Below are 58141 nucleotides of genomic sequence, written 5' to 3' on the forward strand. Positions count from 1 at the left end.
AAACATTATAAATAAATTAATAGGACAACAAATCCTGAGAGAATCACATGATTTCAAAAGGAACGAAACATTGTGCATCGACAGAATAAGCGTCTTCTGATGTACATCCTTGATAAATATATGTAAGGATGCGTTTGCTTCTGTTAATCCATTTGTTAGCTGAACGATAAAATTTACCTTTGATAAACTTTATCAAGATTTTACCCATAAAACAACATAACTGAATCAAGGTGTTTGTTTGCCACACATTGCTTTTTGATATTTATAGGGGAAGCAAAGCTGTTACAGAGTGGACTTGTTGGAGACGGGACTATTATCGACACATATAATACGACTTTAGGTGATTCATACCAGAACATACGGGCAACAATAGAGAGAGGTAGCTGTCTACCTGTGCATTTAGTTTACATAGATTCAGATTATGGCTCTGTAACAGGTGTTGATGTTTATGGTATTACGCCGGGTATTAAAGACACAAAGATTTTTGACATACCGCCTCAATGTAAAAAAGTTAGTCCCATATACAGAAAGAATCAGGTATGTCAAATTCTTACATAAACAAAGAATTTTCTGTATAAAGGATATTCCTTACACTACTACTGCCAACATTGTATTACTTTTTTGGAGAGATATTTAGTATACCATTTTTACTTTTTTCAGCTTAACGTTAGAGAAAAGGAAATCATATTTCCAACAGGTTCGTTTCATTTGAGTGTGTAACTCGAAAAGCAAAAAAAGGCATCCATATCGAGAGTAATTCCTGTAAAGTTTTGATAGATTTTACCCATTAGTTTCTGAGTTTCTCACCCTTCCGAAGCACCTGAGATAACCCCTAGTTTTTGGTGGGGTTTGTGTTGGTCAGTCTTGTGTTTTTCTATGTTTTTTGTTCTGTTGTTTGATTGTCTTTTTCTTTTTTAGCCTCGGCTTTATCAGTTTATTTTCGACTTATGAGTTTGAATGGTATCCTTCACCTGTCTTCTTTTTTTTCATCTTCTTCTTCTGAGAAATAATTGAATAGTGCCATCCCCTCATGTAAACCAATTTGAAAAGCTGTTAGTGATTCAAATTCAGTAAACTATTTAAGTTTTACACATTTATGTGATATCAACCATGAAATTTTTGAAAAATCTAGTAAAAATGTAAGAGAAAGACGATGAACTATATCTAGGATAAAACGATGAACTATATCTAAACTATAAGCAATACAGATATTAACATTTGGATTCACCTGTATAGTCCCAAGACAAATATAGATAAAATTGAGAATGGAAATGGGGAATGTGTCAAAGAGACAACCAAACCAAAGAGCAGAAAACAGCCCAAGGCCACCAATGGATCCTCAACACAGTGAGAAAATCCCGCACCCAGAGGCGGCCGTCAACTAGCCCCTAAATAAAAATGGGTACTAGTTAAGTGAAAATGGACGTCTCACTTTCCCCGAAACATATTATAGAACTAAAATAAAAAAAAACATACTAACAAATGCCAAAGGCACCTGACAAAAATGCGGCGGGGTTAAACATGTTTTGTGAGATCTCAACCCTCCCTTTACCTCTAGCCAATGAAGAATAAACAAACACACAGTAAAACTCAAAGAAGCCAGAGTTCAATGTCAGAATAGGTAACAGAAGAAACTAAGCAAAATGACATTGATACATAAATTAACAAAGGACTACTAGCAGTTACTGACATGCCAGCGCAAGACCTCAATTAAATTGATTGAAAGATTATATCTTCATCATATGAAAATCAAGCACAATCCCTCCGGTTAGGGGCTTAGTATCATACCATCATAAAATATATGACAAGAACATAACCCGTATCATGCCAACAACTGGTTTTAGAATAAATGTGTTTATTTCCGATGCAAAGACCCTAGGAGTGTACAATACTTATTCCAAAATATGCCATCCTTAATGACCTGACAACAGTATCGTTACTATATCCCTTCTGAATAAGTCTGTTTAAAGGTTTTGTTAGCTTTTGAGGTGAATGACGACATTTTTGTGCTTTGTATAGAATATCACCATAAAAGATTGGATGTGAAATACCTGAACGTATAAGATGTCTGCATGTTGATTTTTATTTACGAATGATGTCCGTGTACCGACGATAAAATTTAGTAAATGTTTTGACTAGTTTGTGATATCGAAAACCCTGGTGTAATAATTTTTCAGTGGTACAGAGTCTCAGATTTCTTTCGTTAAAATCAAATACATTGTTACATACACGAGCGAATCGAACAAATTGAGATATATAAACACCATAAGATGGTGACAAGGGAACGTCACCATCTAAAAATGGATAATTAACAATAGGAAATGAAAAATCATTTCTTTTATCGTATATTTTAGTATTATGCTTCCCGTTAAAGATATAGATATCAAGATCCAGGAATGGGCAGTGTTCATTGTCAGTATTTGCTTTATTTAAAGTCAGATAAGCAGGATAAATCTCTTTAGTGTTCATACTGAAGTCGTCATTATTGAGAGCAAATATATCATTCAAATATCTAAAAGTGTTATAATTTTTTTTATAGTATATATAGACAACTCTCATTTAGTTAATGTGTAATAAGAACCTATATATGAGTTTCAAATACATAAAAATAATCTTTATATGATTCCTTTCAATATATATCTGGTTGGAACAGGATGTTAAATTCAATGTCCCATGCTGAAGGAGAACTATGCTTTCAGCAGCTTATCAGCTATTTCAATAATATTTCAGAGAAGCAATTTGCATGCAAGTAGCATATTTTCTCAATACCTGAAATGATTGACACGCCCGTATTTTCCAGTGGCAGTCAAGATTTTCAAACTATCCTCCTTGTTCACACACGTGCAGTACATGACTGATTTATAGTTTATGAAATTATTGGCATCTTCAAAATGAATAATTTGTTTTTGACCAGGATGTTTATAAAAAAAAATAAATGCCGCTTTTCTTTTACAAGAAAGACGAAAGATACCAAAGGGATAAACAAACTCATAAGTCGACATAGAACTGACAATGCCATGGAAAAAACAAAAAACGACCAAAAGACAAACAACAGTATACAAAATACAACTTAGAAAACTAAAGACTTAGCAACAGGAACAACACTAAACCTGGGGTGGTCTCATGTGCTCTGGAAGGGTAAGCAAGCCATGCTCTACATGTGGAACCCGTTGTGTTGCTCATTATGTGATAATTACATTAAATATTGGATTTTTTTCAGGACGATAAGAATGATCTGAAATCAAGAATACGGAAGATAGTTAAGAAATTTATGTCTGGCAGAAGAAATCCTTGACATTTTCATTTGACAAATTATGTTTTATAATTGTACTATGTACATATATCATTTTAAATTATATACAAATCAATTACCATGTTTATCCATTAAATCGAAATGCAAGAAGTACTGGTACAAATCCTTTATAGATTTCGAACTACTATCATAGGCAGATGATTTGTTTAAAAGAGGGACGAAAGATACCAGAGGGACAGTCAAACTCATAGATCGAAAACAAACTGACAACGCCATGGCCAAAAATAAAAAGACAAACAGACAAATAATAGTACAGATGACACAACATAGAAAACTAAAGACTAAGCAGCACGAACCCCACCAAAAACTGGGGGTGATCTCAGGTGCTCCGGAAAGGTAAGCAGATCCTGCTCCACATGTGGCACCCGTTGTGTTGCTTATGTTATTACAAATCCGGTAAATAGTGTGTAATGTGTAATGACTGGATCATCAATGGACAGGGATAGAACAACTGAACCCTTACATAACATGTAATCTTAGGCACATATCTCACATCTATTTAATAAAATGCAACACATTTCTCAACTTAATATTTTGTGTATAAATGTGACGTATTAAACAAAACATATATGGTATGAACTCAGTCTGGAGAAGAAAAAAAGTTTTTAACTAAGGAACTATAGTTAGAGAGATTTCTGTAAACTAACAAGTTAAACTGGAAGTTGTCTGAAAAAAAATTCTGACGTTTTATGATGGAACTTCCAGCCAGAATTTTAGTTGGATTTTTGAAATTTGAATTGTAAGAAAATAAGAAGCCCTGCATTAACCCCAAGGATGAGATGTCTGTGCATCTTGACTTCATTTAGAAATCTTTGAAACATTATGAGATTTACCAAGGTTTCCTATTATTTCTTTATGTGGTTAAAAAAAAATCATCATAGGTAAAGTACTGACAATACTGGTGAACTATCTTAGAAGTTAACATTTCTTCAAATATTTGTCACACACAGACAAGTATGTACCATAAAAGGAAACACCCAGTCGAGGTATATAATTAGAGACTGAGCCATGAGTGCATGATGTGTGTGTCTCCAGTAATCATAAGAAAAGTATTGTATTGGGACAATTAGAGTACAATAACTCTGAAACTACAAAAGTGATTTTTTTTCAAATATACAAACCTTCAGCCTACTACCATTTGTAATAATTTAGTGAATAGAAAATGAAAGGATATGGAGTAAATGTACATGGGACAAAATTGCACACAATACATAGAAAACATAGTTTGAAATAAATGGTTCACGGAGTACTGGAGATAGTGCTAGATAAGAAAAAATATCCTATTTTATATGATAAAAATGTAGCTTTGGAATGACAAAACCTAAAATCCTATGAAGTACGCAGATCCACTTTCTGAGAAAAAATCGTTTTTGGGGCTTCATTTGTGACCTACATTTCTGCTATTAAAAAATTAACCAGTCAAATAGATCAAAATTTTGTGTTATTTCACAATTAAAATAAATTAACCTGTCTTCTTAACTTTCTAGAGTCACTGATGAGTCTTTTGTAGACAAAAGGCATGTCTGACCTACAAAATATCTGGTATCTACATGTATGATGAGTTTATTTATGGCTGTATAATCCATGAATAGGGAATAATTTAAACCATAACTGCAATGTCTACTTAAAGTGCATAAATTCAACATTTGATTTTGCAAATTAGGGATAATTTGAAACCAATTTGGTGTCTAAATGGAACACTTTTTTGGAATTAAGCATAAAATGGACCGGTCCCTTCATATTGTCCCTGACTACTATGCAAATGAATTGTAAGATAAAACATACTTCAAATTAAGCTTTTATGACTTTCCAAAGGGTGCACTTGTCAACTTCTAGATCATTCACATTTATTTGGAAAATGAGAAATAATTTCTAACATGGAAAACTAGTATTTATTACCAAAAATGTTATTAAAAGGCACTAAAACATTGTACATAACAAAGCAAAAAAGTATTATTCTCTTTTATATTGTAAATGGTTTTTATGAACAAATACACATACACCTGGTAATTCTGAAATTTACCATATGTCTTTGAATAAGTAAAAAAAACGAAAAAAAAACACACACATTGAACTTGTTACAGTTTAATTCCAGTATACCTTATGTTGAAGAAACTTGTAACAATGGATTTCGATTAAAGGTGTAGTGAATGCAACTTTTCTTGATTCTGCAAAATTTTCAATCAGACAAGCAGCAAAATTGACTAATTTTACTATTCTTAGTTATAATTTAATCTTAAATAAAAGGTAGCAATTTCAGGGCCTTCACTTCATCAAAAGAAATATTTATGTTTCGAACATTTCTAGACTTTTCGCATGCTTGCCTTGTTTGCACTATCAGAAAAAGTTAAAGCCCACTCAACCAAAAAAAAACAATTTCTAACACCTAAACTTTCCATGTGTGAATTTTTCAATCCTTCAATCATTAAATTATACTGGAAACCATAGAAAATAGTCTAGATGTCTTACAGAAATTTGTTCTGTAAAATGATTATGAAAATGCAACCCTCTGAAATAATAGAACACTGAGGGAGGACTAAAACAGTTTATAGTACCTAGCAGTCACCCGTAAAAAACTGTACCTACATGATAGGGTTAATAAAAGTAGTATAAATCTTATTCATTAATTGACCCCTGAACTTGGGATTATACATAACTTTGATATACAAAATTTGTTAATCACTCAGCATATCAAATCACTTAATTTATGACAAACATGTTTGATCTCAAACTTAATGTTACCAGAAAACAAAATTCCGACCATAAAAATCTCTAGTTATTAGATCACATGTCAGTTCTTTAATACAATACAATAATCAATATGCATCTATCTATAACTAAAAGGTACAATGCAGAGTCCTACACACCATTCCACATTTTTGTAAAACTTTTATAAATGTAGTTTCTTAAAAAGTTATATATATAACTTACATATACATATATCTAATAAGTTCTTGGTGAACTGAACCCTACTGGCCAAGTGATATGCAAAAACTTTCATAACAATCCTAAAAACTATCAAACAAAGTGGATTCTATGATTTAATACTGAATAGATCAGCATCACTGTAACAATTCAACTAGAAGATTGAGAACATGTCTTGAGGTATTACGAAAACTAATATTCATTAAAATATTGAAAGTACTGGGTTGCTACTCAATGTTACATAATGATCAGACATGTCTTAAATGACTATGTAAATGAGGAAATAAAAAATCCCAGGAGGCAGTAAAATATTGTCATTTCCAAGAAGGATAGACAACACTATTGCAATGAAGAAAACAAAAGAAAAAACAAAAACAAATTTACAAACACTTCACAGAATATTAAAGAATAAGCAACATGAACCCCACCAAAACAGTGGTATCATAATATAATATACTATATTTTCTGCTACTTTTGTCTTTAAATTATCCTAGTTGTTTCAGAGGACAACATAAAAGAGAGAATAGCTGATTAATAATAGAAATTTATAGTAACAAATCACATATGGGCTATGCAAGCTGAAAAGGTAAGGAAATTATTAAAACTTTATATTTATTGAAACCTAAATTAGTTACAAAATATAGCACAAATACACATGTAATTAGGAACCATTCCATAGCTACATATTCTAAAATGAGGGCAGTGTGTATTGGGAGGTACTTCTACTACCGATTTGATACTATTTTAAGAGATAAGAAACTAGAGCAACTGTCACAATGTTAGATAACATTTATAAAAATATGAAAGAAAGAAATGTGTACAATTTCTGCACTTTCTTACAGATTCAAAGATAAAAACACTTAGTATTTTGCTGATGAGTCAAGATCATTTGTGCTATATTCCATCTTATTAACACTAAAACCTGCTTTCATACAAAAGTATTCATAAGTTAAACTTATCTTGTATATTTGAGCTTTACATCACAAAAATCAACGAAACTACAATTTTTAATTGTTTGAATAAATAATTCATGCATTTGTACATTCTACAAACAACACAAACTAGAGGCTCCCTGGATTCCAAAAATACTCAACATTAAAACTTTAAGCAACAGTGGACTGGTTTGTTTCTGGCTACCAATGTATACTGTTCTCTCCCTCAGGTGTTGTCAGGTATTTTTATGTCTGTTTGTTTTTTAAGAAGTTTTCTGATGAGTGTACACCCAAGTACATCATTTTCAGATGAGGAGCTTGTTGCAGATTATTGAGATACTAGATGGTGGAAAAGTTGTAAGTTGAATTAAACTCAAAAAGATAATGTACAGATTATTATTTGAAGAGTTGTTATTTAAAAATTTCATCTGAGGCCTGCATGCATAAAAAAACAAGAGTGGACACACTGAAATGTCTCGCCTGTTTTAGTGTTCATAATTGAATTTATGTTGAAAGTAAAAAAAATAAGTTTATATAAGCTTTACATTAAATTAACATTTTAATGATGAATGAACATGAAGTCAAGGTGAGATAAACCCTATCAGACAAACATGTAGGCCGTACAATCATTCCATACACCAAATTTATTTAACATATATTGCCTAAAGTATCTTAGAAACAAACCTCATTGAGGAAACTGAACTTTGACCAATGAACCATGAAAATGAGGTCAAGGACAAATGACACCTGCCAGACAGACATGTACACCTTACAATCATTCCATACACCAAATATAGTTGACCTATTGCTTATAGTATTAGAAAAACAGACCAAAACACAAAAACTTAACATTGACCAATGAACCATGAAAATGAGGTCAAGGACAAATGACACCTGCCAGTCAGACATGTACACCTTACAATCATTCCATACACCAAATATAGTTGACCTTTTGCTTATAGTATTAGAAAAACAGACCAAAACACAAAAACTTAACATTGACCAATGAACCGTGAAAATGAGGTCAAGGTCAGATGAAACCTGCCAGACTGACATGTATCCCTTATAATTATTCCATACACCACATATAGCTGACCTACTGCTTGTAGTATTTGAGAAACGGACCTAATCACGTAACTTTAACCTTGATCACTGATCCATGAAATGAGGCTGAGGTCAGGTGAACCCTGTCTGATGGACATGTAGACGTTGCAAGGAACCCATATACCAAATATAGTTATCCTATTACTCATATAAGTGAGAAATTTACATAACAAAAAAACTAAACTTTTTTTTCAAGCAGTCGCTGAACCATGAAAATAAGGTCAAGGACATTGGACATATGACAGACGGAAAGTTCGTAACATAAGGTATCTGCATACAAAGTATGAAGCATCCAGGTCTTCTACCTTCTGAAATATAAAGCTTTATACAAATAGTTTACGCCGCCGTCGCCGCCGCCAACGCCGCCGCCGCCGGATAGTAATACCTATGTCTCACTTTCTGCGACTTTCGTCGCAGGCGAGACAAAAACTTTGGTAAAGGAAAAGGGGGAGGAAAGGGTTTGAATCTCAACATCTTGGCATTTCAGGAAGCTACATCAAATATCCTTAACCAAAATAACGTTGTAAATGAATAGCAATACAAATATTTATGTTGCATTGTGCTTTGCATTAAATTTTCTTTAACATTTTTTTTTTTGCATGGCAATGTTTAAACAAGAACCACGCAAGTCCCATCGCCCCAATGGAATATCAAAATGGTCATCCCTTTATTCCTAATCACTAGGTAGCCCTGAACTTTTCTATTGTCACCTATTTTGATTTTCCTCCAGCCCACTTAATTTCTCATGTTTTCTGACCACTCTACTCCTAGCCCACCACCCTTGAACCAAAGGTTCCATATATCAGAAGTCCAAGGTCCCTAACCCTGTCCACCTTGCTCTTACATGTAGATATTATAGGGGCCCTTTTAAAGAGTTTGGGGATGAGATGCTGCATTTTTTAGCAAATGATAAATTATTTCAGAATGTTCGTACACCCTCATTTCAGTCATATTAAACTATTCCAATTTAGTTGATATTCTTGTTTCTATACATAACCAGTGTAATTTGGTCACATCGTTTGCCGTAGAAACAAAACAACCTAGTGGCAGCAATCTTTAACTCACAAAGTAATTAACTATGTTTGAAACCAAGTTTTATACAACTATGATTTTTTTTATAATGGCCTAAATTATTGGCTGCTGATAATTTTTTCTGTTACAGTGTTTTCTCTATCTATTAAAATTTTCAATATGATTGCCAAAACACAATATTGGGTAAAACTTGTCATTTAAGGGCAAAATTCCTATAGGATGTTGATGATAATTAATAATTTTTAGAATCTTCTTCTTGAAATATCTGAAATCTAACCAGAAATCATTAGATATTTTTTGACAGACATATCTGTTTTTGGGGGTTTGTATGCTACTGAAACATTTATACTTATTTCAATATGTCTAGCTCAAGACTACCTTAAACCTCATAACACTTAATATAATGTGTTAGTTTAGCCTGGTTTTAACTAAGATATTGACCATTGTTTTGAGGAATAACTTTCAATCATTAAAAAAAATCCTATAGATGTCCAGAGAAGTGGAAAAACTCATGATAAAAGGATGGTTATTTTGAATAACTGGACACATGTAGTGATCAGACATTCATATAATAAATTAATTCAAATAAATAAATAAACAGCTAATAAACTATCACATATATAACATTTTTTCACATATATGGCTACCTTATAAAACATTTATCAGTTATTTTAAATATTTCTGTTAATTCTAGTTAGGATAATTTACAATGTTACTTGACATTTTAAATGCTTCTTGTTACTTTGTTTATAAGACTGTCATTCCTTGACAATATCAGAAATTTTCATTGATATTTCTATTTTGTTTTAAAATAAAACAATAGCAAATTTCATGTTTCAGATTTTAACTAATAGACACAAGAAAAATAGACTTGTAGATTTAATTTTTAAAACTCAAGCATGTTTTTACCAATGCAACACTTTGTGTTCGATACAAAAATCTAAAAAACAAAACAACAAAAAATGAATTCATAATTCTTTAGAATTCCTACTCTGAAGAAGAACAATTTTGTTTACATGGTCATGTTTAAACAGGAACCATGCAAGTTTAACAAGTACTGTACTCATAAAAAATCCCCTATCACATTCAAACTAATAAATATATGTGTTTAACAAAGAACAATACAAACACACAGCATCATCATCATCAATAACATCCCAGTCTTCATACATCACATTCTAATGAGAGTTTCATCAATCTTTCAATCTTAGCAGCTGTCCCGAGGTTGTTTGTATAGTGTAAAATCAACATTTCTTTATATAAAAATTAGGAATGGATAAAAAGATAAAATAGAAACTTTACGAGCCTGTACACACATCAGACATTATTGTATAATAGTTTTTTACTTTGACACTGGCATGGGTGATTAGTAGAAGTTAAATGATGCTATTAATCTTTTTAGAATTTATTTGACTATGTGCAATTTTCTGTATTTGAACATATTGTTTGTATGATAACTGTATGCTAGGCAGACCAAGATTTTAAAGTAGTATGTAGAAAGTGATTATAATAAAAATCATAACCTTAAGTGTCATTACAGTATATTCATTGTCAGTCAAAATGAGAAATTAGAAAAAGTAAAAATAATTTTCCATGCTGTCATTTGTTGGCCAGTGCCATGTGTCTTCTTTCTTTTTGGAGGAGTCATAGGGTTGCTGTCTCCTTGATGTAACCCACATCTTTTATTCATATTTATGGGGGGGGGGGGGGAATCTTTCTTTCCTCAATGTAACAATACTTTACCTGAGTATCAGATCAGCACCAATAATATCTTGTAGATGATATGTCAATCCTAAACGACACATTTTAGGTAATTTTCTCTGTTCTAAATCCTACAAGAAAAAATATAAATTAGAAGATATGAAATTAAATAAGTTTTCATCCCAAGATTTTCTTCAGTGGCATTTAACGAACTGAACATTAGATATACAAATCAATTCATATTGAAAGCATAACACATGATTTAGGATAAATGACCAAACATCTATTTACAAAATATGCATAATCTGAAAGGGAAATGTCTAAGCTAGACTCCATAAAGTCTGAACAAATTGAAATTTTAAAAGAAAAAAAAATTAAAAGATAAACATACTAACTTTTGTGATGAAAATTAGGATTTCAAGATGTATTTTTTTTCTAAATTTTCATAAATGATATATTTTTTTACTGTGACTTGACTATAAGTGTTGCATTCCACTTATTGCAGTTTACTTAAAATTCTGACCAAATTGAAATTTGTTTTATCAAACCAAATTGTTCAACTGGATAGAAATTATAACGAATTGCTATAGCAAACCACAGTCAAGTTGTAAAAGTGCAAGGTGAAAATTTTGAAGGCCTTGCGCTATTACTTAAGATCTCTGCACAATTAGTTTCTTTGTTGAATTAATGAGATGAAACATTGATCTAATCAAACATTATGAGCTAACCAGAGTAAAATTGTTAAAGGCATGTTTTTACATCTCAAGACTTGAGAATTTTCAGGATTGAAAAACCAAATTACTTATGCAAGTAAATTTTTGAGAAAGTTAAAGGGAGATTATTCAAACTTTATAAGAAAAAATGGACATAACAAAATTTACTTATATAAGTATATTATTATTTACTTCTTCAAGTAAATAAAGATAACTTGTACAAGTAGTACCCCTGACTTACTAGTGATCAGGTTGCTATGACTTAAATAGCTATTATTTTTTTTTTTAAACTATACGTTATTTTGTCCACCTAGACCTAGGTTGCAGTGATATATATAGGCAAATGTGAAATATGTAATGAGACTATTACCTTTGTCAGGACAAGATTGCATTATTGATCCATATATGTAAATGTAAACCAGAAAAGCAAACTACTCGCCTCACCTAGACCCAGGTGTCCATGACTAAGAAGAATATGCAAACATACTACATACATTTTTGAGTATTTCCTTGTATTTGCTTTTTTTAATCATGGTTAGTATGGCTTTCCTCCCACGCAGTAAACTTTTCATAAACATTCCAGTATTGGGTACAGCTAACCACCAACTACCAACAGTTCTGTTTGTTAACACTGTGGCTTTCAGAAGTTGCCTATATGAAAACATAAATACAAATATATTGATATACACTAGATGTATTACTGTAAATTCAGAAATTATTGCGATTTTTTAAAAATGGACAATAATGCGAGATTAATTATTGCGATTTCAGGCAAATCTGCATACATTATTATGTATTAGATATCAAAATGTGAGTTTTTATTAATGCGATACTTTCCCAGTCGCATTATTCGCATTAATAAAAACCTCGCAATAATTTCTGAATTTACAATAAACAATAGAACTTTTTATACTTTAACCTAATAATTTGTTATGCTTTAAACATATGACAATACTATTGTACCCAAAACAGGGTTTTCTAAGAGAGAGAGAGAGAGTTAAATATTTGACTCCTTGATCTAATGGAAAAATAAGAGATGTGGTGTATTAATTCATGATACAAAATCTCTACACATACTTTACAAATAATTTACATGTACAATATCCCAGTTTTAAATTCTGAAACGGCAAATTGTTGGTAATAGAATTGTAGAACTAAAAACACTTCAAGTATCATTTCTTCATCAACAAAAATCAACCAACAATGGTTCCAATAAGCAAAGTTTGATGAAATTTCTAACAAAAGTAGGCAGTATATATTAAATTTTTTGGATTATACATTGAAGTTTAATATTATTAATGTTCCCTGCTCTATACTTACGTAATATCGTCATCTTTAAAGTTATATTCTTTTATCAATGTATCTTTATTTACATATACATCATTACATCTCTTCACAATGGTGTTAACAAATTTATCTGAAAACTAATATTTCAAATTAGTGGATATTATTGATTAAATGATTTGTACGAGGGAGGTGATGACACATGAAGCTTTTGTTTGAATTAAATTTTTGTTCACTGCATACTGTGAATCTATCAAAAACTTTCTTTATTTTTCCTATCTACCTAACTACCATATTGGATCTGAATCTTTGCATTCCTATTTTCTATACCTTTATTTTACATAGATATATGAATGATACTTTTGTTTAGTTACTATTTTTGTTGTTTGTTTGTTGGTGTTTAAGACCGCTTTCAGCTATATTGTGACAGTCAGTTTTATTAGTAGAGGAAACTAGAGTACCCAGAGAAAACTCTGACATTCAGCTGGAAAATTGGCAGTCCTTGTCATTAAGATTGAAGTCAAAAACAATTTGCAATAAAAAGAGTTCAGACTCACATTCTCAATGTTGACAGGCTAGTTATCACTGTAGACAAACTACTTTAAACTTTTTGGATTTTTTTTTATTGTTGAGTTGATGTCACATTGAAATGTACCCCAAATCTTTTTTACTCACACTATCTTATTTTTCCTTAATTTTATTTTACCTGCTATATTTTTTGGCACAGAAACTTCAGCCATAACTCGGGTCACATGACATCTGTAATCTTCTGTAAACACAACTGCATATTCATCAAACTCAGATCCTATCTTAAATATCTTTATCAAACCTTTATTTTTCAGATCATTCTGAAGATAAAAAATATTTTTAAATAAGACAATGACATGGAAATCTGCTGTTAAAGTGTCTTTAAGGATGTAATTCTTATAAAAATCATGTCTTATTTTCATATTGAATGTTTTTCATTAAACATGTTATATAACGTTGAGTATATCTTTTTTTTACTACCTGATCAACAGCAGTGTTGATGAAAATAGGATCCCTACTATGGACATTACAGTATAATTGATTCTTCATATCTTAAGTAACAAAACAAACAAAATGGTTTTTTTTTAAGTCATTTGAAAAAGAGTCTAAAAAACGTTCATGCATCAAACACTAAGACGAGGGGGCCTCTTGATTTGAAAAGCATACAGCACCATATTGCCCTCCATATCAATCAATTACAACAACAAGAGTTGTCACTTTTTAACAGTTTACCTTTAAGGCTCAAAAATTAAATGTATAATGTATGGGATATTTCCTAATGTGTCCTGCTACTTCAAACATGCAAATTCTGTTTCAATGTATTAAACAATATTAATTCCTGTCATTTTGTGTGATATTGTTTACCAATTACAATAAAACATTCCAACTTACCAGCTCTTTATCAACAACAGTTCTGTTTTTGTTCAAACTGTATAACTGATGTTTCAGTACTATTGGTGGAAGTCGATGTTCAAATTTATCTAATGGAAATCAGTTTTTAAAATACAGCAAATACACCTCTGTATCAGTTGGCACTCTAGATACTAAAATATAACATTTATAGTAAATGTAATAAACATTTATGCTTTTCATTCTTTATAACATCAAAGAGAAAGAAATGGCCATGGAATACTGGATGTATATGTCTTATTTGAACTCATGTTATAATGTATATTTACCTTCTTCCCTTTTAGCATCAGTTATAGGTACTTTGTTACGAGATTCTGTACATACTTTCTTCTTTTTGTAGAATTCAGGCATCCATGTCCTTTTTCTACTCATCTTGAGCTGGAATACACAAGCATAAAATTTATTCATACAATAATCATATCAAGTTTCGCTCTCTTCACATTTTATATCAATCCACCTTAGTGGTCTACTTGATTCATGGTCAAAGAGAGCAAAGAGGATTGTGAAACATTATAATTTTTTATGATAAATGAATGAGATTAACTTCCACATTATCAATATGTATATATTGTTTAATTCAAGACAAAACCACTTACTTTCCAGGGACGAACTGGCCTTATTAAGCAAAACAACTTGCTGGGAACAGGATTTGTCGAGAAAAAAACCCTACCCTTACTATTAACTATGTACATACATGTACATCATATTTGTCATCCTCTGAAAATGAAAATGCAGGTCATGACCATCACTGAAGAAGAAAATCTTAGTCATAAGATGTACAAACTTTTTCAGCTGAATTTAAGTATTTAGGGGACATTTTTTATATTTTAAATCGAACAGTTTCCAAACATGTTCACATGGTGAAGTATTAACTATAAATAATTTAAAACTTTAATTTTATTTTCTCTTTCCATTGATTATTACTAATTTTGTATACTCTATCTATTTCAGGCATACCCCCTCTTCATGTTTCATTCACACTATTTTAAATCAACCTTTAAATCATATGCTTCCTGGTTTTATTTAGCAAGTAAACACGACAGAGCTTTACTCTATATTTCATGTAGAAGCTGTTAACATTAGTTGATATAATTTGAAATTGAAGCATTCAAAGGAAGTAGAGATGTAATAAATGGGGAATGTGTCCATGGGACACAGATGATGCCCCCGCTGGCATATCATATAAAGTTTTTAACGGACATAACTGAAGAATGGTAAAAGTGACTACCCAAATTTGTACTTGATCTGTGTTTTGTAGTAATTACTATTGTGTATAAGTTTCATAACATTTGGTTGAGGCAAACTTAAGTTAGAGAACAGAAACGAAAAATTCTACAATTTTTCCGTTTGTAAAAGGGGCATAACTCTAGAACAATAAAAGTGACACCCCGAATTTCAAACTTGATCTGTGTTTTGTGGTAATAAGCATTGTGTATAAGTTTCATAATATTTGGTTGAGGCAAACTAAAGTTAGAGAACGGAAACGAAAAATTCCGCAATTTTTCCATTTGTAAAGGGGCATAACTCTAGAACGGCTAAGGTGACGCCTCCAAAATTCAAATTTGATCTGTGTTTTGTGGTAATAAGCATTGTGTATAAGTTTCATAACATTTGGTTAAAGTTGATCTAAAGTTAGAGAACCGAAACCAACTTTGGGACGTACAGACGGACAAGGGTTAAACTTAATGACCCCTCCGCTACGGCGGGGGCATAAAAAATAATTTCTAAAATATTCATTTTTTTAATTGCCCGAAGAAAATTATAATCATTTGAGTAATATTCTTATATATCTTTGCATTCAATTTGCCTTAAATTTATATCTTTTACAAAACATCAATTTAAGGAGTATCCTATATCGTCTGTCTGCTAAGTTCCGAACGTGACCTATTCCCGAATATGACTGTTATACCGAGTGTGAATTTGCATTGCTATACGACGTGTCTCGGTATTTTGTACATCCAACATTCATGTATTTAATTTTGATGTTTCTGTTATGGTTTCGGTTAGATAATGTGTAATGTCTTATCGTTTGTAGTCCAAATAATTATAAAAAAGCTTTTCAATACCATCATTGTCATGAAAACTGTTTGGACTGGTATGGTAAAAATATTTGTATAAAGTTCGAGACTGCATGTTCGTTACGTAGGTGCGTCACTGTTTGTGATGCCCTGTGGTGTCTGTGGTTGATGAAAGATGTTCGTTGTTGTTCTGCGTTTTGCATGTTGTGTCGACTATTATATTATTTATTTGTGCGTTTCTCTGTGATGAGTGTTCTTCTGTGTGTTTGTGCTGTATTTCTGTCACGTAGTGTTGTCAATTTGAATTAGCGATATTTTTTAACATTGTCATATAAGCGGGTCTTGGCTAGCCATAAAACCAGGTTCAACCCATCATTTTTTCTTAAAAGGTCCTGTACCAAGTCAGAAATATGGCAGTTGTTATCAAATAGTTCGTTTCTATGCATGTTGGCGTTTGTTTTTGTTGCACTTCAGTGTTCCTGTTGTTCCTTTGTTTTCCTCTTATAGTTGATGTGTTTCCCTCGGTTTTAGTTTGTAACCCGGATTTGTTTTCTCTCAATCGATTTATGACTTTTGAACACCGGTATACTACTGTTGCCTTTATTTAAACCTGCACAGACAAACTTTTAAATTGCTAATTCACGAAAAGACAATATTTCTATATTGAATGCTCATATGACAAGAGCAGACCGATGTACTCGAAAACTTCGAAAATTGTTGACCCGAAAGATCTTTAGATTTTGTACGTACATGATTTTTTCCCATTTTTTTTATAAATATGGAGCAAAGATTAACCTTTTTTTTTAGATTTCAGTCAAACAAGCTTCTAATGCAATTATATCGATAAATACTGAATAAAAAACATCGTTTTTTGCATGTATATTTCTAATCACACAGTTTAACAAATTGTTTATTTAAAATGAACAATTGTTATTTAGAAATAACTTTTGATCAGTATCGTCACCGGCATTGTCTTATTATTAATTTTTCTCGACTCTATCATAAGAACGGTGAATTTTCTTTGTTTTCGTTCACTAAATTTCCCTCTAATATGTAAAAATATTTCCAACTGCGATGCTCGACAATATCATTTCATTATAAGACACTTACACACCTATCCTCGAATCTGGATCTGCGCCTGCAAATGGTTTGATATCCAAAGAACATGAAGAATTCAAAAGTCTTAGAGCAAATTATCAGAGACAGTAAGGTCACAGAAGTCTACGAGATCAATCTTTTGATTCCTAAAAAGGGTTGCCGAGATCGATACTTTTATACCCTTTACACAAGTATTCCCCATTCCAAAGTAAAAGATACATTGCAAGAATTGGTCTTGCTTTATTCCAATAAAAAAATGGCCAACATAAATAAAATTATCTTGTCTTTTAGAGGAACACATCGTACTTTGTAAAACAAAAACATTCGGACTCTAACAAATATGATTGATTTCTTGATTGACAGCATATATGTTGCGTTCGGAAGACGTGTTTTTTAACAAACAATCGACATTCCCGTAGAAACCAACTGTGCTCATCTTCTTGCCGACTTGTTCCTTTATTCATATGATGCAGACTTCATACAGCAGTTTCTTCGGAAGACTGAAAAGAAGCTAGCTTTATACTTTAACGTCACGTTCCGCTTTACAGATGATGTCCTCTCACTAAATAATTCAAAGTTTGGTGACTATGTCAAACGCATCTATCCCATTGAACTTGAAATAAAGGATACAGCAGATAAAGTTAAGTCTGCCTCATATCTTGACTTACATCTAGAAATTGACAATGGGGGTTGGTTGAAAACAAAACTTTAAGACAAAAGCGATGATTTCAGTTTCCCAATTATGATTTTCCATTTCTATCTAGCAACATCCCAGCAGCGCCTGCATATGGACTATATGTCTCCCTGTTGATACGATATTGCATGGCTTAAATTTCCTATCACGGTTTCCTATGTAGTTGGTTGCTGCTTACAAGGAAGCTTTAAACCAAGAGTTCAAAAGTGGTGAAGTTGAAATCATCCCTTCGCAAAATTTAAGGACGCCATCACGATTTGATTGACAGTAATGGAATATCTGTTTTACAGATGACGACGGATCTATTCCAATTGTCGTAACCACAATCAGGTCCTCTTTTCCTCGAAAAATACCTACAGATTTAGATTTAACACTGGGTTTTTACTCATATGAGCAGCACGACGCATGCCACATGTGGAGCAGGATCTGTTAACTTTTCCGGAGCACCTGAGATCCCCCTGGTTTCTGGTGGGGTTCGTGTTATTCAGTCTTTAGTTTGTTTGTTATTTTGTTTGTATACCGTTGTTTGTCTTTTGGTCGTTTTTGTTTTTTGCCATGGCATTGTCAGTTTTTTTTTTTTTTTTTTTTTTTGATATATGAGTTTGATTTTCCGTTTGGTATCTTTTGTCTCTTTTTTAAAAACACACACCTAAATCAATCAATCAGTCAAAGCTCACACATCTAAATCCTAATTCCACACTTGAAAAGTGTCCTATGAAACCTGTGCCTATAAATATGTTACATGTTTATAAATGCATGCCTAACAAGTGAAACTGCGAGCTACTGATGATACCCCCGCCCAAATATTTCGGTAAACAGGAAGTTGTTGAGTGATGAATCTGAAAACGCATCACACGGTATAGCTGACTTATATAAACCCTGGAACCAAATTTCAGAAATCCTTGTATTGAAGTTCCTGAGAAAAATGTGACGAAAAATTTCAACTTGGCTATCATGTGTAAAATGATACAAGTGTTCGGTAAACAGGAAGTTGTTGAGTGATGAATCTGAAAACGCATCACACGTTATATCTGACTTATATAAATCCTGAAACAAAATTTCAGAAATCCTTGTCATGTAGTTCCTAAGAAAGATGCGACGAAAATATTCATGGGACGGACGGACGGACGGACGGACGGACGGACAGACGGACGGACGGACGGACTGACGGAATGATAGATGGACGGACTGACGGATGGACTGACGGACAGACAGAGGTTAAACAGTATACCCCCACTTTTTTAAAGTGAGGGTATAAAAACATGACTACAGGGAAATAAACTTACTCTGTGGGGGACTTCTATTTTTCTAATTTTGTTTGATTTTTAAACTGGAAACGTGTTCGCTTTGGCTAAGTGTGTGCGTTTGAAAGGTTTTTCGTCTAGATATATTTGTTTTTTGGCATGGCATTGTCAGTTTTTTTTTTTTTTTTTTTTTTTTTGATATATGTGTATGATTTTCCGTTTGGTATCTTTTGTCTCTTTTTTAAAAACACACACCTAAATCAATCAATCAGTCAAAGCTCACACATCTAAATCCTAATTCCACACTTGAAAAGTGTCCTATGAAACCTGTGCCTATAAATATGTTACATGTTTATAAATGCATGCCTAACAAGTGAAACTGCGAGCTACTGGTCACTGATGATACCCCCGCCCAAATATTTCGGTAAACAGGAAGTTGTTGAGTGATGAATCTGAAAACGCATCACACGGTATAGCTGACTTATATAAACCCTGAAACCAAATTTCAGAAATCCTTGTATTGTAGTTCCTGAGAAAAATGTGACGAAAAATTTCAACTTGGCTATCATGTGTAAAATGATACAAGTGTTCGGTAAACAGGAAGTTGTTGAGTGATGAATCTGAAAACGCATCACACGTTATATCTGACTTATATAAACCCTGAAACAAAATTTCAGAAATCCTTGTCATGTAGTTCCTGAGAAAGATGCGACGAAAATATTCATGGAACGGACGGACGGACGGACGGACAGACGGACTGACGGAATGATAGATGGACGGACTGACGGATGGACTGACGGACAGACAGAGGTTAAACAGTATACCCCCACTTTTTTAAAGTGAGGGTATAAAAACATGACTACAGGGAAATAAACTTACTCTGTGGGGGACTTCTATTTTTCTAATTTTGTTTGATTTTAAACTGAAAACGTGTTCGCTTTGGCTAAGTGTGTGCGTTTGAAAGGTTTTTCGTCTAGATATTTTTTCTAAAACATGATCTGCTTTGATAGCCATTTATTAACAGACTTTTCTTTAAGTTAAGCTAATCTGATTAAAATTCCAATCTGTCGCAAAGGAAAAAGGTAAAATTCGTTTAGGAAAGATAATAATTTTCTACAAGTGTGGTTAAAAATATGAAACATAAAATTATTTAAGTCTTTTCGAACATAACGAAATCAGAGATCTACATTTTAATTTGATTGGTGTGCATTGATTATCAAAAGGGTTAATGAAAAGTGAGTTCTCAACAATTATAATGGTAAACAAGAAATGTCATGAATAAAGACAACGGCATAATGTGTTGTGAAAAAAGTAAAATCACAAAAATACTGAACTCCGAGGAAAATTCAAAAAGGAAAGTCCCCAATCAAATGGCAAAATCAAAAAAACAAACACATCAAACGAGTGGATAACAACTGTCATATTCCTGACTTTGTACAGGCATTTTCTTATGTAGAAAATGGTGGATTGAACCTTGTTTTAAAGCTAGCTAAACCTCTCACTTGTATGACAGTCGCATCAAATTCCATTATATTGACAACGATGTGTGAACAAAACAAACAAAAACAATAGGTAAAAATGTCACAAATAGGGGTAAAGAGTCTAATTCGGTAGGTCACATTCGTGAAAAGGGAACGGGATTGTAGTTATGACATAAGGAACATATCCGATATCATCTGTGAAACGGATATTTCATAACGGTCAACCAACTCGTGATGGCATCCGTAAAATTTACAAAGTGATGATCTCAACTTCAGCATTTGGAACTCTTGGTTTAAAAATGAAAATTCACAATTGGGAAGCTGAAAGGATTCTCTTTTGTCGTAAAGTTTAATTTTCAACCGACCCTCATAGTCAATTTCTAGATATAAGTCATAATCAAATGGCAAATTCAAAAGCTCAAACACATCAAACGAAAGGATAACAACTGTCATATTCCTGACTTGGTACAGGCATTTTCTTATGTAGAAAATGGTGGATTGAACCTAGTTTTATAGCTTGTTAAACCTCTCACTTGTATGACAGTCGCATCAAATTCCATTATATTGACAACGATGCGTGAACAAAACAAACAGACACAATAGGTAAAAATGTCAAAAATAGAGGTACAGCAGTCAACATTGTGTTATCATCTTAATCACTATAAAAACAAACAAATGTAACGAAGAAGCACAAAAAGGCATACATCAAATTTAAAATCCTCATTTTGCTTATATATTACGATTTTATTTATCTATGTAAAATCCACCTATAAAGGATGGAAGGTTTTAAGTACAGGCGTAAAATCGCGCGTTTAAAATTCGCAGAGGTAGACATAAAATAATTTTGTCGTTCAAAGTATGAGGGGATACATAAATACAGAGTCACGTAAAATGGATATAACAAAAAACAGACTTAACAGTAAAAGTAATATTAATAAATAAAATAAAATAATTGTGTGGTACAAAGTATGACGATATACATATGTACAGAGTCACGTCAAATGTATATCACAAAAAACAGACTCAACAGTAAAAGTAATATTAATAAATAAAATAATTTTGTCGTTCAAAGTATGACGGGATACATAAGCACAGAGTCACGTCAAATGGATATCTCAAAAAAACAGACTTAACAGTAAAAGTAATAATAATAAAGATAAATAAAAGAATACTATAACACGTTATTAAGAGGATAAACAACGTCAGTACGCAAAATCTATACTTCAAGACCATCGTGTATTATTTGTGAAGTTGATACGGAATATTTATCAACAAGTTCTTGGTACCTTCCGATGAACTTTTTTAGAAAAAGGACGAGACGTTCTTTGACATACCCCTGGTTCATCAACTTTCTGCTCAGACACTGGTGGCGTTTTACAAAGTCTGAGTAGGAGCTGCAAGCTCTTGAATACCGAATAAGTTGGGAAATGTATATCCCATATGCCGGTGAAGTTGGTATATTGCTACTAAGGTTGGGGAAATTGATAATTTTAAAATCGTCTCGTTTGTCATAGATTCTGGTACTGAGATGACTGTGTATGTCAAATTCGAGGTATAAGTCTAAAAATGAGGCGAAGGAAACCGTGTCTGTTGTTTCTTAAATTTCTAGTTCTGGTGGATATATTAATTGAACCCAATCAGAAAAGTTCGGATTGTTAATGGAAAGAACATCATCAATATGTCTGAAAGTGAAATTAAATAACCTGGCTTCTTTGATCTTCTTGTTTTTGACAAGTGTCTGAAGGAACTCCGAACTTAATATGAAAACAAGAAGAGGTCGGCAAGGAGAGGCGCACAGTTCGTTTCCATAGGAATGCCGACAATTTGTTGAAAAAGTCTACCTCCAAATTCAACAAATATGTTGTCAATAAGAAACTCCAGCTTACTGATCACTTGTTCCTCTGTGTAGCATGTTTTACCCTTTTGTTCACTATTAACTAAATATGCCTTATGGTATCCCAAAGTAATAAATTTATATCGTTAGCTACCATTTTTATGATGAAAAGCATTGTGGATTATTTCTTTTAGACGGTTTTTCAATTTCACATGGGGAATGGTGGTATACAAGGTTGAAAAATCAAAAGTTTTGATAGAACTAATTTCAGAAAAAGACCGAGATTTAAAACTATCCAGAAGTTCTTTAGAGTTTTTAAGAATCCACATATGGTTAATACCACTACGCGAGTAAACAGTTTCACAGTATTTCTGAAGACCCTCTTTCACTGCGGACAGAATTTTAGTCAATCTAATGGACAATTCTTTAGTGGAACATGCAGATGAGCCGGCAATGTACCGTTGTTTGTACGGAATTTTGTGAAGTTTAGGTATCCAATACAAACAAGGTAAGTCCTCCGATTTGTTGTTCAATGCAATGTTCATTGAAGCCACGAAGGACTTATGATTCGCCAAAATCTCATCCTTGTCAAATGATATGTTTTTGTATGTGGGATTACCTGAGTGCTCATTTATTCCTAATTCTTTCACAAGACACTCGTAGAAATACGATTTACATATAAAGACAATATTATTTGAAGCTTTGTCCGCAGGAACAACAACATACTTACCTTGAAGAGATGATAGACATTTCACAGCCTCTTTGTCTCTGAAAACGGACTTTGGTCGATCATTCACACAGTTTTTCAACTTATGAATGCGACGTTTTATCAGAGACCTGATTGTTTTGACCCATTCTGACAAAGTGTCAAGTTGAACTTCTTCTCGTTTAGCCCATGCTCTGGCGTAGTCCTCAATGGAATCCATAATTATTTTGAAGTAAGGGTTCCAATTGATGTGTTAGGGTTCTCTAAACTTAGGACCATGAGAAATCACCTTTCGGAGATTTTCATTGTGAATTATGTTTAGATTCCCAGTAATAACATGGCCAGAGGAGCAGTAATTGTAAGGCGAGTGGGAACAGTCACATGTCAGAGGGTTTTTTAGGTATTGTTCTAAATCAAGGTCCTGTAATGCTTGTTTATAGTTAAATATTTTGGGTGCAATGGTTTATGTGTAACTGTAGGATACAATAGGAACAGACTGATTTTGAAAATAAATAGGAATTTTAGATGTTACCTCCTTGTGATGTAGAACGTTGCTGATATTGATTGCATCAATTCCTCTATTGGTAAAGTAAACAGGAAGAAATTTCCTCTTTTCCTCATGTAAAGGTTCCGATCTTACTGGTTTAAAAAGACGGAAAAGAGCTACATCACAAATTAAACTGACAAGTCAGTATATTGGAGAAAATGTATTTATGCATCCTTTGTCAAGTGCATAATCTCTCAAACATTTTAGAAAATTAACAGGCAGTGAAAAAAGAATAGTTCTAATGTAATGTAACCCTAGCGGATGATGAAGATGAGAAATAAGGTCATCAAATGACGGATGAATAATTACTTGCATACATTCGTTGCATGTGTTATGAAGTGTCATTTCCAAGTTCTACGATTTGACCAAAGTGTGTTTGTATGGCAGTATGGCAAAGAAGACTGTTTTATCATTTATTATTAAACGATATTTGTGTTTTCAGAATTATGAATATGAATTAGACAACGAGATATATTGCCAGAAAACTAGGCTGGATATTAATATGACTAAACAATGTGTCCAAGGTATGAATTAAATCTTGCTTAGGCCTTAACAAAGTATAGGAGGTATGACTATTTGATTAAATACAAAAAATTAAAAAAGAGGTGTGGAAAGTCAAATATACGATTACTTGATTTATGAATCAGAATAAAAATATTATCACGATTTATTTGTTCGTTATGTATATAATTTTCTCGATTTAGTAATTAGATTTGCGTGTTTGTTATCCCGATTTGTTTGTCCGTTATCTCGATTCATGTAATTTCATGGCTTCCATACAAAAAAACGGACACAATGATTTACCACACTAAATCTAGAGCATGCATAAAAAGAGTATACATAGACGGTGAATAAAATATGCATATCTAGGTCATAAATAAATCCAGTATGTACAGACCACAACTAAATATACATTGGTCGGGATGTTGTCTTTTTGACACATTCCCCTTTTCCATTCTCAATTTTATCTAAACCATTTATTCCAAACAATTTTATGATAAAGATCGACTACATCGACTACCGCAACAAGGTCGACTACATCGTCTCATTAAACAAAACATTGGAATTGTAGATAAAAATTCATTGTTTTAAGTAATGAAAAACCTTACTTTGTGAAGAAACACACTGATTCCCACAACAAATACATCGAAGATGATATTAGCAAAATGCTGGACTTTTTTTTATCGACAACATATTTGTTGAGTTAAGTGGATAGCTATTTCATCAGACAGTCGGAATTACAATTGATACTAATTGTCCACCACCACTGGCCGACTTGTTTTATACTCGTATTAAGTAGAATTCATACAGAACCTTCTGAAAGACAAAAAAGAGAAAGCATCTGCCAAAGTTCTTTAATTTCACTTTCAGATATGTTGACGATGTTCTGCCACTCTATAACCCACATATCAATGAGTGCTAAAACTCATATATCCTTATGAACTTGACATTAAGGATACTATCAAAAGAAAAGGGTCGGCCTCATACCTGGATCTTTTCACTCAAAATTGACACAGATGGACCACTTTAAACCTAGAATCTATGACAAACGTGATGATTTAAACTATCCAATTGTCAACTTCCAATTTTCAGAAGTAACATACCCTCTGCTCCATCGTATGATGTTTACATATCGCAGCTATTATTTCACGCTTGTGTATGTTCACACAATATAAATTCATTAACCGGGGTGTGCCTTTTAAACAAAAACTGCTCCAACAGACTTTTACGGTTACCATCATGAATTGGTTAGCCGATGCGTTGTGTCGGTGTCTCAACTAACTCGACATGTTTCCTCGTTCTTAGATCTTTAAAACTGTTATTCTTGTCTGATCTTTTACGGTCACCATCATGAATTAGTTGACCGATGCGATGTGTCGGTGTCTCAACTCACACGACATGTTTCCGCGGTCTTACATCTTTAAAAACCAGTAATCGTGAATTTTACATATTGTTTCCTATTCCCGATGTTGACATTTTGACTGAGTGAATCCGCATGGTATGTGATGCATGCATAGCAGGAGACGCTCACCCCTTTTGAAGTCCATGCGATTGGGTCATTTTTTGTTTTTTTATTTTGATTTGTCTCTTCTTGTTCGATTTACGAGATTTGAACACCGGTAAACTATGTCTCGTTGATTTCAGCCATGGAAAACAGTGTATGTCAAAACGATACATAAAAGTACACGAAGAAACTTTAAATACAGAGTATCACTAAATTGGAAAACACAAAAATATGGTGTCTAGATAAAACATACACTTTAAATACAGAATTTCACTAAACTAGAATACAAATAAATATGATATATCTAGACAACGAATACGCTTTACATAAAGAGTATCACTAAAATGGAAAACTAATAAATATGGGATGTCTAGACAACAAATGCACTTTAAATAAAGGGTAGGACAACGGGATATAAAATATGAACATTATGCAAAGTAGAATAAGATTCGATAGGTAAATTAGAAATCTCTGCATTTTTCATCATATAAGTCATAATATTTATAAAATAACAAATAAGGGTTCCAGATATCCGGAACCACTGTATGACATGTTGTCGTTTTTTTTTTTCATTCACTTTTTATATTGAAGGTGGAGATAATTTGTTGTATAGTGGTGTAGTTGGAGAACACATTATCACTGACACATACAATATAACCCTTGATAAGAGTGTCCCAAACATTAGAACATCAATAGAGAGGGGTATGTATGGATATGGCTTACAATCTATTATGATTAAAGCACAGTAGATTAAAGTCAAAATATAAGAAAATAATGCGTGCATTTGATCTGCATCGGTTCCTATATAGATAGAAAATACTTAAGTGTGTGACTTCTAGATCTTAACAAGTACATGAAGGTATCATCAATTCATACTTTGTTTTGTTTCGCTTAGCTTTTTACTAGTTCATGTGAACTTCATCAATTCATACTTGGTTTTGTGTTGCATAGATCTTTACTATTATGTTGACGGATACTCAATTTTGTGTTGCAAAGCTCCTCACTAGTATATGTGGGCTCCATTAATTTATCATGGTTTTGTGTCGCATAGCTGTTTACTAGTAAACGTTGCCTTCATCAACTCATTCATGGTTTTGTGTCGTGTAGCTATTCACTAGTACATGTTTACTTCATCAAAACATATTTGTTTTGTATCGTGAAGCTCTTCACTAGTACATGTTGACTTCATCAATTCATACTTGTTTCGTGAAGCTCTTCTCTAGTACATGTTGACTTCAACAATTCATACTGTGTTTTGTGCCGAGTAGCTTTTCATTAGTATATGTGGTTTTCATTAATTCTTACTGAATTTTGTGAAGAGTAGCTCAGAACAGTACATATGGGCTTTATCGATTCACATTTGGTTTTGTAGCTCTTTACTATTAAACGTTGGCTTCATCAATTCATACATGGTTGTGTGACGCGTAGCTCTTCACTAGTACATGTGTACTGATCAATTCCTATTTGGTTTTGTATCGGGTAACTCTTCACTGGTTATTGTGGCTTCATCAAATCATACTTGGTTTTGTGTAGCTTAGCTCTTCACTTTTTTATGTCATCTAAATTTCAAATTTGCTGCGCTCCACATGCTCAGTGCCTAATATTAGTCCCTTACTTGCCCAAAATCATTTTAAAATGTATTTGGTCAAATTTTGGTGTGGGATTGAAACTTTTTTTAAAATTTACCAGTGAATTTAAGCCCGACTAGTTCCTTGTTAACCTGTCAACATGCACACTTGAACAACACCAATAGTATAAAGAATTTCTCTTTTCAAGAATTGTATATTCTAATGGTTCATATCAGTCCTAATATAGACCCTGTTTAACCTGTTATATCAGTCCTAATATAGACCCTGTTTAACCTGTTATATCAGTCCTAATATAGACCCTGTTTAACCTGTTCATTTGAAATTAATATATTTATTTCATGTTGATTTTTTAGGTAGCTGTGTTCCTGTACATTTATACTTCACTCATAAAGTAGTTGTGACAAATGTGGATGTTTATAATTTGACAAAGGGTATTAAAGACACAAAGATATTTGACATACCTCCTCAATGTAAACATGCTAGTCCAAAACACAGAAAGACGATGGTAAGAAATAAAACCTTGAAATATGTGAATAATTGATAATTTCATGAGAGCAACTAGTAAAAAAATCAAGTTGACTTTATAGACCTGTATGTTTATATGTAGTGTTTTGTGGTCTTGTTTTTACCCGCCTCTTTTTTATATGTTGTTGGATATAAAGCTTGTAGATTATAGCGAATTTTCAAAGAGAAAGCCACGATAGATCTATACTCAAAAGCTAGTCAAATAGATTATGAGGACGACATTGACTGTGAAATAAAAGAATAAAATAAGTTAGCTAAGTCACATGTGTTTGTGACTGTCTGATATGCGGAATCATGTTATGGGTCGACGCTGTCACTCTATTTTTTTTTTTAATGAATTGTATGAAAGTGAAAGATAAACGGTCGTCCCTTGTAGAGCTATGGATATTTGTCTATAACCGCGGGTTAATTAAACGCTTGTCATACGCTCTTAGTGCTTTTCTTTACCTGGTTCAATTTAAAACTTGTCCTACGCAATGGATGTTTGTCTATAATCTGAGTCGTTTGAGAACTTGCCCTTCGGTATGAATGCTCGTCTATACCGGGCTCGATTGAAAACAAGTCCTAAGCTGTAGGTTCTTGTGTGTACGTTGTTGATTTTGAGCTTATCATATGATGTGGATGCTTAGCAGAGTTTAAGGCTTGTAACACGCTGTAAGTGCTTAAATATACTCTGGCCAATTAAGAGCTTGTTATATTACGCTGTGTGTGCTTGTCGAAACCCGTATTAATTTAGAGCTTTTCGTATCCTGGATGGGCTTGTTTACAACCGGGTCCATTTAGAGCTTGTCATACGAAGTGAGTGCTTATCTACAATCTATGACCATACCATGACCCCTGATTGCCTTCTTTTGCTAACTTGTTCTATTAGGAAATCATTTCATTCACGTCAAACCATCTTTTTTTCTAATAAGTAAATGTTGAGATTATTGAGAAAGAATACAAACAGAAAACAGATCCAGCTCCCCACTCCTTAGCATTAACAACTGATAACCGAGATCCTAGTCGACTCGTGTAAAACAATTGGAATCCAGGTGAACATGAAAAGCAGTAAAAGACGGGATTGTGGTTACGACAATTGGAACATATCAGTCGTCTGTGAAACAGATATACTATAACGGTCAACAAACTTGTGATGGCGTCCGTTTGATTTTAGAAGGGATGATTTCAACTTCACCACTTGAAACTCTTGGTTTAAAAGCTTCTTTGTAAGCAGCAACTCTCTACCAAAGAAATCATGAGATGAAATGCAAGCTCGGGAATATCGTATCAACTGGGAGATATATATTCCATATGCATGCGCTGCTGGAATGTTGCTACATAGAAATGGAAATTTCACAATTGAGAAGCTAAAAATCATCTCTGTTGTCGTAAAGTTTTGTTCTCTAACGACCCTTATTATCAATTTCTAAATGTAAGTCAAGGTATGAGACAGACTTAAATGTGGCTGCTGTTTTTTTTTTATTCTAATTTAAATGGGATACATGCGTTCATATAGTCACCAAACTTTGAATTACTTAGTGAGGAGACATCATCTACATAGTGGAAAGTGAAGTCATATGATAGTTCTAGCTTCTTTTCAGTCTTCAGAAGAAGATCCTGTATGAAGTCTGTTTCATATGAATAAAGGAGGAGCACAGCTGGTTCCCATTGGAATGCCGATAACAGTTTGTAGAAAAAAATATCCTCCAAATTTTATAAATTTGTTTTTACCTAGAAATCAAGCATCTTGATAGAGTTTGAATATATTTCGTCCAAAAATTTTATTAGAGAATCAGATTTCACCACCATATACGATATTTCTCTGTTATCGACAGTTAAATCTTAAAGATTTAACGGTCTCGAGAGAAGAAATTCCTATCACAATCGATGCGTCTATATAACGATGTGGTTGACTTTAATTTGAAAAAAAATATTTCTTGTTAGTAATTGAATGATAAAGTACAGGTATTTTGGGTTTTATTCTTAGTAACAAAGATTTAAGGTTGTGTAAAATATACATGTGATATCTCATTTCAGGAAGGTATGCATGTTTTCAAATGGAACATACGAGAAACACTTCAGCAGGTTTTGTTTGGAGGGAGAAAGGGATGAAAAGATCAGGTAGATTCAGCTGGACAAAAAACTGGTATAAAATGATTTGGACAACTAATTCATTTGAATTATAAAAATAAATCAAACCATATAAATGCACTTCCTTTTGCATGAATGTTGATTTCATCACATAGATTGAGTTCTTTATTTGCTAAGCCAAGGAGGTGACTTCAAATGCTATGGACACCCTGTGTATCTTTTTTTAAACACAAGTATCCGTCATTTTAAGTCTCGAAAAAAGAGAAAATTACAATTCAAATTTATCCAAGAGTGGAAGGTTTAGCTAGCTATAAAACCAGTTTTAACCACAATTTTTGTCGGAAAATGTCTGTACCAAGTCAAAAAAATTGCAGTTGGTTCCACTTGTTCCGTTGGTTAATAACGTTTGATTTTGTCAGTTTTTATAGACTTCCCCTTTTTTTAATTTGCCTTGGAGTTCTGTTTTGTTGTACATTTTATCTTGACAGAGAAACCTGAGAGTAGTAAGAGAAGAAACTGATAATTTTAGGACTCAACATTTTGGACACACATACACAGTTTTGTTGTTTGCTTTACGTCATGTTGTTAATATTCCATGCATACTCAGGAATTGAACAAGTTAACAATAAATCCATTGGGAAATTTTACTACTTTTGTTAAAAGTTGGTATTTTGGATAGTGACTAGAATTTACATTGTTACATGCTACCTTCAGATCCTCAAAGAGTTGTTGGAAGAGTTTTGTAACGTGAAGAGAAAAATAACATGAGGCATCGGATTTAAAATCCCAATAATGTCTGAACATTGCTGCGTATTCATAGATCCAACACAGCTAAACGAATGTCTCTTTATAGCATGTGTTTTACGGCCGGAAGTCGGAAGTCCAGTTAATTATCCTTCTACACTGCAGTCAACCCTTGTGGTACTTTCATTTGAAAGTGCCTGTACCAAGTCATGACTATGAAAGTCAATAGCCAATTAGTGATGATCGTTTGAAGAGATTTGTATATATCTATTGACATTGACATTAATGATCGACCTGGAAGTTAAGTACATTAGTAATCTACAACCAACAATGAGTGTTGATTTAAGAACTGTAAATATAGGTTATTTTTATTAAATCTGTGATGAAAATGCACCTTACCGCACATTGTGTATCTAGTAAAAATGTCAAACCACCAACACACTCTACGCCCCAATATTTCCGTAAAAACCATGGTCCGCCATGGTATAAAGCACTACGATTTATGCTTTAAGAAAGCAAGATTTTTCCAGAAGAAATATAAAATCCAAAAAACTAGTTAACTTTGAACTGGTGTCAATTATCCCGTTTCCATATTTTTTTTTTTTTTTTGTAACAATCAGCTTGTTAACCTCCACAGTTACTGACACTGAAATAAGAGGTAATACTTTATAACTAACAATATATAAAATTAATGAAGGTCTCAGATATTTACCCGCTGTTAAATTTGACATAATCTTGAACCAAACTCATTCTCGACATCATAATAAACTCATCATAGATACCAGGATTGAAATTTTGTATTTGCGCCATATAATGTATGATTAGACGTTGATAATCCATATTACAGGTTTGTGATGTCAAATGTATTTGACCTGCCTAAATAACTTCGTGGACATGATAGTTTGACTCAACGTCGATAACTTTTACTAGAACTTGTCAAGGTTAATTCCGATTTCTTTCTAAAAGTTGTAGCTTCAAAATAACTCCAAGATATTGTAATATTCTGTATGCGCATGTCCCACGTCAGGAGCCTGTAATTCAGTGGTTATCGTTGATTGCTGTATGTTATATCTGTTTTTCGTTTATTGTTTTGTTATAAATCAGGCCTTTGATTTTTATTTGAATTATTGCACATTTTGTCATATCGGGGCCTTTTATAGCTGACTATACGGTATGGGTTTTGCTCATTGTTGAAGGTCGTATGGGTATACATAATTGCTTTTATCTACATTATTTGGTCTCTGTTGGGTAGTTGTTATTTTTGCAACCATACCATATCTCCTTATTCTATATTGTTACCAATTGCAACTTAAAAAAATCCGTGATTTTTTCACTATTTTCAATAGAATAAATAACTTTTCAATTGTTCTCACCAGTATGCTCACTCTGTGTATGCCATCAACACGTTCAGATTTGGAAAAAACACAGATTTACAATACTTCAATGTACTTCATAAAATTATTCACGACATTGTAGTTAACCTGCATTTAGTCATATACAAATGAATAAACTTCTGCGATATTAACATATTTCCAGGAATAGATTACCATAGCTTTATTTGGCATGATATAGAATCCAGCATTAAACATTTAAAACATACTACTAGTATCATGATAGGTGGTAACATCTTGCCTCTGAAAAAACCATTTATCTTTTTATACTTTTTTATTCTGCAAGTTTCTTTTTGCCGATGAGTTTAAGTTAACTGTAAATGTAGTGAATATGCTTTAGAAAAAAGCAACGCTAACAAAAATGCCCACAATAAAAATAAAAGAAAAAGAACGTTAGCTAAACCGCTACACTTCAGCAGAGTACAGTAAAGACAAGGTTTTTTTTGGTTAGCACACCATGTAAAACTGACTATGTTTCCTAGTTTCAAAACGATCCTGGTATTTTGCATTTGAAAGGGCACCTGGTGATGTCTAAGCATAATACACTGATTTTTCTTCATTGCACTTACAGAGATCACAACAGTACCCAATACAAATTATCTTTGGATATCGTGTGTCAACATCTATTCTCACAAAATCAGCATTAACAAAAATGTTGGTACCAATACTGAAATCTCACTAAAACAAATGACTAAAAAAATAATTAAACCATCATTACGTCGCAAAGCTTAAAGTCTGACATTGGGAGAAAATCTAAATAAAGAAATCATGAAAATAGGTATGAATGGTATACATTAAAAAAAAATCACACAATTTGGGTTTTGTTGTTATAGTAGAGATGTAGATTTTCTTTGTTCTTAAAAACAAAAGATTCATTAAAACTTAAAAATTAACTTTCACAGGAGTGTTTTTTTCGCACCTAAACCTTGTTCAAGTGGATATGCAACACATGAATGTGAGTCTCTATTTGTTTTGTTTTTTTTTCACATTTGATAGCAGTTTAAAGAATTCAAGTCATTTTTAAAAATCATTCCCTAAATATAATTATTCCCCTTTTTCTTCTTTTAATTTATGATAAAATAAGATAATCTTCACATGATTTTTTATATAGAACTTTGTAAAAGGATTCATGATAAATAAAAAGAAATAACTTTATCTGTTTTTTCTTCTTTTTTTTTTGGATATGGTCTAATATAATCTTCAGTTGAAATTTGTAAAATGTGACAAATATTCTGAATAAAAAGAAATAACAAAGGTCATCTAAAACAATCTTCACAAGAATTTTAAAAAATGAACATATCGCAAAAAATCTTCCCTCCTCCTTCTTTGTATAAGGTGTAAACAAAACAGGAGCTATTTAACAAAACGAGTCCTTAAAAGAATAGCAAAAATCATCTAAGGTCACCTTTGCCTGACAGAGATAAAAATTTCTGAATTTATCAACGGAAAATTAAAGTCATTTGTGTTATAAATAGTGTCAGTGGAGAAGCACTAACTACTGGGCTTATGATACCCACGCGGACTTACAGTCCTACAGCCGCGGTATCGACTCAGTGCAGGTGAGTAAAATAAATTGAACATATCGCAAAAAATCTTGCCTCCTCCTTCTTTGTATAATGTGTAAACAAAACAGGAGCTATATAACAAAACGAGTCCTTAAAAGAATAGCAAAAATCATCTAAGGTCACCTTTGCCTGACAGAGATAAAAATTTCTGAATTTATCAACGGAAAATTAAAGTCATTTGTGTTATAAATAGTGTCAGTGGAGAAGCACTAACTACTGGGCTTATGATACCCACGCGGACTTACAGTCCTACAGCCGCGGTATCGACTCAGTGCAGGTGAGTAAAATAAAATGAACAATTTTTAAATTTGATGTGTCCGAAGAGCTTTTCTAAATTTACCTTCAGCAGAAATCACACATCTCTTCTTTTATGTAATTTAGCAGGAAATATCATGCCAGAAGGTAATTATTGTTTCATATTTCAACTTCAGAAATTTGATTCATCGATTATTTGTCATTTGTGTTATTTTTGGAATTATAAGGGACCAGAAACAGTGCTAGTCTTTGCCTTTCAATGATACACAGAAATATGACAAATATATTCCTAAACGTACTGGGTTTCCTCGTGTTCAATGCACATTGTCATGACAAGTCCGAAAAGCCTTGTTTTTTGAAGGACTATCTAATCAAACAGATAGAAAGGAACTTGGTGGAACTAAAGGATATGCATGTTCATACACCCGCATATAGGGGTAAGATCTTTTAAAACATGAAATACAAATCTAAGTGATGTTTTTTTGTTATTTGGAGACAATAATTGTGTACTGAATTTGTATGCGCCATTGAGAAAGATACGGGGAGAAAGAGAAAGTAAAAATTAATGTATATGTATGTGTATTTTTGATGTATGCTTAACATGTCTTGTCGTTTCTCTCAATTTACAAAAATATTTGTCGTATAATCTATTGTTTTCAGGACATAACGCTGCAACGTATATCAGATGGGGAAAGTCCAGTTGTCCACAGGATTCAACACTTGTTTATGACGGTAATTGCATACTCAATAGTGATATTCAGTTTTAAATGTATAACTTTTTTTCTTTAACTGTATAGATTAATATTGCATGAAGTATAGTTTGGCGAAAGCGTTTCTTTGGCACCTTCCTGTAGAGTTGGTTATATAATCGTGTTTGTAGCACTAGACGTTTCAGGTTTAAATAAACATAATTGTATCATTACAGTAAAAAAAAATCAAAAACGCCGATGAATCATCAATTGTTCAAAATAATTTTGATAAAGAGTTATTATCAATGCATGGTTATAATAACATTGTCATTGTGTTATTCTTTTGTGGAATAAAATAAATTCGCTCATTTATAAAGTGAAACAAGACATATATTTTTTTCCTACGTTGCTTTTCTCGGATTTACGCTACAAAAGGTAGGTATAACATAAGTTCTTGTCCTTCTGTACTCTTTATGCTATTGGCTTTTTCAATTTTCTCCTATGTGCATCCACACAGAATGTAGGACGGCAAGTATTTATATTAGCACATAAAGAACTTTGAGTTTGCTTTCAGAAGCAGAGAATATATTATATGATACTGTATATTTTACTTATACTTGTGTTTTTGTTATCTATGATACCGGCATTTTTTAAAAGAGTTTTTAAAAATAATTTTGCACGTTCGTTTTATGTACCTTTCATGGTTGTATTTAGTAAATCTTCAGGTTTTTCATCATTTGGGGAATATGGTGTTGGAACAGATCTCTGATAGCAATTCAATTTATTCAAAACTCTTCAACACGCGAAACGATTTACATATTGCCAAATTATACTCATCTATTGTTTGAGACCGTATCTTAACCTCTAGTTGTCTTTTGGTTGCTTGTGTCGTTGTTTTGCTGTCTCTATGGCTCATAAACCACACTGACTTGTGTGTGTCTGCCTTTTATCTTATGCAATAATAAGTATTACATTAATAGAGTTATTATTCTTATGGAATTGTCAAGTCAAAATGTAAATAATCTTATTTTATCTATGTAACTCAGAAACTATTTTGATTACATTCAGTCCTATAAATGTGAGCTATATTTTTGTGTATTTTTAGGATATGCTGCAGGTAATCATTTTAACGAAGGAGGATCAGGTTCTAATTTTCTTTGTCTACCAAAGAATCCGGAATGGAAAGACTATACTAGCGGACAGAATGACGGAACAGGTCGTTTATATGGCGTTGAATATGAAATTCAAACCAGTAAACCCTATTCAAAGAGTTTCAATGATAAAGACATGCCATGCGCAGTATGTTTAACAGCTAGATCTACTGTTCTAATGATTCCAGGGAAAACAAATTGCTATAAAGGTTGGCATAAAGAATTTTCGGGTTATTTGATGTCAGAATACCACACTAAAAGCCGCTCGCCGTCGGAGTATATATGCGTAGACGAGAAGTTGGAGTCCGTTCCTGGTGGTGACAGTAATCGTAATGAAGCTGTTGTTTACCCAGTGGAAGCTGTTTGTGGTAGTTTGAAATGTCCACCATATGTCAATGGCAGAGAACTTACCTGTGTCGTCTGCTCAAAAGAAATAAAGTAATGTGTTTTAAAAAATTAAAATTATCTCAAACAGTTCTGTCGTATGAATTTTTCTTATATATGTCCTTCCACTAAATAATTCTAAAGTAATTTAGGGATTATGTTGACGCATCTATCCAATTGATTTTGAAATATATGATACCACAGATACAGTAACTCCTGCTTAATATCTTGACTTAAATATAAGAATTGACAATAAGAGTCGGATTGTATCTGAACTTTATACGACAAAAAATGATATAATTTTTTCAATTATGAACTTTTTACTTCTATGTAGAAACATTCCAGCAACACCTGTTGATTATAATTCCCCATTTGATCCGATTTTCTGAGCTTCAGGTTCGTATTACAATTTTCTTGATAGGCTCTTAATTGTAGCGTTGAAGTCATACCTTCTAAAGTTTAGAGACGCCATCATGATTTGTTGACCGTTACGGAATATCTATTTCACAGATGACCACGGATGGGTTCCACTAATTAGACATTATTCCGCCCTCTTTTGCTGGATAGTGAGATTAACGAATGCGACCTATAACCAAATTTCGATTAACCATGAGCAACACGAAGGGTGCCACTAGTAGAGCAGAAACTGTAAACCCTTTTGAAACTCCTTAAATTCACCTTTAATTTTGTTTTGAACGGGTCATGTTGCTTTTGCTCTACTATTTAGCGCATGAAACTAAGGTTTCAACTCCCTCAGGCAAAGTTGACCATAGATGGATTTGACTATTTGTTTTAGGTATTTTTGTCATATAGCTCTTCAACTGTTTCGGTACTTATACATCCCTCGGATTTCAAATGTTTGGCTTTGAGCGTTCCTGATGAAGGTAAATCCAGAAAAGCGCTTCGGACGCATGAAATTATTAAACGTGTTGTTTTCAATTTTTTACATCACTGGGTCGATACCTCTGCTGGTGGACTATCAGTCCCCGATGGTATCATCAGCTCAGTAGTCGGTACTGACATGATTTATAACAAACTTTTCTAAAATTGCCCGTTTATAAATTTTGAAATTATAAAGAAACTAAGGTTTCAACTCCCTCAGGCAAAGTTGACCTTAGATGGATTTGGCTATTTGTTTTAGGTATTTTTGTCATATAGCTCTTCAACTGTTTCGGTACTTATACACCCCTCCGATTTCAAATGTTTGGCTTTGAGAGTTCCTGATGAAGGTAAATCCAGAAAAGCGCTTCGGACGCATGAAACTATTAAACGTGTTGTTTTCAATTTTTTGTATCTTAAAAATTGCCAATAACTTTTTTAAATCTCAAATCCGTATAATCCTTAAATAGCCTAAGCTGTATTCGGATTTATTTGGTTTTCAATGATCTTTAAATTTGTATTTGGTTTTTAATACAAAACGCGCGTCTGGCGTACCAAATTACAAGCCTGGTATCTTTGATAAGTTGCAAACCACTGGGTCGATACCACTGCTGGTTGACGTTCCCGAAGAAATCATTAGCTCAGTAGTCAGCTTTGTTGTGTGGACATGAACCATCATTGTTATGTTCATTTCTGAAAATCTACAGTTGATAAAAATGTAACAGTTATTTGAAACACTAAGGTTTTTCGAGTCCAAGGCAAAGGTAGCTTTAGTCGTTTTTGGTTCAACTTTTTGGAATTTTTGCTGTTGAATGATTTGTTTGTATTGGATTTGGCCTTCGATGTTTATGATCATTTTAATTAGTCTTTTAAGTGATTAAGATTATAACACAATATTGACTGCTGTACCCCAATTTTTGACATTTTTACCTTTTATGTCTGTTTGTTTTGCTCGCACATTGTTGTCAATATAATGGAATTATATGCGACTGTCATACAAGTGAGAGGTTTAGCTAGCTATAAAACCAGGTTTAATCCACCATTTTCTACATAAGGAAATTCCTGTACCAAGTCAGGAATATGACAGTTGTTTTCCATTCGTTTGATGGGTTTGAGCTTTTGATTTTGCCATTTGATAAAGGAATTTCCGTTTCGAATTTTCCTTGGAGTTCGGTATTTTTGTTATTTTACTTTTTACGGAGTTAATTATTTAGGGTGGGGTTCTTGTGTGATCTGTCAAAGTCAATTTCCTCTGAACTATGGATTACATGCTCAAAGTAAACCCTATTGCTAATAGAAGTGAATGTTGTCATGAGTCTGTACCTTTTAATTAGTTGAAGCGAATGTTCATGCGGTCAAATGAGAAATGTAATTCCACTTATGCTTAAAAGCAGATTATGAATAACCTTTAATAATTAGCTTTCAAAATTCACTGATTTCCTGGGTTTATTTTCAATGATCTTATATCAAAGAATATTTATCATTTACTCCTGAAGTTTATTGAAGTTTATAGACATTTTTTGACAAAGATATAATGCATAAAAGAAAGTTTGGAAATCCTTACAACAGTCGACCTCATTCATGATTTTTATCAGTTTACTATATATACGGGCAGTTACAATGTGTAGGACAATATAAAGGAATACATTACCTCGGCTGTATTTGGCAAAAATCTTTTTGTTTGGTGCTCAATGCTTTTAAGGGGCATTAACTGTCAAATCCATGTTCACCGATTTGACTCAAATTCTCATATTTCATTTATATCATACTAAAACGTATATCCAAATTATGATAAGTCTGAAATAAACAATAAACAATGCATGGACTCGATAATATATATCAGCATTTCCTGTGTATTTTAGTCTAAGCGCCATCTAATTAACCATCGAGGTGACCTCCAAATACTGCCGACGGTCACATAACCCTATATAAACATAAACATACATATAAATAGATAGCGACCTCGTGCAATTGGACTTTTCTAGGTCTGTTTGATTTCATGTTATAGATTAAAAAAAATAAGTTAATCAACGGTTTTACCTGTATAAGAATAATTTTTGTGGATCGAATCAGTCAACGAAATGGTTCACCTGTGTTTCACTTTCAATGTTGACATTCTTTTCCTTGTAATGGCTGAACACGACTTATACATGCGTAACCAATCTCTAGCTAATGGGTTAAATTAAAGGTCACATGAATACAGATTCCATGAGGTCGAATTATTAACTTGCAAGTGAATAATTCATCAGCGATGTTTCTTACCTTATTTTGACAAAATTGAACTAAACTGGCTGCTAAAAGCGAATTATTATTTCACTCTTTCACTTTCATTAATGATTGAACAAAACATAAATCATATTTTTTTTTTTTATATCTCGTAGCTTATGCCCCTTTAATTAGATTCATTGAATTAGTGGAAAGTAGGTCAGCTGAGTTCTGGTTGCCCCATTTTACTATACTAACAAAGAAGAGATTAATGCATTAAATGTAACTCGGTTGGTCCAGGAAATAGCACCAGAGTATTGCTTAAAACCAATATGTATCTAGTGGTAGCATGAAAGAAATACAAAAATATTTATTGTCTGAATAAAGGTCATAACATAGGGCACATGATACTGACACAGAATAACACAGATAGATATTGAAACTTAACCTCTTAATATAGCAGTATACATTGCATACATACATCAATTGTATTCAAGCTAGGACCAGAACCATTGAATAAGTTACAATAATCATTGGCTCTATACAGTTATTATACATTTCGTCGAAATAAAATAATAACCTTAATATTTCAGTGCACATAGATCTTCATCAACGAACAATCATATCCATTTGACATCACTAGAGGGGGTCTAAAATATGAAGATTAAGGTGCGAAAGGGCATACAATGTAGATTTTCAATATCATTTTGTCATATAAAGTCTTCAAAATTATAGATTAGTCATGATTTTGTTTTGACTTATTCTAGATATATATGAAATAAACCTTTAAAATGCATTTTATTTAACGTAAAGGCGAAAAGGTTGTTATGGGAGCGCTTACGTGGTTGATTTTTTTTTATCATTTTACAATTCCTAGGCTTAAGAATGTTTCAAAAAAAGTATAACAAAAATATCGAACTCCAAGGTGAATTTATAAAGTGGAAGCCTGTAAAAACTGACAAAATCAAACGTTATCAATCAACGGAACAAGTGAAAATCAACTGACAAGGTATTTTCCGAAGAAAATGGTGGATTAAACCTGGTTGTATAGCTAGCTTAACATTAACCTCCCACTTGTATGACAGTTGTTTATAGTTCCGTTACATTGAAGAAAAAAAATGGGTGAGCAAGCAAAACAGATAAATAGTGGAATTAATTACTTTTGGAGTGTCAAGAACTCGTTGGAAGTACTTGATAAATTGCATGCATATATTGGTGATTTTGAATCTGTTCAAAGTTTTGATTTTTCTACCCTATATACCACATTGCCTCACATTCTCATTAAGAAAAAATTCACACACCTAATTAAATGGGCATTTAAAAAGTCAGAATGTGAATATATATGTTCAAACTCTTTTAGGTCATTTTTTAGTAGCAATAAACAAAAAAACTATGTCAATTGGACATGCTTTGATACTATATATGCCCTTGAATTTTTACTAGATAACATTTTTGTTCGCTTTGGAGATTCCGTATATCGTCAGGTTATCGGAATTCCAATGGGGACTAACTGTGCACCACTTATTGCGGACCTTTTTTTGTATTGCTATGAGTTACAATTTATGACAAAAATCAGTAAAGACCCATCGAAACAACATCTGATACACAAATTTAATAATACTTTTAGATATTTGGATGATATTTCGGCTCTCAATAATGACGACTTCAGTATGTATACTAAAGAAATTTATCCTGTTGAACTTACTTTAAATAAAGCTAATACTAACAATGACCACTGCCCTTTCCTCGATCTTGATATCTATATCATTAACGCAAAGCTTAATACTAAAATATATGATAAAAGAGATGATTTTTCATTTCCTATCGTTAATTATCCATTTTTAGATGGTGACGTTCCCTTGTCACCATCTTACGGTGTTTATATATCTCAACTTGTACGATTCGCTCGTGTATGTAACAATGTTTTAGATTTAAACGAGAGAAATTTATGTATTACTGAAAAATTATTACACCAAGGTTTTCGATATCACAAACTAGTCAAAACATTTACTAAATTTTATCATCGGTATAAGGACATCATTCGTAAATATAGCTCAACATGCAGACTTCTTATACGTTCAGGTATTTTACATCCAATTTTTTATGGAAATATTCTTTATAAAGCACAAAAATGTCAGTATTCACCTCTGAAACTAACAAAACCTTTAAATAGACTTATTAAGAAGGGATATAGTTACGATACTGTTGTCAGGTCATTAAAGATTGCATATTTTGGCGTTAATATTGATTCACTTATAGGGTCTTTGCATCGGCACTAAACACATTTATTTAAAAACCAGTTGTTGGCATGACACGGGTTATGTTCTTCTCATATATGTTATGATGGTATGATACTAAACCCCTAACGAGAAGGATTGTGCCTGATATTCATATGATGAAGACATAATCTTTCAATCAGTTTAATTGAAGTCTGGAGCTGGCATGTCAGTTAACTGCTAGTAGTCTGTTGTTATTTATGTATTATTGTCATTTTGTTTATTTTCTTTGGTTACATCTTCTGACATCAGACTCGGACTTCTCTTGAACTGAATTTTAATGTGCGTATTGTTATGCGTTTACTTTTCTACATTGGCTAGAGGTATAGGGGGAGGGTTAAGATCTCATAAACATGTTTAACCCCGCCGCATTTTTGCGCCTGTCCCAAGTCAGGAGCCTCTAGCCTTTGTTAGTCTTGTATTATTTTTAATCTTAGTTTCTAGTGTACAATTTGGAGTTTAGTATGGCGTTCATTATCACTGAACTAGTATATATATTTGTTTAGGGGCCAGCTGAAGGACGCCTCCGGGTGCGGGAATTTCTCGCTGCATTGAAGACCTGTTGGTGGCCTTCTGCTGTTGTCTGTTCTGTGGTCGGGTTGTTGTCTCTTTGACACATTCCCCATTTCCATTCTCAATTTTATGATAGGTTAATGTGACAATAATTGGGATTCAGCTGCCAAAATTGTGTAAATTTACATCACAACTGACTAAAACATTCAAACAAACATACAAATAAACCTTACAAAGACGCCAACAAAACAGGTGTTTGTGCTGATAATTTATTTTAGATTTTGGGAAAGCTGAAGTATTTGCAATCATTTAGAGTAACAAATTTAATACGCATATTTCAGATTTTATTGTTGTTAAATCTTAAATGGGGTTTTATATTAGATAATTCTCTTGCTAACAATGCGTAAAATCTGCACATCATTTAAAAAAAATTGTAAGATCAGTTTATGCGGGAAAATCAAGCAGCAGACACACAAAAGTCAATTGATTCACAAGGTATACACTTTATCAATACGATTGTTCTGTCTAGATACATCAAAAACAAAAACAACGGTACACAAAACACAACATAGATAACTAAAGAATGAGCAACACGTTTCAGAGACAAGTGCATGTGCACTATAACTAGTAACTAGTAAACAAAGCTTTTCTCTCAATGATTAGTGTGAACATGCTTCAAGTTATCTGTGTGATGATATGATATAGTCTCGATCATCCAGCCGCTTTATTTTTCAAAGTATAGCGTCTGGATGACAAGTGATATAGGAATGGTAATGTATGACAATCGGAAAAGTATCGGCTTTTTTAGCTTGTTTAAATGGATAATATCCAAGACGAATAACCAAGAAGTTGGTTATTGACTTCGGAAGAAATTACATTACGATAATATTATTGAAAAGTCCGAGTGTTTCGATTGTTGTTTGAATTAGTCGAATGACGTCGTTTAAAGCTATTTTTATTTGTTTGTGACGTTATACAAAGCATGGAAAACACCAGACAGCATGGCTTGGCCGCGAAGGAAAATAACAGCACAGCCAACCTTGGGCTTGGTAAGATGTCATAACAATACAAACTGTAACATAAATTTCAATGCAACCTGATACATTGAGTAGTTATATTTTTTCATGCATGTCCGTGCTATGCAAACGAGTTAATAATTATACAATTAAATGACAAATTTTGTATTGACTTGGACCACTCGAATCGTCGTACATGCTATAAATACAATTTGGGGTTGATATGTAGTATCTTTAACTTTATAAATATTTGATGAAAAGAGGCTATGACGCCGAAATATGAATTTCATCCAAGATTATATTGTTGTATATATCTGTATAAGGGGGTTTGCATCTTGATATGTGTAAAAAAAGGGAGAGAGGAGAGATTTACAATGATGTACATATTCAAAAGAGGGAACGCAATCCAAAACCATAAGTAGAAGAAAACCAGACAAAAGTGTATCTAGAAGATGCCATTTTGTATATACACCAAATGAACAAAATGTTCTATAATGGATTTTAAAAAAAAACATATGCACTTTGCTTAAACAATACAGATTAGAAATGGGACACATTGTTATGCAAAATAAGGAGATGCGGTATGAATGCCAATGAGACAACTATCCACCAAAGTTCAAATGAAGTGGATGTGAGCAATTATAGGCAACTGTATGGCCTTCAACAATGAGAAAAACGCATGCATGGTTTGGATAGAGAATAGAAACAGGGACTGTGTCAAAGAGACACCAACCCGACCAAAGAGAAGCAGCCCAATGCCTCAAATGGATCTTCAATACAGTGAGAAAATCACTCTTCCGGAGGCGGGATTCAGCTTGTCCCTGGACACTAATTTATACAATATATTTGTATGATTTTTTTTCTCGAACAATAGTTTTTTTTCATATATATGCTATGTTGGTGACCAAAATTGATATGATTCAAATATTTATTTTCTTTTGTAGACAAACCAATGATGATTTCTGGACACAGATTTTATGTGATAAATGTCAAGAATTAAAAAAATATAATGTTCAGGATATTCATTGTATCATGCTTAAACAGCTTCAATTTTATAAGAATAAGATTCAAAGGATTTTTTTTTTAAATACTGAAGTATAAATCAGTATAAATAAATCACAGTACCAAGAATGTTGGGTAAACATTATTTTGACAGCAACCACAAAGCCAAAAAAAAATACACAGACGTATATTAAGTCTATAAAACAAAAATCAAGAACAGCATTGTTGTCAGACATGTCAGAGCATTAAAATTTGTATTTACAAATTAAAAATCATATAAAAAATTAAACAGTTTAAGTGTTCTCGTTTGAATTGTATCACATTTTTTATGTCACGCCCTTTTATAGTTGACTATACGATATGGAGTTTATCAATATTGATGGCCGTGCAGTGACTATATTTGCTTATATCCACGTCATTTTAACTCGGGTGGTTTGTTGCCTCTTTAACAATCATACCATATCTCCTTATTTTTATATAAAGGTTCACAAGAGAAGATATTGTTCTTGTGAAGCTGTCCTTTCTTGCATACTATTACATGATGGATATTAAAATTATAGTAGAAAGTGATGGAGATCTGAAACAATAAATCAGTTAATTAATAACAATCATAAGGATTTTCCTCTAGAGAAGTAGAATACGTTTTTGAGTTGTTGGTTTTTTTACAAGTTACCATGCAGTATGGGATAAATCCTATTCCATCTTCTCCATGTGTATGATACAAACATGCATTCAAAGAGTATTGGGTTTCATGAATGACTGGTTAAGTTCTGTATTTCCTCTATGGACACGGGCTAACACTGGCACAGTGGTATTGTGTGAAGGTTGGTTCATAAATTTGTTCTTCCCAAAAGGATAAGCCGATACTATTCTGTCGTTTGCAGTTTATTTTGTAAATGAAAATTGAGTTGGCTCATTGTGTGATCTCACTGATCTGCAAGTAATAGCTGTTGAGGAAATTTTTTTACATTGCATTCTTAGTATTTGTATTAGTTTTCTTTACATAGAAGTAACTAGATGTGTGTTTTTGAAAAGTAAGTTTATCCTGAGACTGCTATAACACATATAGTAGTCTCAGGTGTATCAGATATCTGAAAGAATATATAACGAGACACCATAAATTATAACAGGAGTTTCAGAAATGAGAATAATGGGAAAAATCTAAGAAAAATTGACCACAAAATAAAGAATAGAGACTAATGGTGTGCTACAATATAAAAAATAGAGAAAAGTGGTGTGCTATAATATGAACAAAAGAGAATAATGGTGTTTATAGTATGAAAAGAGAATACCGTGGTGTGCTATAATATAAGAATAGATTGATTACTGGTTGCTTGGTTATCGTCTAGTGGTAAATATATTGCATACATTTTCAGGACGAACAGAAATTAACAATAAATATAATAACTATTATTAAGTATAAAAAAAAGAAGATGTGGTATGATTGCCAACGAGACAACTCTCCACAAGAGACCAAATGACACAGAAATTAACAGCTATATGTCACCGTACGGCCTTCAACAATGAGCAAAGCCCATACCGCGATGATAGTCAGCTATAAAAGGCCCCGAAATCACAAATGTAAAACAATTCAAACGAGAAAACTAATGTCCTATAACAGAGGCCGTCCGGGATACAGGTCGGAGAAATAATGACTGCAACCTGCGAATGGGCAGAAATTTAGCCTTTAGGACAACGGTCAACCTACGAACCCCTCTCTTAGCGCACAGAGAGCGTGGTATCTTCTATACACGATTGCTATAACATTTAGAACAGACATCCACGTTCTGTATTGAAAAACTTGGACTGATCATGTATGAGCATTTACCAATTCAGTTTTTCTTTTTTTAAACATGTACATGTACAAAATTCAGGTTAAAAAGGTCACCGTTAGTTACAGTTTTTAATCGTTTTTGAAGAAATTTAAGCTAGACAAGTAGTTAATGATAGAGTCTTTTAGATAAAAATCATGGCAAAAAAATTATTAAAACTTATAAGTATTTTTAATCAACGAAAAAATATCCAAAATCTGAATAAGTACGCGGTGTAAAGCTTTATTTTGACTATAGATCTTAAATAAATATTTATTAACCACTGAGAAAAGAATACGTGTGAAGCCTTGTTATTTTTTTGACAACATGTCTCTATTAAAAATGCATATCACTGTTAAGTTGGGCATCACTGCGTGAGCTACAAGAACATAACATGTCAGTTTAATAATCACATATAGATATACTAGTACATTGCTTACTGTTTTTTTTTTTTTTTTTATTATTATTTTGGGGATAACGGAAGTGCTATTTATGGATGATGTTCTATATTTAATTGTTTGTTACGCCCCCTATAAATATCTGACCAGTCCGGATAATCAACCCAGACGCTATATTATATGCGTCTGGGTAATCGAGACTAGATATGATAAAGATATGTTTAAAGTATTATCGTTATCGTGTAATACTTTCTGTGAACCAGTCAATATGAATAAACCGCGATCGACAGTGGTATTTATACTGGCTATAATTTTAAAAATTGGGATTGGATTGGAATCGAAAACTCTGTGTTGTACTCCTGATCAATGGGAAGGACGCCTGTATATAGACGATGCACAGATAGTTTACTACATACATATGAATGGTTCTGCGGTAGTTGCCTACGATTTCACTAACTCTAGGGCCTTTATAAATGCAACTGTTGTCCAAAAGAGCCTCGTATTGAAACCAGAATTACAACGTTATTCCGTACTATATATCGAAGACTACAAAAATGTAGGTATCGTATACATGTATTTACAAATTCTCTTTTTATCCATATAAAAAGAAGATGATATGGTTTGATTTCAAAAATAACAGTCGTCTCTGAACTATCAATGAAATAGTTAATTACTCCGGTAATTTACAAATTAATAACGCAGCCACAGTGTGGACAATCTCATCATAGATACCAGAATTAAAAAGATTTCGCATATATCGCGATGTTTAACAGTCGCTATACGATCTTCAACAACGAAATTGTGTGTGTTTTTTTTAAAGAATATTCGTTGTTTTGATTGTAAAAACAGAGTAAACATGTGTTGAACACTAAAAGGAAATTCGCAGAAGCATTTGTTGCACAGTAGTGAAAGCCATAAGGTTCGCTCTTGATTTCGTCGAACGTTACCCTTTACACAATTCAAAGGTTTGTCCAAAGTTTTTGTTCCTTTGTGTGTTGTCGTGTCGTTACTTTTGTTTGGTGTGTTTTGATTTCTTTTATTCTTAATTTTTTTTGTCTTTTTGGCAATGATCTTTTAGTACATAATAAAAGAAAAAATATAAAATATGACCCCCAATATCTAAATTAATTGAAATAGAAATAAGAAGATGTGGTATGAGTGCCAATGAGACAACTCTCCATCCAAGTCACAATGTGTAAAAAGTTAACAGTTATAGGTCAAAGTACGGCCTTCAACACGGAAAACCAACGGTCTAATCTATATAAAAACGAGAAACGAGAAACACTTATGAACCACATCAACAAACAAAACCACTGAACAACAGGCTCCTGACTTAGGACAGGTGCAAACAAATACTCATTTTAACGAACACTTTTATCAGTTTATCGTACGGCTTTAGCATATTGTACAAAAATACTTAGATTTACATTAGAGGAGAAAACAATATTATGATAAGAAGTTTTTATTTTAAATCTACATACTAAGTACTTTTGAATCCTTTTCACCGTATCGTCACTTCTTTGATCAATTTAGATGAGAGTACGACCCTTTAATTTTCGGTTTGGGTGGGGGGTAGTAATTTGGAAAGAACTATCCTCGCCCATTTCAACCGCAAAAAAAAAACATTTACCCAAGACAGAATGAAATGAATATTCTGTCTAACAATTTTCAGGAAATCAATTTTTCGTCCCCTTATCAAATATGAAACGAAAAATAACTTTACACAGTTATGAACCCTATATATTATGAATACGGCTGTTTAAAAAAATGAGGTATCATAAGAAGCCGTCAGCTTCAGATAATGTATTCAATGCTTTTAGAATGTCGAATATGAAGTAGACGACGGAAAGAATTGTCAGAAAGCATGGATGGATTTTAATATGACTAAACAGTGTGTCCAAGGTATGAATAGTATTAATTCAAGGAGACATCAAATTATGATAGTACACAAAAAGGACAACAGAAATTGACAATACAAAAGACACACCTTATCATAAACTCCTCGGAAGAAAAATAGACTGACTTGTTTCAAGCATATTATGTGGTGAAGTTAAACAAGTTTTATATCCGAACATATAAACCTAATCCGAGATTGTTCTGACGCCTAGCGACCACAGCAAGCTAATTTAAGTCGGCAGACGTCAGAGCAATAACGGACTATCTAGAAAATATTGTGTAAAAGCAAAGCAGAAAACGAGTCAAAATGTGTTATTTCTACAAGAAGCTAGTTAAGGTAGCCACAGTAGTTGGAGGAATATTGACACGAAAGAAGAAGGAAAACAAACAAACAAACAAAAATGACTATATTTACAACAGTGCGGTATCCAGAGTATTAGTATATTGATATTGAAACAGACCGTGACCTAGTTTGGTACCCAAGATTTAAAACATAAACCACGTAGAAGAACTTTTATTACCGAAGCAAACCAAGGTTGCATGCATTTACTAATTCATAGCTTTATGACTATTTATAAAATATCTGTACCAGTCAAATTACAATTCTATGTCGCCGTTTAAATAGTATATTAACGTAGGAAACTGATATTTAGCCTTGAGAATTGAAAGATCAGTTTACCCCAGGTGATAAATTTGACGTCATGCCATTTACCTTGTCCAAAATTAATGTCACTCAAATGTCACTGTGATATTGTATATTTAGAGTAAAAATGAACCCTATATTTTGACCCATACTTAAACTTGAAAAGTTTTTATATCTTCAGTTATTCCTTCAAAATCTGTGAATATTTAATTATTTTGAGTGTCATTTATGGTCTTTGAATTGGATTTTTTTTTACATGGTAGTTCAATTGTGATGGATAATTTTTCAGTTGAAAATGATTCAAATGAGAGCTGAAATTCTTTTTCTATCTTAAGGGTCATCATAACAAATGAACAATAATGCCTTTGTTTGCAACTAAAAATTTACTCTTGAGTACCGATAAACCTGTGCAGATGGAAAAGTTTTAATGCATCCACTAGATATATAAATGTAAAATGCATTTAATTTTCCAGAAAGGAAACTCTTTTTTTCATTTTGTTGGGCAATCTTTTTCATTCTTGCAGAAGGTGTAAAAATACACTAAGTTGGATAAAGTCTTTGAGATCCCCCTCTCAGGTATCTTTTTTTTTTAATTTTGCATGTACTGATTGGGACACATGACGTTTAATTGCGATTTTTACCTGTAGCACGAAAGGTCATTTGCGCTTTAAACTTTGACATACCTGTATTAAATTGACAGGACATTTGCGCTTTTTACATATACTACTTTAATGACATTCCTCTTATGTTTCATTATATTGCCTTGGAAGTTCGAGGAGAACTATCATCATTCTTTATCCATGTTTATTAAAATTGGCGGAGATCAAGAATTGATCTGGCTGTATCTACATATTTGTACATTTTGGCTTTCAAATGTTTGGGTTTGAGCATTCCCGATGAAGATAAATCTAGGAAAGAACTTCGGACACATGCAATTCATAAACATTCAGTTTGATTGGTTGTTATTTGAAAGGAGTAAGTTCGGTAAGGGCCATATTTGGCCCCGATTATAAAGTTCAATGTTACAAGACAAAAAGTGTTTTCATTTGACTTAGAGACATGTGAGAAAGTAAAATAGAACTATTTCTGTCAAAGTTTTATTCTAAAGCGTTGATTTTTACATCCCAAATAGATCAAAATAAGAGATTTTTGCGAAATTTGACAAAATCGGCCGGATTTCAGCCAAATTTAGAACCAGGAATCATAGAACGCTGGCGTCGACAAACTAAATATTCAAGTTAGACATGTAAAATGTCATTACAAACATTATTTGTAAAGATCTTTTTTGTCGACGTATGCGCACTATGTTTCCTGTACAATGAATAATGGAAATTTACCCATTTTCATTGATTTTTTCGTGGAAAATCAAAATGAGTACTATTTGTGACGTCATGAATAAAACGCAGGAACGTAAATTTTATACAAAAAGGCTATTTTCCTATCTAGTCACTGTATTAGCTATGATTCCTTGTGATATTGGTCAATAAATCTTAATTTGAAATTTAAGCTAAAAAAGGGGGCCATTCTAAGGCCTTATCGAACCTACTCCTTTATTTGTATTCGATAAAGTAATGTCGTTTTCATCTGACACAAAAATGATTGCAAAAGATTCAGTCAAGATGACTCTCTACGAAAGCGCAAATGTCCTGTAGAAAATGCGCAAATGTCCTTTTTTAAGAAATGCAAATGTCCTAAGAATTAAAGCCAAAATGTCAATCAAATAAGCCCAAATGTCTATTAAAAAAAGCTCAAATGCCCTATGAAAAAGCGCCGATTGATTGATATGGCCAATAGAAAAAAAAGAAATCTATATATTGTATGAAATGTAATTCAGGTGTTTGCTTATTTTACCATCATCTGCAGTGATGAAACAAAATGCCCATCAAAATCACAAAAAGATTAATTTTTCTAAAACACAAAACGCTTTCAATTTCAACACATTTATATTCTAGAAGATCCGGTACATATTGAATTTGCTGGTTGGTCCTTTTTATAGACTTCTATATATATATATATATATATATATATATATATATATATATATATAATTACGTCTAAACAAGTAACAACTCTACGACAAATCCATCCATTGGATCACCAGTGAAGGTGATGCACGGCTAAAAACGCATATTATATTCATAATTACTCTAAATATCTGCACAACAATGTTAAATCTGCAAATTTGCGGAAGCAAATTTTTGTTCTTCCATCGCCGGGATTTGAACTCATGCTATGGGGATATCGAGACAACACCGCCTGCACTATGTTCAGCGCTCTAGACCACTCGACCACCTAGACTGAACATATATATATAAATTATATAGTGGATGCTAGGCATTAAAACTATTCCAGCTATACTGGTTTGTCGGTATTAAGAGAAATTTTCTAGACGTAAACACAACCATTTTTGTCCATTTGTTATGAAGACTTTTTTTACATAAAAAATAAAAAGCAATTAGTCAAACTATCTTAATTATTAAGATACCTGTGTATTCTCATTACACAATTAATACCAATAAACCTTGCACTTTTACTCAGACAGTTTCGTCATGAAATAACAATGTTGTGTCCTATATTTTGACAAGATAAATAGCATGAGGCCAAATTAAACAATTCTTATTGTAAATGAATAGGAAAAACGTACATTTCAATTTCAAGGCTAAATATCTATTTTTTTCAAGCTAATATACCAGTTTAAACGGCAACATAGAATTGTAATTTGACTGGTACAATTATTTGGCAAATAGCCATAAAAACTGATCATAGCCTGCGTGTTGGGCAATTGGACAATAGACCAGATCATGCCCAAACAATGTATCACTGGAATTTTACCATAGCAATTTACTCAACACGGTATCGTATACATGATGTTCTTGGCCTGGTTGCACGGAGACAAAACTGGTAATGTCTATGGGGTTGTCGAGGAAAAGTCGGTATCTAATTTGTTTCTCACTCCTGCTACAGTCTTAATCACAACACATCCTTGAAACTTCACAGAAAGATTGCGTTCATATTGAAGTTTTGCACCTGCTATAATGGAATAGTTTAATAATTTTCCCCATTATTTAGACTTGTTAACATAGTATTTGTTCTTCAAAACTTTTTAAAGGAGTATCATCAACTCTCCGAAGTTTAAAAATAGAAGTGCATTTTTTTTTCTCAGCAAAATTGATAAAAGGAGTTCTAGTTTAGTGTGAAAAGATTCACAGAAAGATTACACACATGTGAAAATTGTGCATCAGCTATTAGCTATTATGGAATTGATGGATGATTTTAACATTATTTTTTTCAGACATTCGGAACTTAAAATGATATTTTTTTCAACAAAATTTTCATAAAAGGGTACAAGTTTTGTGTAATCACCTTAAACTCATCTCCTTGAAACTTTACGGGAAAAGATTTTAAACCTTTTTTTTTATATTTCATATTTTGTGAACACCCACACAAGAACTCTTCATGGACGTTAAGCGAACAACAATAAATCATTCAAGAACTCGGCTTCAAATTAAGGGGAAAAATAATCTGCAAGCTGAGGTACACAATTAATTATATAGGCAACAGTAGTTAAGTGCCGATGTTAAAATATTATAAATAAATTAATAGGACAACAAATCCTGAGAGAATCACATGATCTCCAAAAGGAACGAAACATTGTGCATCGACAGAGTAAGCGTCTTATGATATACATCCTTGATACATATATGTAAGGATGCGTTTGCTTCTGTTAATCCATTTGTTAGCTAAACGATAAAATTTACATTTGATAATCTTTATCAAGATTTTACCCATAAAACAATATAACTGAATCGATCAAAGTGTTTGTTTGCCACACATTGCTTTTTGATATTTATAGGGGAAGCAAAGCTGTTACAGAGTGGACTTGTTGGAGATGGGACTATTATCGACACATATAATACGACTTTAGGTGATTCATACCAGAACATACGGGCAACAATAGAGAGAGGTAGCTGTCTACCTGTGCATTTAGTTTACATAGATTCAGATTATGGCTCTGTAACAGGTGTTGATGTTTATGGTATTACGCCGGGTATTAAAGACACAAAGATTTTTGACATACCGCCTCAATGTAAAAAAGTTAGTCCCATATACAGAAAGAATCAGGTATGTCAAATTCTTACATAAACAAAGAATTTTCTGTATTAAGGATATTCCTTACACTACTCCTGCCAACATTGTATTACTTTTTTTGGAGAGATATTTAGTATACCCTTTTTTACTTTTTTCAGCTTAACGTTAGAGAAAAGGAAATCATATTTCCAACAGGTTCGTTTCATTTGAGTGTGTAACTCGAAAAGCAAAAAAAGGCATCCATATCGAGAGTAATTCCTGTAAAGTTTTGATAGATTTTACCCATTAGTTTCTGAGTTTCTTACCCTTCCGAAGCACCTGAAATAACCCCTAGTTTTTGGTGGGGTTTGTGTTGGTCAGTCTTGTGTTTTTCTATGTTTTTTGTTCTGTTGTTTGATTGTCTTTTTCTTTTTTAGCCTCGGCTTTGTCAGTTTATTTTCGACATATGAGTTTGAATGGTATCCTTCACCTGTCTTCTTTTTTTTCATCTTCTTCTTCTGAGAAATAATTGAATAGTGCCATCCCCTCATGTAAACCAATTTGAAAAGCTGTTAGTGATTCAAATTCAGAAAACTATTTAAGTTTTACACATTTATGTGATATCAACCATGAAATTTTTGAAAAATCTAGTAAAAATGTAAGAGAAAGACGATGAACTATATCTAGGATAAAACGATGAACTATATCTAAAGTAAATTAGAAGTGGGTAAACTATAAGCAATACAGATATTAACATTTGGATTCACCTGTATAGTCCCAAGACAAATATAGATAAAATTGAGAATGGAAATGGGGAATGTGTCAAAGAGACAACCCGACCAAAGAGCAGAAAACAGCCCAAGGCCACCAATGGATCCTCAACACAGTGAGAAAATCCCGCACCCGGAGGCGGCCGACAACTAGCCCCTAAACAAAAATGGGTACTAGTTTAGTGAAAATGGACGTCTCACTTTCTCCGAAACATATTATAGAACTAAAATTAAAAAAAAACATACTAACAAATGCCAAAGGCACCTGAAAAAAATGCGGCGGGGTTAAACATGTTTTGTGAGATCTCAACCCTCCCTTTACCTCTAGCCAATGAAGAATAAACAAAAACACAGTAAAACTCAGTTTAAAAGAAGCCAGAGTTTAATGTCAGAATAGGTAACAGAAGAAACTAAGCAAAATGACATTGGTACATAAATTAACAAAGGACTACTAGTAGTTACTGACATGCCAGCGCAAGACCTCAATTAAATTGATTGAAAGATTATATCTTCATTATATGAAAATCAAGCACAATCCCTCCGGTTAGGGGCTTAGTATCATACCATCATAAAATATATGACAAGAACATAACCCGTATCATGCCAACAACTGGTTTTAGAATAAATGTGTTTATTTCCGATGCAAAGACCCTAGGAGTGTACAATATTAATTCCAAAATATGCCATCCTTAATGACCTGACAACAGTATCGTTACTATATCCCTTCTGAATAAGTCTGTTTAAAGGTTTTGTTAGCTTTTGAGGTGAATGACGACATTTTTGTGCTTTGTATAGAATATCACCATAACAGATTGGATGTGAAATACCTGAACGTATAAGATGTCTGCATGTTGATTTTTATTTACGAATGATGTCCGTGTACCGACGATAAAATTTAGTAAATGTTTTGACTAGTTTGTGATATCGAAAACCCTGGTGTAATAATTTTTCAGTGGTACAGAGTCTCAGATTTCTTTCGTTAAAATCAAATACATTGTTACATACACGAGCGAATCGAACAAATTGAGATATATAAACACCATAAGATGGTGACAAGGGAACGTCACCATCTAAAAATGGATAATTAACAATAGGAAATGAAAAATCATTTCTTTTATCGCATATTTTAGTATTATGCTTCCCGTTAAAGATATAGATATCAAGATCCAGGAATGGGCAGTGTTCATTGTCAGTATTTGCTTTTTTTAAAGTCAGATAAGCAGGATAAATCTCTTTAGTGTTCATACTGAAGTCGTCATTATTGAGAGCAAATACATCATTCAAATATCTAAAAGTGTTATAATTTTTTTTATAGTATATATAGACAACTCTCATTTAGTTAATGTGTAATAAGAACCTATATATGAGTTTCAAATACTCTTTATATGATTCCTTTCAATATATATCTGGTTGGAACAGGATGTTAAATTCAATGTCCCATGCTGAAGGAGAACTATGCTTTCAGCAGCTTATCAGCTATTTCAATTATATTTCAGAGAAGCAATTTGCATGCAAGTAGCATATTTTCTCAATACCTGAAATGATTGACATGCCCGTATTTTCCAGTGGCAGTCAAAATTTTCAAACTATCCTCCTTGTTCACACACGTGCAGTACATGACTGATTTATAGTTTATGAAATTATTGGCATCTTGAAAATGAATAATTTGTTTTTGACCAGGATGTTTATAAAAAAAAATAAATGCCGCTTTTCTTTAACAAGAAAGACGAAAGATACTAAAGGGATACACAAACTCATAAGTCGACATAGAACTGACAATGCCATGGAAAAAACAAAAAACGACTCAAACAACAGTATACAAAATACAACTTAGAAAACTAAAGACTTAGCAACAGGAACAACACTAAACCTGGGGTGGTCTCATGTGCTCTGGAAGGGTAAGCAAGCCATCCTCTACATGTGGCACCCGTTGTGTTGCTCATTATGTGATAATTACATTAAATATTGGATTTTTTTCAGGACGATAAGAATGATCTGAAATCAAGAATACGGAAGATAGTTAAGAAATTTATGTCTGGCAGAAGAAATCCTTGACATTTTCATTTGACAAATTATGTTTTATAATTGTACTATGTACATATATCATTTTAAATTATATACAAATCAATTACCATGTTTATCCATTAAATCGAAATGCAAGAAATACTGGTACAAATCCTTTATAGATTTCGAACTACTATCATAGGCAGATGAATTGTGTAAAAGAGGGACGAAAGATACCAGAGGGACAGTCAAACTCATAGATCGAAAACAAACTGACAACGCCATGGCCAAAAATAAAAAGACAAACAGACAAATAATAGTAAAGATGACACAACATAAAAAACTAAAGACTAAGCAACACGAACCCCACCAAAAACTGGGGGTGATCTCAGGTGCTCCGGAAGGGTAAGCAGATCCTGCTCCACATGTGGCACCCGTCGTGTTGCTTATATATTTACAAATCCGGTAAATAGTGTGTAATGTGTAATGACTTGATCATCAATGGACAGGGACAGAACAACTGAACCCTTACATAACATGTAATCTTAGGCACACATCTCACATCTATTTAATAAAATGCAAAACATTTCTCAACTTAATATTTTGTGTATAAATGTGACGTATTAAACAAAACATATATGGTATGAACTCAGTCTGGAGAAGAAAAAAAGTTTTTAACTAAGGAACTATAGTTAGAGAGATTTCTGTAAACTTACAAGTTAAACTGGAAGTTGTCTGAAAAAATTTCTGACATTTTATGATGGAACTTCCAGCCAGAATTTTAGTTGGATTTTTGAAATTTGAATTGTAAGAAAATAAGAAGCCCTGCATTAACCCCAAGGATGAGAATGTCTGTGCATCTTGACTTCATTTAGAAATCTTTGAAACATTATGAGATTTACCAAGGTTTCCTATTATTTCTTTATGTGGTTAAAAAAAACTCATCATAGGTAAAGTACTGACAATACTGGTGAACTATCTTAGAAGTTAACATTTCTTCAAATATTTGTCACACACAGACAAGTATGTACCATAAAAGGAAACACCCAGTCGAGGTATATAATAAGAGACTGAGCCATGAGTGCATGATGTGTTTGTCTCCAGTAATCATAAGAAAAGTATTGTATTGTGACAATTAAAGTACAATAACTCTGAAACTACAAAAGTGATTTTTTTTTAAATATACAAACCTTCAGCTTACTACCATTTGTAATAATTTAGTGAATAGAAAATGAAAGGATATGAAGTAAATGTACATGGGACAAAATCGCACACAATACATAGAAAACATAGTTTGAAATAAATGGTTCACGGAGTACTGGAGATAGTGCTAGATAAGAAAAAATATCCTATTTTATATGATAAAAATGAAGCTTTGGAATGACAAAACCTAAAATCCTATGAAGTACGCAGATCCACTTCCTGAGAAAAAATCGTTTTTGGGGCTTCATTTGTGACCTACATTTCTGCTATTAAAAAATTAACCAGTCAAATAGGTCAAAATTTTGTGTTATTTCACAATTAAAATAAATTAACCTGTCTTAACTTTCTAGAGTCACTGATGAGTCTTTTGTAGACAAAAGGCATGTCTGACCTACAAAATATCTGGTATCTACATGTATGATGAGTTTATTTATGGCTGTATAATCCATGAATAGGGAATAATTTAAACCATAACTGCAATGTCTACTTAAAGTGCATAAATTCAACATTTGATTTTGCAAATTAGGGATAATTTGAAACCAATTTGGTGTCTAAATGGAACACTTTTTTGGAATTAAGCATAAAATGGACTGGTCCCTTCATATTGTCCCTAACTACTATGCAAATGAATTGTAAGGTAAAACAGACTTCAAATTAAGCTTTTATGACTTTCCAAAGGGTGCACTTGTCAACTTCTAGATCATTCACATTTATTTGGAAAATGAGAAATAATTTCTAACATGGAAAACAAGTATTTATTACCAATAATGTTATTAAAAGGCACTAAAACATTGTACATAACAAAGTAAAAAAGTATTATTCTCTTTTATATTGTAAATGGTTTTTATGAACAAATACACATACACCTGGTAATTCTGAAATTCAACATATGTCTTTGAATAAGTAAAAAAAAATGAAGAAAAAAACACACATTGAACTTGTTACAGTTTAATTCCAGTATACCTTATGTTGAAGAAACTTGTAACAATGGATTTCAATTAAAGGTGTAGTGAATGTAACTTT

The 58141-nt window shown here is 32.7% G+C and overlaps 2 protein-coding genes and 3 long non-coding RNA genes across 5 annotated transcripts; 4 read left to right on the forward strand and 1 right to left on the reverse strand.

Annotated features, from left to right (window-relative positions):
• The first annotated feature begins 316 nt into the window (after nt 1–316).
• LOC127708210 (uncharacterized) lies at nt 317–3403 on the forward strand. Its single transcript, XR_007985188.1, has 2 exons — nt 317–537; nt 3221–3403. It is a non-coding gene; the product is annotated as an uncharacterized LOC127708210 (long non-coding RNA).
• Nucleotides 3404–11045: 7642 nt separating this feature from the next.
• On the reverse strand, nt 11046–14813 carry LOC127709594 (serine/threonine-protein kinase 19-like). Its single transcript, XM_052215195.1, is given in 6 exon segments — nt 11046–11138; nt 12215–12371; nt 13041–13137; nt 13711–13852; nt 14424–14575; nt 14711–14813. Coding segments are annotated over 6 exon segments (744 nt in total).
• Nucleotides 14814–34467: 19654 nt separating this feature from the next.
• LOC127708212 (uncharacterized) lies at nt 34468–36067 on the forward strand. Its single transcript, XR_007985190.1, has 3 exons — nt 34468–34647; nt 34871–34942; nt 36005–36067. It is a non-coding gene; the product is annotated as an uncharacterized LOC127708212 (long non-coding RNA).
• Nucleotides 36068–43012: 6945 nt separating this feature from the next.
• On the forward strand, nt 43013–44614 carry LOC127708208 (uncharacterized). The gene is made up of 2 exons (XR_007985185.1): nt 43013–43356; nt 44268–44614. It is a non-coding gene; the product is annotated as an uncharacterized LOC127708208 (long non-coding RNA).
• A 2240-nt stretch (nt 44615–46854) lies between these two features.
• LOC127708203 (ependymin-related protein 1-like) lies at nt 46855–56075 on the forward strand. Its single transcript, XM_052213053.1, has 4 exons — nt 46855–47090; nt 48355–48436; nt 52927–53195; nt 55892–56075. Exons 1-4 carry the CDS (start codon nt 46953–46955, stop codon nt 55964–55966), a joined length of 564 nt encoding a protein of 187 aa, XP_052069013.1. The 5' UTR covers nt 46855–46952; the 3' UTR covers nt 55967–56075.
• The last annotated feature ends 2066 nt before the right edge of the window (nt 56076–58141 follow it).

The sequence above is a fragment of the Mytilus californianus genome, unplaced genomic scaffold (genome assembly GCF_021869535.1).
Source record: "Mytilus californianus isolate M0D057914Y unplaced genomic scaffold, xbMytCali1.0.p SCAF_7, whole genome shotgun sequence".
In the NCBI taxonomy this organism is placed as follows: Eukaryota; Metazoa; Mollusca; class Bivalvia; order Mytilida; family Mytilidae; genus Mytilus; species Mytilus californianus.

Bases quoted from the DNA above. Each gene is read 5' to 3' on its own strand.
- LOC127708203 (XM_052213053.1), top strand. From the start codon at position 46,953: ATGAATGGTTCTGCGGTAGTTGCCTACGATTTCACTAACTCTAGGGCC. The intron at 47,091-48,354 runs GTAGGTATCGTA...CAATGCTTTTAG, and splicing joins ATATCGAAGACTACAAAAAT to AATGTCGAATATGAAGTAGA. The intron at 48,437-52,926 runs GTATGAATAGTA...TGATATTTATAG, and splicing joins GACTAAACAGTGTGTCCAAG to GGGAAGCAAAGCTGTTACAG.